Raw genomic sequence first — 72089 nt, forward strand, 5'->3', positions numbered from 1 at the left:
ACCTGATTATCTATTTAGTATCTATATTTCTATCTACCTAAATGTGTATATAACATATGGCACCACTTAGAAAATGTTCACATTTGCAATAATATTTTTCAGAAGGTGTTATTTGAAAATTAAAGGGGCAAAACAAAAGATAAATATTTATTCTGAATGTCTATTGTGTATTAGAGGTAGCTCTACTTATGAAAATTATCATCTAATTTAATTCTTTTATTTTTTTGAGGAAGATTAGCCCTGAGCTAACATCTGCCGCCAATCCTCCTCTTTTTGCTGAGGAAGACTGGCCCTGAGCTAACATCCGTGCCCATCTTCCTCTACTTTGTATGTGGGATGCCTACCACAGGATGGATTGCCAAGCTGTGTCATATCTGCACCTAGGATCCAGGCTGGCAAACCCCAGGCCACCCAAGTGGAACATGTGCCACTGGGGCCAGCCTCTCATTTAATTCTTAAAACAGTCTTTTTTCTTTTGCCTTCTTGTGTCTCTGAAATCAAGAAGGGCATATCAGCTCTACTGGAGCTACTCATGAAAATGCATGAAAATATTATTTCCAGATCTGCTTACATGGCATGGTCCGATCTGGAAATACAGACTCGATAATTGGTGCCAACGCTTCCATCGCTATGTGAAGGGTATAGGCTTCATCAAATTGGACAGATCCACCTTTTTAAAATGGATTTTCTAGACAATGCTTGCTCTTTGGATGTAACATGTAAAAAAAACCTTCAATTAAGGCCAAAACAACACCTTCATAGTCTTTTGAAGTAGATGTATTTTATTCAGTTATACAGCTGAGGCAGTAGGCAAAGAGAGTGATTCACCAAAAGGAAGAGTTGGAAAAACCTGGCATTGGGATTTGAACCAAACTTTTTCAGGGCTTCAGTCCATGCTTTTTCCATGTCATCACCTTACATCTCCTATACAGAATTGAGAGTGCTTACTATTAGAAATAGATGCAGTCAACATACACACATTATTGTTATCTTAGTTACTCCTATTGAGTCCCTAATGTGATAAAACATCTGTTCTTTCGCTTTTACAGAGAAAATGTGAGATGTTCATATAAATAGAATGGTAAATTAACAACAGAGTGAAAAATTTCTTGCATTTTTCCATTTTCCTTTTGCAATGCAATGAATAGAAATTGAATTCAAAAATAATGCAAAATCACTGTTATATAATTGTGCACATTAAAGCTTAAAAGCGTTTGGACTCAGTTTAAATACAAAAATGTTCATGTGATTTGGGATTAAGGGGCTCAGAAAGTAATCTCCTTGGGCTATCTACCTGGGATGCGTTCCAAGCTATTCAGATGACAGTAATTCTTCATTTGGACCAAGCACAGAAACAAGATTTAAATGTAGATCCAACATAGTGGATCTTTATAAGAGGATTTAGATGTTAAATTCAGAAGAAACATAATTTAGTTATTCTTATGAAATCATGCGATTCATTGTCTTTCTTGGAGCTTGTCTTACTTCTATCTACAGCTACTAACAGATGTTATTGTAAGTACCCATAGGAAAACCTGAAAATGTGCTGAATTTTGTATATCCTAAAGCTTAAGCTTTAGACATGTTACACTTTTAAAAAATACTTACAGCGTGTGGTGGAATTAAGATCTGTAGCTCAGGGGCACTGTAGAAGTTGCTAAGGAAACACTGTGGGATAGAGTATAATATCTCTAAGAGCAGCTTTTAAAATAAAGGTAGTAGAAAAATGGATAGTAGAAAATGGATAAGATCAAGATTTTGTTTAGGTCAATTCATAGGCTTACTTTCAGTTCTTAGAATTAATAACGGAAACTTTGCTGTAAGAAAAGATCATTCTGACTGCGAATGTTAAGAATCCAAAGAAAGGTTATATATAAACTAAGGGACCTCAACCAAAACATGATGAATAGTTTAGACAATTAGATGGACAGTACTGGTGATGGTATTGTGGATTTTATGGTTTACCCCAGAGCATTATTTTAATGTTTGTCTTAGCATACCAATAAAATATGTTTGGATTGAGTTATTTGAGTTTCATCTTTCTCTTTTCTCTGAGAATAAAGACAACTTCTACAGCTCTGCTTTGGATGTGGTATTCAGATGTCTGGGGCCTAAAATCCAAGCATTTTTACTGTGGGATTCATTAGGAACTTGTACTATAGTAAGAGCTAAAGTCACATAATAATTTTCTATGAGATTACAGAATATGTTTAGTCACTTTAATTTAAATGAACATTGAAATGAAGAACTGGGAAATTACCTGCTCTGTTTTTATGTGTTCATCATGGCACCATGCCACCTAGGACATGCATAACTTTTTATACCACACCTAATGCAAACCCATAAGCAAACGCTAGACCCAAACAATGGCACATAGTGCCAAGCTGTAAATAAATACTGTTTATGGATGATGCGGCTTTATTGAACTTAACCACTTACGTGAACTTGTGATTAATAATTGGATGCAGAAGTTAAACTACATATTGCAAACATTCATTTTAAGTAGGTGCTTAAGGAAATAAACACAGATACATGTAAATTTACATAAAATTTAACAGGCAACTTTGATTTTTATCTGATTGTGCTTTTATTTTGAGAAAATCGTAGTGAATAATCAAGAAATTGTGAAAAAGTGATAATTGAAAAATATTGTCCTAGATTCAAAAGCTATCATGGCATCAGAATTTATAGAACACATATTTCCCTTATTCTTAGAATTAAATGTGGAGCTGAAGCCATTAAAGTGACCTTTCTTTAGTATTTTGTGTTTTAAAGAACATTGGTATTTAAATATAGGTTACTTTTATTAAAGTGTTATTTTCATTGTGTTCCTTCCCTGTAAAGGTAACTTGTAATATTTGCATATCAATGTAGCTAGATATGCGGCATTTCCTTAGACGCATGTCTTTGTTTCACTGGTTTCATCAATTTTTTCAAAATATCCTGAATATCCTACCCTTGAGAACTTAATTTTGCTTCATTTTTTTGTTTGATAATATCTTGAATTTTTTAAATTATTACTTTTTTAATTGAGGTATTTGGTTTATAACATTATATAAATTTCAGGTGCACATCATTATGTTTTGACTTCTGCGTAGACTGCATCATGTTCACCACGAAAAGTCTAGTTGCCATCCATCCCCATACACATGTGCTCCTTTACCCCTTTTGCTCTCTCCCTGCCCTTTCCCCACAGATAACCACCAATCTGTTCTCTGTATCTATGTGTTTCTTTGTTTATCTTCCACATTTGAATGAAATCGTATGGTAATTGTCTTTCTCCGTTTGACTTATTCGCTTAGCATAATACCCTCAAGGACCATCCAGTGGTCACGAATGGTAAGATTTCAACTTTTGTTATGGCTGAGTAGAATTCCATTGTATATATACACCACAGCTTGTTTATCCATTCATCTGTTGATGGACACTTAGGTTGTTTCCAAGTCTTGGCTATTGTGAATAATGCTGCAATGAACATAGGAGTGCACATATCTTTTTGAATTACTGTTTTTGTGTTCTTTGGATAAATAGCCAGAAGTGGAATAGCTGGATCATATAGTAGTTCTATTTTTAATTTTTTGAAGAATCTCCATACTGTTTTCCATAGTAGCTGCACCAATTTACATTCCCACCAGCAGTGTATGAGGGTTCCCTTTTCTCCACATCCTCTCTGACACTTATTTCTTGTCTTTTTAACCATAGCCATTCTGACAGTCATAAGGTAATATCTTGTGATTTTGATTTGCATTTCTCTGATAATTAATGATGAACATCTTTTCATGTGCCGGTTGGTCGTCTGTATATCTTCTTTGGAAAATATCTGTTAAGTTCCTCTGACCATTTTTTTCCCCGGTAATTTTACTGAGATCATAATGGTTTATAACTGTGTCATTTCGGGTATACATTATTATTTATCATCTTCTGAATAGACTTCATCATGTTTCCCACCAGTAGTCTAATTTCTGTCTGTCACCATACATAAGTGCCCCTTGCCCTTCGCTCACTCCCCAACCCCCTTCTACTCTGGTAACCACTAATCTGTTCTCTTTATCCATGTATTTGTTGTCTTCCACATATGAATGAAATCATGCAATATTTGTCCTTCTCTGTCTGGCTTATTTCACTTAAAATCATACCCTCAAGGTTGCAAATGGGCCGATTTTGTCTTTTTCATGGTCAAGTAATGTTCCATTGTATATATATACTACATCTTCTTTATCCATTCATCTGTAGAAGTGCACTTGGGTTACTTCCACATCTTGGCTGTTGTGAATAATGCTGCAACAAACATAGGGGTGCATAAATCTCTTTGGATCATTGATTTTAAGTTCTTTGGATAAATACCCAGTAGTGGGATAGCTAGATCATATGGTATTTCTATTTTTAATTTTTTGAGAAATCTTCATACTGTTTTCCATAGTGGCTACACCAGTTTGCATTCCTGCCAGCAGGGCATGAGGATTCCCTTTTCTGCATATCCTCTCCAACATTTTTTTTTTTCTGAGGAAGATTAGCCTTGAGTTAACATCTGCCACCAATCCTCCTCTTTTTTGCTGAGGAGGACTGGTCCTGAGCTAACATCCATGCCCATCTTCCTCTACTTTATACGTGGGATGCCTACCACAGCATGGCTTGACAAGAGTGCACAGGTTTTCACCCAGGATCTGAACCCGCAAATCCTGGGCCACTAAAGCACAAGGTATGAACTTAACTGCGGCACTACTGGGCTGGCCCCTGTTATTTTTCGTCTTGGTAACAATAGCCATTCTGATGGGTGTAAGGTGGTATCTCATTGTAGTTTTGATTTGCATTTCCCTAATTATTAGTGATGTTGAACATCATTTCACGTGCCTGTTGGCCATCTGTATATCTTCTTTGGAAAATGTCTGTTCTTATTCTCTGTCCATTTTTCAATTGGGTTGTTTGTTTTTCTGTTGTTGAGTTGTATGAGTTCTTTATATATTTTGGAGATCAACCCTTTGTCACAAAAATGATTTGCAACTATTTTCTCCCAGTTGGTGGGTTGTCTTTTGGTTTTGTTCATGGTTCCTTTTACTTTGCAGAAGGTTTTTAGTCTGATGTAGTCCCATTTGTTAACTTTTTATTTGCCCTAGTAGACCTGGCACTTGAAAAGATGCTGCTATGACCAATGTCGAAGAGTGCACTGCCTAAATTTTCTTCTAGGAGTTGTATGGTTTCAGGTCTTACATTCAAGTCTTTAAGCCATTTTGAGTTAATTTTGGTGTATGGTGTAAGATAATGGTTTACTTTCATTTTTTTCATGTGGCTGTCCAGTTTTCCCAACACCGTTTATTGAAGAGACTTTCCTTTCTTCACTGTATGTTCTAGGCTCCTTGTCCAAAAGTTAGCTGTCCATAAGTGTGTGGGTTTATTTCTGGGCTTTCACGTCTGTTCCACTGTCTGTTTTTCTGCCATTACCATGATGTTTTGATTACTATAGCTTTTCAGCATATTTAGAAATCAGGAAGTATGATACCTCTAGCTTTGTTCTTTTTTCTCAGGATTGCTTTGGCTATTTGGGGGGTCTTTTGTTGTCCCACATACATTTTAGGATTCTTTGTTCTAATTCCATGAAAAATGTCTTTGGGATTCTGATTTGGATTGCATTGAATCTGTAGATTGCTTTATGTAATATGAACTTTGTTTTTTGAGGAAGATTAGCCCTGAACCAACTACTGCCAGTCCTCCTCTTTTTTGCTGAGGAAGCCTGGTCCTGAGCTAACATCCGTGCCCATCTTCCTCTACTTTATATGTGGGACGCCTACCACAGCATGGTGTTCCAAGCAGTGCCATGTCCACAACCGGGATTCGAACTGGCGAACCCCAGGCCCTCGAGAAGTGGAACATGCGAACTTAACCACTGAGCCACCGGGCCAGCCCCTAATATGAACGTTTTAACTATCTTCTTAATTCTTCCAATCCTTGAGCATGGAGCATCTTTCCATTTCTTTTTGTCTTCTTCAATTTCTTTCAACAACGCCTTAAAGCTTTTAGAATATAGGTCTTTCACCTCCTAGGTTAAATTTATTCCTAGTATTCTATTCTTTTTGTTGGGATTGTAAATGGGATTGTATTCTTGATTTCTCTTTCTGCTGCTAGTTCACTGTTAGTTTATAGGAACATAACTGATTTTCATATGTTGATTTTGTATGCTGCAACTTTACTGTATTCTTTAACTATTTCTAGTAGTTTTTTAGTGGATTCTTTGGGTTTCCTATATATAAAACCATGTGATCTACAAATAGTAACAGGTTTTACTTCTTTCTTTCCAATTTGGATCCCTTTTGTTTCTTTTTCTTGCCTGTTTCTCTGGCTAAGACTTCCAACATTATGCCGAATAATAGTGGCAAAAGTGGGTATCCTAGACTTCTTTTTCTTAGGGAGATAGTTTTCAATTTCCACCATTGAGTATGACATTAGCTATGGGTTTGTCATATATGCCTTTATTATATTGAAGTACTTTCTTTATAAACCCATTTTAGTGAGAATATTTATTATCAATGGGTGTTGAATCTTGTCAAATACTTTCTCTGCATCTATTGAGATGATCACATGATTTTTATTCTTCATTTTGTTAATGTGGTGTATTGCATTGATTGATTTGTGTATATTGAACCATCCTTGCATCCCTGGAATAAATCTCACTTGATCGTGGTGTATGATATTTTTAATGTATTGTATCCAATTTGCTAATATCTTGTTTAGGATTTTTGCCCCTATGTTCATCAGTGATATTGACCTGTAAGTTTCATTTTTTGCATTCTTCTTGTCTGGTTTTTGGATCAGGGTAATGTTGGCTTTGTAAAATGAGTTACTGAGACTCCTGTCCTCTCCAAATTTTTGGAAAAGTTTGAGAAGGACAAATGTTAATTCTTCTTTGAATGTTTGGTAGAATTAATCAAAGAAGCTACCTGGTTCTAGACTTTTGCTTTTTGGGATCTTTTTGATTACAGTTTTAGTCTTTTTACTAGTGATTGGTCTATTCAGATTGTCTATTTTTTCTTGGTTCAATTTCAGAAGGTTATATGATTCTAAGAATTTATCCATTTCTTCTAGGTTTTACAATTTGTTGGTGTATGGCTTTTCATAGTATTCTCTTATAATCCTTTGTATTTCTATGGTATCTGTTGTAATTTCTCCTCTTTCATTTCCAATTTTATTCATTTGAGTCTTCTTTCTTTTTTTCAGTGAGTCTAGCTAAGGTTTGTCAGTTTTGTTTACCTTCTCAGAGAACTAGCTCTTAGTTTCATTGATCTTTTCTGTTGTCTTTTTAGCCTCTATTTTATTTATTTATGCTCTGATTTTTATTATTTCCTTCCTTCTACTGACTTTTGACTATATTTATTGTTCTTCTCCTAATTCTTTTAGGTATAATGTTAGATTGTTTATTTGAGATTTTTCTTGTTTTTTGAGGTAGGCCTATACTGCTGTAAACTTCCCTCTTGGTACTGCTTTTACTGCGTCCCATAGATTTTAGTATGTTGTGTTCTTTTTCATTTGTCTCCACGTATTTTTTTATTTCTCCTTTGATTTCTTCATTGATTCAATAGTTGTTCGGTAGGACGTTGTTTAGTCTCCACATATTTGTGACTTTTCAGCTTCCTTCTTCTAATTGACTTCTAGTCTCATACCATTGTGGTCAAAAAAGATGCTTGAGAAGATTTCAATCTTCTTAAATTTATTGAAGCTTGTTTTGTTTCCCAACATATGGTCTATATTTGAGAATGTTCCATGTGCACTTGAGAATAATGTACATTCTGTTACTTTTGGATAGAATGTTGTATATATATTTATGTCCATCTGGTCTAGTGTGTCCTTTAAAGCCAATATTTCCTTGTTGACTTTGTCTGGATGATCTCTCCATTGATATAAGTGGGGTATTAAAGTCACCTACTGTTATTGTGTTGCTATCAATTTCTCCTTTTAGGTTTTTTAAGGTTGCTTTATACACTTTGGCACTGCTATGTTTGGTAAATATATATTAATAAATGTTATGTCTTGTTGGTGGCTTGCCTCCTTTATTATTATATAATGTCCATCTTTGTCTTCTGTTATCTTTTTAGGCTCGAAGTCTATTTTGTCTCATATAAGTATGATTATGTCCACTTTCTTTTGGTTGCCATTTGCTTAGAGTATCATCTTTCATCCCTTTGCTTTGAGCATATGTTTGTCTTTAGAACTGAGATGAGTCTCCTGAAGGCAGCTATTGTTAGATCTTGTTTTGTAACCCATCCAGCCACTCTGTGTGTTTGATTGGTGAATTCAAGCCATTCATATTTAGGGTGATTGTTGATATATGAGGGCATAATACTGCCATTTTATCTTTGTTTTCTGTTTGTTCTATATTTCCATTGTATCTTTTCCTTTGTGTTTCTGTCTGCCATTTCAGTTTGATGGTTTTCTGTGATGTGATTCACAGTTTCCTCTCTTTAATATTTTGTGGCTCTGCTCTGAATTTTTGTTTTGTGGTGACCCTGAGGTTTGTATAGTTGATAGTTCTTTTTCTGCTGCTAGCATCTTATCTCCATTTGCCTATGCAGGTTCCACCTTTTCCCTCTTCCACTTCTCTTTTTTTGTCATGAATTATCCCTTTTTGTATTCTGAGTTTGTTATCAAATTTAAGTTGTTACAGTTATTTTTAATGCTTTCTTTCCCTTTAGCCTTTATGTTATAATTGCTTACTAACCTAATCAGGTTAGTAATGAATGAAAGAATTTGATCTTTTACTCTTAAGTAAGATGTTAATGTTAGTTGCAGGTTTTTTGTAGATTATCAAGTTGATGCAATTCTCCTCTGTTCATAGTTTGCTGTAACCTTTTTACTACGAATGAATTTTCCTTTATCTTATTTTATTTCATTTTTTAAACAGCTCAGTTGAGGTAAAATTGACATACAATAAACTGCGGATGTATTAAGTACACAATTTATTAAGTTATATATACACACACACTTTTGAAACCATCACTACACTCAAGATAATGAACATATCCATTAGGCTTAAAGTTTCTTCTTCCTCCTTTGTAATCTCCTCATCTTTCTCTTGCCTGATCTCTACCATCTTCTGTCTCCAGGCAACCACTGACTTTCCATCTACCACTAGAGATTTGTTTTCTTTTTCTAGAATTTTATATTAATCGAGTCATACAATACGTACTCTTTTCACTTAGTCTGGCTTCTTTCACTCAGCTGTTTGAGATTCATCAAGTTGTCATGAATTGTGAGATTTATCCATATGGTTGCGTATATCTATAGTTCATTTTTTTTTTTATTGCTAGGTAGCATTCCATTGGATGGATAGCCTAAGGTTTTTTGTATTCATTCATCTGCTACTGGACATCCAGGTTGTTCTAGTTTGTAGACATTACATATAAAGCTTCTATGAATATTTGTATGTAAGTCTTTGTATGGGACATATGCTTTCATTTCTTTAGGCAGATTCCTAAAAGTAGAGTGGCAGAATAATATATAGATATATGTTTAAATTTGTAATAAACTACCAAACTATTTTCCAAAGTGTCTGCAACATTTTGTATTGCCAATAGCAGTATATGAGGGTTTTAGTTCCTTCACATTCTCAATGGTAATTGATATGGTTAGTCTCATTAATTTTAGCCATTTTAGTACGTGTGTTGTGGTATCTTATTGTGGTTTTAGTACACATTTCATTAATGGTTAATGATTTTGAGTTTCTTTTCATTAGCTTATTTGATGAAGTGCCTGTTCAAATGTTTGCTCATTTTAAAATTTTGCTTTTTGTTCTTGTATTATTGGGTTCTAGGTATTATTTTTATATTCCAGATGCAAGATTTTCTTTCTTTTTTAAGGAATATTTTGAGAGAAGTTTAGGTTCACAATAAATCGAGAGGAAGGTACAGAGATTTCCTATATCGCTCTTACCTTCTTCCATGCATAGCCCCCCAATTATCAATATTATTCACCAAAATAGTACATTTGTTGCCAAGAATAAGCCTACACTAGACATCATAATCACCTAAAGTCTATAGTTTTCCAGAGGGTTTGTTCTGAGTGCTGTATATTCTATGAGTTTGAACAAATGTATAATGACATAGATCCATCATTATGATATCATATAGAGTATTTTCACTCCCCTAAAAATCCTCTGTGCCCTGCCTGTTCATCCATCCCCTCCCTTATCCTGGCAACCACTGATTCTTCTTACTGTCTCCATTGTTTTGTCTTTTCCAGAATGTAATATAGTTGAAGTCATGCAGAAGGTAGCCTTTTCAGATTGAGTTCTTTCATTTAATAACATGCATTTAAGTTTCCTCCATGTCTTTTTTTTTTTGAGATTTTATTTTTTCCTTTTTCTCCCCAAAGCTGCCCGGTACATAGTTGTATATTCTTCGTTGTGGGTCATTCTAGTTGTGGCATGTGGGATGCTGCCTCAGCGTGGTTTGAAGAGCAGTGCCATGTCCGCGCCCAGGATTCGAACCAATGAAACACAGGGCCGCCTGCAGTAGAGTACACGAACTTAACCACTCGGCCACGGGGCCAGCCCCTCCTCCATGTCTTTTCATGATGCAATTGCTCGATTCTGTTTAGTGCTAAATAATATTCCATTGTCTGGATGTGCCACCACTGAATGCCTGCTAAAAAACTAGAATTATGGGTTTTATACATCTTCTCTCTGAGAATATAATTTTCTTATTCCTAAGGTGGAGAGAAGACAGAATCATGGGCAATAAAACCAGCTTATTATTTAATAAATGCTGAGTAAGAAAAAATCTTGTCTTAAATGAAAGTGAATAAAGAGAAAAAAATCATGAAATCAGTAAAATTTGTTGGAAAAAGAACCTTAAAAAGTCAGAAAAAGAATTGTCATCTGAATTGTATTTAGTTCAAATTCCAAAAGACAATGGCAGAAAACTGCTAACAAGAGCTTGGTTTTCTCTGAGTTCGCAAGTCATAGTTTCTCTGAGAAGGCAAGAAGATGAAATGGAATATCGACAGAATGAGAAGAAAATTAGGTAGATGAGATGAGAGGATACAAATAAACAAAAAAATTAAAAACTCCTTTAGAAGCTGTTAAGTTCAGAGGATATAAAGACCCATATTAGGGAACTCAATAAATATGAGTTAAGTTATTCAATGAGTAGAAAAATAAATTTATGAGCTGTAAACTTGTGCTTTCTTGAAATGAAAAAACAAATAGATAAAAATAATGGAAAAGAAGCTTATAGATAAGGAGACTAGAAATGAAAACCCTATTTACATGCTGATAAATTTCCTTAAGAATAGACTAAAACAAATGACACAGAAGAAGTTTTTAAAGTTATTTAAAAAAAGATGTTTCCCAGAGGAAAAAAAAAACCCACCTGATAATTCTAAAAATTCAGCCTATTTGAGGCAAAAAATTATGTAAAGAGGCATTTTTCTACCTTATTATAACGTGTTAATGACAACTGTGAGGTCCTACCATCAGTCAGACAGCTGGGGAAAAAAATCACAACAATCAAGTTGTTTACAAAAGTGTAAGAGTGGAATGTTTGACAAAAATGTTCACAAAAATCAATGTTCATAAATAACATAAAACTGAAACCTCACAAATGTATACTGTCAGGAAAATGGCTAAAAAAATCTTAGTATATTCATAAAATAGAATATTAATAAGTTATAAAAATAAATGATTCACAAGAAAAATGTGGTTGAAACTTCAAAACCTGATATCAAGTAATAGAAGGAGTACTCATTTTTACAGAATTCAAAAAAGCACCCAATAAATATTATATTGCTTAGATATACATCATTGGATAAAACTATTTTTAAATCTAAAGAGAATAATTGACATAAACATGAGATAATTGCTAATACTGAAGGGATGATAGTGTTTAGAAGTAGAACAGCATAGAGGAAGTATACATAGGTAGCTGAAAGTCATTTGGCTGCATGGTGGATTCATTGATATTATTTATATTATTCTTTATAATTTATATACAAATTACATATATTCTTTTTATGCATCAACTATCATAATAAAAATAAAGAGAAGATACTTTCACTTCTGGCAAGATGAAATAATAAGGACTGGATTTACCCTCCTGTCTAAACTAAACTAATGAAAAATCAATTACAATACAAAATCAATGGTTTTCAGGATACTGGACATTAGGAAACAATAAAAAATAATTCCTAAAATATAGAAAACAAATCAGGTCATTCCTATAATTGTTCCAGCTTAAAGTATTAAGAGAGTTTCAGGCTGTGATATAGGAGGCAGAATACAGGCAGACTCCAAAGATACCAAGGTGGTTAGCATTGTTGGGGCAGAATACTAGAAAGTGAAAACTGCACAAAGCCAGATTCTGGACATATGCAGAGGGTCCACCTCAAGATTCAGCAGAATAATAATCAGTGTATGCATGTGAGGTAATTAACTATGGTAAGGAAAAGAATCACCTGAAGGAATTGGAGGAAATAGTATTCAGAAAGTACACAAGGCCAGAAATCTTATTCTGTTATCAAAAGCCAGACTGGAAAATTTCCTAAATCATGGGAATTGGGCATAATATTGAGAAGGGTCTTGCTTCCGTAGAGGTGAAAAATTAGCTCTAGACTAATTGCTGCTCTGGTCTTGCATAACAAACCTTAAAAGCAAGACCTCAGGATAAAATTATTTCCAAGCTGTTTCCCAGAACAAAGCTCAAAAACAATCACAGCAATATAAAACTATCAAGGACCCAACAAGGCAAAACTTACAATGGCTGGCATCCAATAAAAAATTATTAAGCATGCAAAGCGGGTTCAGAAGATTATTCATAATGAGTAGAGAGATCAGTCAAAACAACACAGAGCAGACATACATGTTAAAATTGTCATATAAAAATGTCTCCTCTCACCATCCTTCTTCAACGTTCTATTGGATGTCCTTGCTAATTCAATAAGGCAAGACAAAGGAAGTAAAATGTATACAGGGAAGAAAGAAATAAACTGTCTTTTGTCACTGATGACATGATCATCTGTATAGAAAATCCAAAAGAATGAACAAAAATACTCCTGAAACGAATAAGTAATTCTAGCAAAGTTTCAGGATACAAGGATAACGTATGAAAGTCAAGTGTTTTCCTATATGCTAACAATGAATGAATGGAATTTGACATTAAAACACAGTACCATTTATATTAGCATCCCATGAAACGAAATACTGAGGTATAACTCTAACAAAATATGTACAGGATCTATATAAAGAAAACTACAAAACTCTGATGAACAAAATCAAAGAACTAAATAGGTGGAGAGATATTCTATTTTCATGGATAGAAAGACTCAATATTCTCAAGATATCAGTCCTTCCAAACTTGACCTATAGATTCAATGCAACCTCAATCAAAATTCCAGCATTTTATTTTGTGAATATTGAAAAACTGAATCTAAAGTTTATATGGAGAGGTAAAACATTCAGGATAACAACATGATATTGAAGGAGAAGAACAAAATTGGAAGACTGACACTACCTTTCATGAAAACTTCTCATAAACCTACAATAATTAGAACAGTGTAATATTGGTGAAGGAATAGACAGATAGATAAATAGAACAAAACAGAAAGCCTGGAAATAGAACCCCTCCCCAAATATAGTCAAATGATCTTTGACAAAGGAGCAAAGTCAGTACAATGAAGAAAGGATAATCTCTTCAACAAATGATCCTCAAAAAACTGGTCATCCACATGCAAAAAAATGAATCTAGACACAGACTTTACACCCTTCACAAAAATTAACTCAAAATGGATCATAGACATAAATGTAAAATGCAAGACTATAAGACTTCTAGAAGATTACATAGGAGAAAACCCAGATGACCTTGGGTATTGTGGCACCATTTTAGATATAACACCAAAGACACAGTCCATGAAAGAAATCATTGATAAGCTGGATTTTATTAAGTTTAAAAACTTCTGCTCTGTGAAAGATAATATTAAGAGAATTAGAGGACAAGCCACAGACTGGGAGAAAAAATTTGCAAAAGACACATCTGATGAAAGACTGTTATCTGAAATCTACATTTTAATTTTAGGGGCTGGAGTTCCTACAAATCAATATATGAATCCTAGTCACTTCTAAATCTTCCATTTGTAAATATGTCCATGCCTTCCAAATTAATCTGGGAATATAATTTACTTCCAATTCCAATGGGATTTTATGAACTTGTTAATGTAATTGTAAATTTAATCTCAAAGAACATACACAAGTATATACAATAACATGCTCTGAAGAATTGTGTTCCATATGAAAGAATTCAAAATAGTGTGGATATCCACTTAAAAGAGTCTAATTAAATAAAGTATGATAGTCAGTGTTATAGGTATTGTTTTCATGGGTTTTGAGGGTTCTGGAATGAAATAACCATCTTTCACCAGAGACCTTATGCAGATCATTCAGCTTCTTTAGTGATATAGTGGTATCTTAAGAGAGATACCTCTGTTGACTGCTGTTTTTGCGTGTTGGAGAGATGGGAGGAACTAACTGGCATAGTTATTTCTCAGGATGTTCCTGAATAGATTAATTGTTAACTTCCCCATATCTAATGCTTGCTCACTGTTATTTGATAGTTATGAACTTAGAAATTTCCCAAGGCTCATCTAGGAAGAATGTTTACTATATTTTGTAGCCACCTATGGTACATGTTCTAGCTTTCAGATCCTCATCTCCAATTTATTTCTTAATACAATTTATCTATCTTTTCTAAAAATTCTTCAAAGTCTCTAGTCTACTAATCTCTCCTTTCCCTCTGCTGTTTTCTGTACTCCTACGATTTATTTCTTTACGTTACTTTTCAGTTCCATTTCCATAAGATTTCAGTAGGGTTGGTAAATAATGCATGTGCTCAGTTTACCACCTTAAACCAAAAGTCTGAAGTTACTTTTATAAGTAGAAATATAACTTTACATTGTGAAAAAGAAAAAGCATATAAGCCTGAAGCTATTAAATATTAAACTCACTTCCATTTTAGGAAAAAATATTGTTTCACTAAAAGGTTCTGATTCAATTTTTAAAAGATGCTATATGTTAAAGAGTTTAATATTTCAAATGAAGTCACGAAGGTAATGTAAACAAATGAAATTGTGTCAGGTATATGGGTAAGAGTGGACTCTGTGACATTCAAATTCATATGCAGTTTAGACCAAACATGACTGCTAGCTGAATTCTGCCTGCCAGTAGTATGTGATCCTTGGTGTTCACAGAGGTGTAGCCAGATTCTAACAGCTAGTGGGGAGATGTTAGCAAATGAGGGTGAGGGCATGCTATGGCTATGGTTAGGGCCAATGCTGGGTTTGGGAATGAACACATAAAGCACCTTCTCTATGCATCACACAGTCTTGCTTGCACCTTGTTTATCTGTTATCTTTCATTATAATTTTAATAAAATGCCACATGAATGTGTTACTTTCAAAAATTCTGTTAAAATATCACTTCTTTTAAAGGAGAATGTTCCCCCCTTCACTGAAATCATACGGGGTATGTGTAAAAGAGAAGTTAAGTTAAACGAGTTAAACAGTCAAAGACTTTATTCAAAACTACTGTAATAGGGGAGAGATTGAACTCCAGTCCTCTGAAACAAACAGCGGGAAGGATTTTTAAGCACTGGTGTAAGCTATTAGAAAAGCACTCAAGGAAGTTAGTGGGGAGAATGGTCAATATGATTGTGCTATCTGTGGTTGCTAATTGTCACTTATGGAATTGCTAATTGTCACTTATCCCTCAGAGATTGGGAGATAAGGGCATTGTCTTTCTTGATGGTTACATTTCAAAGGAATAGCTCTCAGTCCTTGAGAAATACGTTCTGGGGTTGTAAAACTGACAAGAAGCTGGAGAATATTTACATCTCAAAGGGACAGAGAAAGAATTTACAATCACAAGCTATCTAAAGTAAATGCTCTAAGCAAAAGGGAGGTCAGTGATCTAGAATCAAGAAGAAACCACTCCATAGTTTAGTCAAACTGAGGGTCATATTAAGGCCATCTTGGTTAGATGGTAGAATAAGATAATATTTAAATTAATTATATAATTTTTTCAGAATCGTATTCTAAAATATTTTAAAATGAGCATAAACTATACTTCTTATAAAAAATTATTAAATTTTTATAAGTAAAATTATTATAAAATATGTATCAATGGTAACAAGGTCATTATTATCACCATATATGTACATAATGAGGTATAATAGAGTACTTTGGAGAATATTTAGGAAAAAACAAGACAAATGTTATGATTTGTTAATAATTTCAGAAGATATTAGCTCTTTGGAATGTTCAACCAGCTAACAGAGAGGCGTAATGGCTGAATTCACGTATAGAGATGGTCGATTTCCAGGTAAAGCATTAAAATTAGATCAGAACATTTTCTTTTCCAATTTTTAATCAGAATGTTTTAGTTAGAAACACAACGAAAACACTATAATGCAGAAAGCCTGAAATGTACAAACTGTCAAATGCATTCACATACAATCCTGACATTTATACAAACATTATGTTTTATTTTGTTTTAATCTTTGCTTTTGTTTGATCACAGTTGATGATTTTCATTAGAAAACAAAAGAATTGGACCAGATATTTTGGACTATTAACTTTGTGAATAGACTGAGGCCTGTGTGTTAAATTTTTATCATTTGATTATCAATCTTATTGATGTTTAAAATTTTACTCAAGTTAAAGTTTCTCTCCAGACAGTGATTAAATGTATCCAATTATAAATTAACAAAGTGCTCATGGTATCAGAAGATAACTATTTAAATCAATTCAACTCAAATTACCTTCTAAATTTCTTCAATATTTTTAGTTTTCACTCTACACAAGATTCTTAGCGCAGAGAGACGAAAGTGAAGGGGGAACTCTGGCGGATGGGCGAGGTGGATGAGCACCTTGCCCGACTGGACCTCTTCTGCTCATAATCTCTCTGATTCTCATGATCTTGTTTCCATACTGCTTCCTCTAATGACTTTTCATCACAGTCCTAACCATCAGGTCACTGTAATATCTTTAAAATCTTGTTGATATAGTGTCAATTTTTAAGAATCTTCTTGGAGGAGCATGTATTGACCTGCTGAGTCATGAAGAAGTGGGACACTTATTCAGAGATGGTTTCAGTGGAATGGCCCTTTTACAGAAAGCACAATAAACGTGTCTAAGCTTTCCTGCCTTAGCGTTGCCTTCTCCTTGATAATTCTTACTTCCTATTTCCAGGATACAACTCTTTGAAAGAATCATTTCTGGCCCAAAATGCATCCTCTTTTTATGTTTTCTTTGCTGCAGAATCTTGTAGGATCTAGATAAATGTCAACAATTAAGTTTGCTTTTACTGTTACTTATTCTCCTCATTGGATTTTCTTTGCTTGTAATTTTTAGTAGCTCTTGACTCACCTACTTCTAATCAATTTTATCCTCTTTCTCTAATTGCATTCTTGTCCTTGTTCTGATTGATACATTATCATCAACTCAATAATTAACTTATTGCTACTCTAATCAAGTGTTATCATTTGCCATTATAACTTAATAATACATTTAGCCCTATTAAAATGCTAAAATAGCCTGCCTTTCAGCATTCAATTCCTGAATAGAGCTTATTGTTTCTTATACCACCGGATCGTGTCAAGTGTCAGAATTTCCTTTTTTTCCTGTCATCTCAAGAAAACAAAAAATTCTAAAAGCTTTGAGAAGAATTTTCTTATAGACTACCAAATAAAGCTGTTCTATGAAAATATTCTTCTGAGTCTCCTTCCTTTATTCTATGCATTTAAAAAACCTTGCATATCCCCCTTACTTTCTTACTTTGTCCTTTTGTAACTATCCATTAATTGGCTTATAATATAAAACTGAATTTTAATATTTTAAATAAATTATTGCATTTTTAATAAACTTGCATGTCCTATATGATTTATTTTAATTATAGTGTTTCTCTTTTCTTTCTAGAAAGAAACTAAAATTCAAACAGTGTTATAGCCTGCATTAGGTTGGGGTTCTTTTGTGAGGGCCACAATTGTTTTTTTTTTTTCTCCTTATAACAGGAGATCTACCCTTTAGTCTCTATAGTGCTAAAGCTCTTTACTTTGCTCTTCGTTCATTATTGATGACTGGTAAACTTCTGCTGTGTCTATTTGATGCCAAAAGATGGTTAGAGATGCCAAGAAATGACGAATGTGGTTAGGAAGTGGGCACTTCAAAACATTGAGAGTTGTTAAATATACACTAACTTGTGCATGGACAGAATTATTTCAAATGAGCTATTATGGAGTCTGACACTTTGGCAACACGAATATATGTTATGAGGATAAAGAAAGAACACAACTTTATATTCTGCATTCATTTTAGGGAAATATTTGTCATGTGATTTCATAAGCAATTTTCTGTGGTAGCAATAAAATTGACTTAGACAGGCAATTCTAAGTGAATTAACATTAATATAAATTTATTAACACAGCCAAAATGTTTTCTTCCTAGGAAACTTGACAGAACCTAATCCTAGCAGTACTCGGCCACTGGCAAAGTGGAACTGTGGGTCCCTCCACGCCCCCCGCCACATTCCCATGGGTGTCGGTCCAGTGAGGTTTCATAGGCAGAACTCTTCAGGCAGGTGTCAGATGCTAGGAATAGGAGAGATCCTGGTTAAGAGAATGTGACAATTAATAACTTTGATTGAGTGCCCAATTTGTTCAGGGCCCCAGGCACTCTGGGTGATGACAAAGAAACAGAGGAAACAAATAATCTTTTCTGCCTCTTAGGGTTTTATAGTCATGGCAGAAAGAGGTCATCCATTGGGCCCGTGCAGCAAAAGGAAATAGGAGTTAGATAAGGCACCAACCTAAGCTGTAAAAAGAATACGTCAAGATTCAAGAACCAGAATGGAGTTGCCACTGGAAGGATAAATGTAGCAAGGTTTGTATATTTCTAAGAAGCGCTGTGACCCACTACTTCTGTGGCATCCTAGCCTTCTGTGATTTATAATTCCTGTCCCTATTACGTTTAATTCAGCAAACATTTATTAAGTATCTGCTGCTATGCATAAAATACCCTGTTGGGTATCATTGCTGAAATAATGGTAAACAGTTTTTATCTTTATCTTCAAAAATTAATATCTTTTCTCTCTTTCTTTACCTCTGTCTCTCTGTCTCTGTCTTTGTCTCTCTCTCGACACACACACATGTTTATGTATATGTTCACATAAACACACAAACACATATAATGCAGATGTTGACAGAAACAGTACTTATAATTACAAAAGGAAGATTATAGTAGCATAAAGGAAAAAGGAAGTACTTTCTGATAAAAGAATTAAATTTATATTGTGAATCTCCGTATTTATGTTATTGCTTAGCAAAACCTCATATAAATGTTAATTACAATGAATAGATGTAACTATAAATTCACAAGCAATAAATGATCAGTGGAATAATGAGTCAAAAGTGATCTATTGAAAGCAGAGCAACACATGAGCTTCTAAATGATGGATGGGAAAGGGGTGTGTGGTTTTGTGGACACAGGTAAATAAGAGAAGGTAAATAATGAAATAAAGATAGGAGCTACTTTTTGCCAGCCTTGCACAGTGCTGTGTTAGCACTTTACATAAGTTATTTAATGTGATTCTTCTAATGACTCTGTGACCAAGAAATTGTGTTCCTATTTATAGATGGAGAAACAGCTTCAAGTGATTGGCTTGGCTAGGTACACCTGTAAGAGTACGGAGACGCTTTAATCAATGAGAAGTCAGGGGACTACTTAAAACATCGAGTGGGGAAAGAATTTATTTATGTAGGTTCCTGGAGGAAAAGGGGAAAAGAAATTGTTTGGTACTGATAATCAGAGCAGATTAAACCTGAATACAAAGTGTAACATGAGTAATTAAGCAGAGACAGATCTAGACCAGGAAGAAGAGTCTTTGAGGAATAGAATGAAAAGACGCTAAGAAGTGTGAATGTTGTCTATTCTCCTCCTCTGTATCCCGTGGAGATAAATTCTGGGCTCTCCGTGTATAGTTTAAATGCTGCTTCCTCACACTATGGTGGAATAGTATGTCTACATGCTAAATGGTTGGCCGAATGATATGGTAAACGACAAAGTTATTATGAGAAGATTGGAAGGTACTAAAGGGTCAATGTTGTGCAGCTAACAGTGTAAATAAATAAAAGATCTTTCTTCTTCCCCCAAACTAGAGTAATAGCATCAGAATTTACACTAGAGGACAAGCGGGCTTCCTCCTCTTTGTATCTCCAGGATGTCATTTCATCCAGGCTTAATGCAGAAGCTAGTTTGTATGGTATTTCTTTGAACTCTTTTGTGACTCATATTGGACAAAATTGTGTCTCCAGGAGCAATTTTCAATTACATTCATAGAAAAATAAAATAAATTGCAGAAATGTCAAAATTCTCAGCCTGATTTACTTGACAAAAAGCTCCAGATTCAGTTCTTTTGATATATATCAGTTGTAAAGTTTCAAGGATTTGGTGTAATTTGGAAAAGTGGCTAAGCGTTCAGAACTCTCAGTTATTTACACAGATCTGTTGGAACCAGTGAAGCTCCTCAGTTCCTGCTCTCAGGCCAGCAGTTTTAATGACAGCTGGCAGGATGCTTTCAGTGGTATAGATAAGCAAAAAACAAAAGGATTTAGTATTTTTCCTAGTTGGCCAAGACCTATTCTTTAAGATATATCACTATAATATGAAGCAAGTGTCAAAGCAAAGGATATCCTCGTTTTCAGGAATTGGTAAGAGAAAAGAGTTTATAGTAATCTGGACATATTTGGCTGAACCGTCTATCTTTATTTAGATCATCTTCAAAGAGTGCAACTTTCCTTGACACTCTAAGACTCGTCATGAATTTGGCATTAGAATACAAATTACTTTCTTCTGCCATCGGCTTCAGGAAATCACTATTAGCAAGGCAGTCAGTCTGTGTGAGCACTCCGTGTGGTCTTCTGGTATATTTAGGGATGGATATTTTTCTACTTCTTCACATATTGGGAAGAGAGAGTCAAGCCAATAGCAGGTGAGTAAATCACTCTCATGTTTGTCAACATGATTTCTGGGGGATAATTGACAACAACAGGATTTTTATCTGTTATGTTCACTCTTCCATCCCCAGTGCTTATAACGTTGCTTAGCACTACAAGCATTCTATACATATTTGTTGAATAAATGAATAAGTCAATGAATCTGTGTTAGTCATATGTAGCTACTAAGTGCTTTTCAGGATGGCATCAAGCCAAATAATTAGTGAAGAGAAAACTTCACTGCAGACTTAGGGATGTACATATAGATAATAAATTTTTAAACAAGCAGTGTAAAATAATGTTGCATCATATCAGTTGGCAGAAAAAATAAAATGGTTTTCTTAATCATTTTTGTAAATGAATTTATTTTAAACTTTACCCTTCAGAAAGTCTCTGAACATCAACATATCTAAATTTTGAAATCTTCCCAGAAGACAAAACTGGATCTAGTGTTGAGAGTACCAAAAAGAGAGATTTTGACTTAAAAAAGCTAGAGATCTTTATCAATTAGGAAATAGAAGATGACCCAGGAAGCATTTCACATTGGTGGATGCTCCAAATGATAATTCTAAGATTTTTTCCAATTAGAAAATTTTCTGACGTTATGATCTTTTCCAGGTTTCTTTGATCACTATATCTTCTGAACTCCTACAGATGTTGTCTAGTCCAGACATAATTTAGCCACATGCTTTTTTACTGCCGTTTTTACTGTAAACCCTTAAGGACAGGGATTATGTCATATGCTTTCATGGTATTCCCTATAGAGCCTAGCGCAGTGTTGTCTAAAAAGTACGCTCTCTTGATTGTTGAGTAGTTGAAATGGGTATGAGAGAATGTTATTATTTGCAGCAATAGGTTCTAGGTACTTTACTTATGTTACTTAATTTAATCCGGACTATAACCATGAGTTAAGTAGTAGAACTGAGATCAGAATCTCGGCCTGTCTGAATATATTGCTGCATAATCCATGCAATTTAAATGATTATCTGTCAGCATTTCTAATCTACAGTCTTAAAAAGTTTTCTGCTTTTGCAAGATAAAATAGTTCTTTTGGGTTCTGTGGCTTACCCAAGTCATGTATAGGGCTTTTGACATATATTACTCTCTCTAGGCATTATTTCGGCATTGGTGAAGTAATATCTTTTCTTACATATTGGATGTTTGCCTGGAGCAGAAATCATAGATGGAGCATACATAAAAACTATGAATTTTGACTCAAAATTGTTGCAAATGCCAAGAGTTGTCATGGCTAAATGTTTTCATTTAAATGTTTCATGTTTTATTTCCTTGAATTAAATACAGTATGACTTAGCTTAGCGTAAGTGAAGGAATGTATTGTTTATGATCTGCTATTCACTCTCCTATTTTTTTCTGTTAATTGCCAAGCAAAGTAAAGCAATTTAAAATGCACTAAGTGCTTTAGGAATATTTAATAAAAATACATGGTGTTTTTATTTTCCTTTCAACCCATATCCATTTTTTATTACTTGCAGAATCTACTAGCTCTCATTTCTAGTAATCATTATGAAAACAAGTTTGTGCAGAGAAATAAAAGAAGAATATAGAAGAATAAAAACCTTTTATAGAAGAATAAAAAGCTGCTTATCTCTTGCCTGATTTGGTCCTGGTGTAGACTTTTGTTTATCATTTTATCATTTTTCAATGTCACCCTGAGACTTCACTAACAGTGTTTAGAAACTCTTGTCAGTCTTCATTTTGCAAGTGGTCATTTATGTTATTATGCTAATGAGTTGAATAAGTTTAACATTGGCCTAGGAGTGGATTTGAGTAAGCTTCTGGGAAACCTCCGCAAATTCACAAAGTTAATGGCTTGACCTCCCAATTCTCCAATGTAAAATAAGCTATAATGATTTTTTCAGGCTCTTAGCTCCCCTGCATTTCAAAAAAATGAGCTCCCATTTACTTCAAATGACTTGACTTTCCTTATAATCTAATTGTAAATGAATAACCTCTTATTTATCTTCTAAAATGATTCATGTCTGTATTTGGTTGGGACCTTTCTTCATGACAGAGAAGGAAAAATTTCTTAGCAGATGTTCTGAACAAAGACAGTGAATTCTTTGGAATTTATGACACAGGGAGAATATTGCAAAGTGGGAGCTCGTATATTTGGACAAATACTCAAGGAAGAAATATGATAATACTTTTAATATTTATTTACTTGATTTAGCAGAAGGCTGGTAAAGTAGGAAGGAATGTATGTAATATATAAAGATTTGGCATATGTCCTTTTAAGAACTTAGAAAGGGACAGTTGAATTTTAATTTCTTGAATATCGCTAAATTCTGACAATTTCTTTTTAAACTGAAACTTTGCCTACCACATTACATACATAGTTCTGTTCATAATGAATGGTTACTCATTCACAGCTAATACTTGAGTAAACTTGTGCCAGCCTAAAGGAAGGTCTTACTATTTTTCCACAGTTGAAATTAATGCAAATAAGGAAAAACTAGCAAGATGATTTTAGAGTTATTGTAACATTGGTGTAAAGATGTATTATTGCTATACAAACAGAAAAGATTAATACTGGTAGTAGAAGCTAATAGCATAGGTCTAACAAAGAAATTAATCAAATAATCATAAAATTTGTTAGGGATTGATTTCAATGTGACCAGTGATATACTTTTCATTTATTAAAAAGACAGTAACAAAACCTTTATTTATGGCTCTTTGGTTGCAAGAGCCACCATGTTTCTGGAAAAATCACATTACAGGGTATATTTTGATAGGCTTTTATTCTTGATTTTTTCCCTTCTCCTGGCCTGGGAATTTACAAAGCAATAAGTAGATTACTGTATTAGAAGAGTCGGTGAATATCAATGTTCCCTGATATTAGAAGAGAAAGGGAAGGCCGATTTCTCGTTTCTCTTGGACCAGAGGCTCTCCCTTTAATAGATTGCTTAGAGTTGGTCACTTACTCTAGTGCTTTCTAATCACCCTCTTTATTAGTTTTGAGTTTTAAGCAGTAGGTGCTGAAGGGCTGGTTTTATAACACCTGTTTCCCCATATAAGGATTTATTCAGCACTGACTTTAGTATTCTTAATCTTTAAAGCCTGGCTCTGAGCAGAAAGAGTTCACATGCTTAATTTCTTTGCAATTCTGTAGAGTCAAATGAGGCAGTTGATGAGGCTCAAAGCTGCCCCAGGGAGAGAAGCCCAAGGCGTCCTGCCCTACATACCGATCTATATCACTCTCCAGGAAGCATAGGACGTCCTTACCTGATGGGACCTGATTCCTATCCAAAGTTACAGGACCACCCAACAACCAGACCCCACCTGCACTGATACCATTTTAACGACTTTTTAACGTAATTTTTCCTTTGTCTTGTAAAGAGCTAACTCACATACCTATGCCTTATAAATTTAGCCCTACCCTTAATCCATGTTTGCAGCTCTTACTGCCCTTGGGTCCTGTCCTCATGCTGTAGCTCTTCACTGCCCATGGGTCCTGTACCCATGCTACTCCATGCTATTCTCTGAATAAAGGAGCACTACTGCCAGACATTAAGAGTCCAAGAAATCTTTCCTTCAACTCCTTGACTCACCAAGCCCACATCAGCAGTGGTATAGTTAAACAAAGATCTTAGAAACTCAATATTTTGCCTTCTGTCCTGGATGATTTGTTCCTGATGCCATTTCACCTTAAGAATATGATTAAAATACAAAGGAGAACAAGGGGCAACTTCAAATGAAAAGCTGAATCCCAATGTGAAATGTTCTATTTTCCCTGGATGATTGGTAGGGAACACAGGACAAAGGGAGACAACAGAGATAGTTGCCTGGATAACAAAGTGGATGGTACTTTTATAAACTGAATGACCGTGGCTGTGCTGCCTCAGAAAGGTCATCATGTGTTGCTGAAAGATTCATTGCAAGTCTACAACATACACAACTGTGCTGAAAGGTGCTTGTTCAGATATCAGCTGGAAAAAATAAATAAAATTTTCCAAGTTGCAATTTATGTTGCTAACTAATAGCTTGAAAATCATCTACTCTTTGGGAAACTTAAGACATATTCCCTTAAAATGACATTCTTATCTCTCATTAATACCATCTTTGAAAAACAGATCTCTTACAGTGATATTTACAAGAGTGTTTTGATAGGAGACATGATAATTTTAAGAGGGAAACTAAGAAAATATAGCATCATGAGTGTTGGTTCTTTGTTCTTTTTTGAGAGAGATCAGCCCTGAGCTAACATCTGCTGCCAATCCTCTTCTTTTTGCTGAGGAAGACTGGCCCTGAGCTAACATCCATGCCCATCTTCCTCTGCTTTCTATGTGGGATGCCTGCCACAGCATGGTTTGATGAGCAGTGTCATGTCTGCACCCAGGATCCAAACTCGTGGATCCCGGCCCCGGCCCACTGAAGCAGAAGGTGCGAACTTAACTGCTGCGCCACCCGGCTGGACCCCCAAGGAGTGTTGGTTCTGAGAACTTTTTAATAGTTTTTAATGCACACTGTGAAAGATTAAAGAAAGATATAAATTAATGGAAAACTCAACTCACTGATATTTCTACCTGATGGTTAATTTCTATACTTTTTACAGCAACCTATTTTTCAGCTCTTACTTTTGCATTGATCAACGGGTTCCTGTAGCCAATAGTTTTTAAAAATTGCATTGCAGTGATTGAACTATATGTAAGCATTCTCTTCTGATAGAAATGTCACTTGTTTGTCATTGAAATGACATTCACAACACCTAACTTTCCATACTTGGAACGTTTTTGGTTTCTCTAGTATACACAGGCATATTGACAGTATAGCTTAGTTCTTTGGAATCAATGACTTTGGGACATGGACAGGGTTTTGCCACTAACGTATCTGGAAACTTTTGGCTCTAATTGGAACTTCTTTCTGTAGAAAGTTTTAGTCAATGTAACAAATAGAATTATGGATAGGAAGGGACTTCAAGAGATCATTTGCTCCCTTCCATGTCTTCAGGCAGTGAAAAAAATAGCTCTTTAATAACATCAAGGTCTATTTATCTAGCCAAAGCTAAATGGAGAGTTGTATAACTCTCCAGTGAATTTTGGCTGACTTTACAGGCAATGCAGGTATTTTTTAGGGAAAAAATTCCATTTCTTCCTGAAGGATCCATCTTAAACTAACACATAACTTTCTATAATACTGGGACTATGTAGAGAGAATTCAAAAAGGGTGGTTAACTGATTTGAGGTCCTTTGAGAAATATAAACTATCAATTATATGTATCCTTTTCTCCAATTTTTCTCAGAACTGAACCCTCCTGTGTTCACACCTGGATTCTATAATCTCACCAGTGGGAATGGATGGGCTTATGATAACAGTGACAACTGACATTGCATTCTGTCTGTCTCTCTGTCTCTCTCTCTCTCCACCTTCTCTTAATAATAAGGAGCCTCTCTATCCACTGCAAATCCTCTCGCTTTATGAATCCCCTTTGCCTATTTTGGCTTCCACCTATTTCCAGAAGTCTTACTAGGATGTTTTCCAAATGTATTTACCAAAAGCGTCTCTGAAAACTTCTCTCCTCAAGCTCTGGAGATAGTTTGCTAGATATCATCATCAATAATGAAGGATTTGTACAATTCCAGTATTGCGCAGTGGTGTGGCATATTTGGAGAGAAAGCCTCACTCCTCTTGTTTGATGTTCTTAGGGAGGTAAAACCACCTGTGTTCCAATGTGAAGCAGAGTTTTAGTGTCATGACTTTCTCAGTTTTTACTTAGTTTCCTTGCTTTTCAAAAGAATTATTTAGGAGGATCTGAGGGCTAAAGTCATGCTTTCAAAATTGTCCTATTGGAGATGGTTTAGGAGGCATGACTGGTTTAAGATCATGGTGCCTGGATTCATTTTGCCTCAGGATCAGTCCTTCCAAGAGTTCACCTTAAGACAGACACCTGGAAAAACCATTTCCCTATTTTTGTTTCTGTTGAGGAAGATTAGACCTGAGCTAACATCTGCCGCCAATCCTCCTCTTTTTACTGAGAAAGATTGGCCCTGAGCTAACATCTGTGCCCATCTTCCTCTACTTTATACATGGGACACCTGCCACAGCATGGCTCCACAAACAGCGTGTAGGTCCAAGTCCAGGATTGGAACTGGCGAACCCCGGGCCACCTAAGTGGAGCGCTCGAACTTAACCGCTACGCCACCAGGCCAGGCCCCCCACCCTTTCCCTATTTTTATAGACTTACCCAGGTATTTCCAAGTACCACTTAGACTCATGCTGTGACCTCCTCCACACTCTACTTGCATTGCTATTCATTACATTACCTCATGAATTTTATGAATTTAGTAGCAAATTTACTTTTGCTTTACAATTTCTTTAATTGCTCAAGGCTTCAGTTATTTCACTTATCTGAACTAGAGCATAGAAAAGAGCGGCTATGTGTGTTTCGCATGGCTTTTTATTGGTGGTATGCATTCTTAAAAAGGAGTTGTGACTTTATTTACGCCTCTAGATCTCTTTATTTTCCCCATATTGTAACATTCAGATGGAGATGACTACAAGATTTGAGACATCATTTTCTAAATCATTCCAATTGTAACAAGCTAGAGCTCACACTTTCTTTTCTGTAAAACCCGTGAAATTTGCAGCCTCTTTTGGAGAATTTTCACGTGGGAAGTCTAGATGAAAGCAAGTACCTGGAGGAGCTTAGCCGTTCTAGATTGAAACTGTGGTGTTTTTTTCCATGTGCTATTCTTAATGAGTTTTTTAGTTTATTTGTCCTAATGGGCAGTTTGCAGTATTTAAAAATGACTTTGACTTCACTGAGATCAAGGTAAGGAAGAAATGGGATTTACGTCACCTGCCTAAGCCCCCAGTTAGGCTCCCACATGGCGAACAAAGCAAGCTATCGGTTCCCCAGGATCCCACACTTCTGCAGACAGAAGGTGGTGCTGTTGATTCGGAACAATGCATAGCCCCACACTTTTCTATCAAACTCATGAGCAAGTTGTTATCATTGCAGTCATTCCTTGCTGAACAGAAAAAAAAAAAAACCACAGTCAACTGAAACTTATTTTGGCATTTGACTTCAGTTACTTCTCTGTTTTAAAGCGACTTGAAGAACGCTCTGACCACGTTCTTCTTACTATTTTATGTAACTCTTGGAAGCTGTGCGGAAAAATAACAAGTTCTAAAATGACATACGTGTTGTTTCCCTTTCTGCAATGAGGTTTAAGGTTATCTGTGATGACGGCAAACATCCAGGGGCCTGGATGACTCCCTGGGTACAAGAAAAAGCCAGACATTTAAAACCAATGAATATTGCTGCATTTGAATGTTAATATTTTGCGAGCACAGAATATTGAAAGAATGTTTTCTGACTACGCGTTGTTCACTGGGTAAATACTTCTGTGGGGTGGTACACAAGCAAGCTCGGGTGCCAGGAAAGGATTGTCTTCCCCTGCCAAATACTATTGTCATATCCTGAGGCCCCCGGGCGTGGTTCTGGGGAGGGATGACCAGCACTAGATGCAGGCCCAGGCTCATGTCCTTGCGAAAGACCCAGGGAATGGCAGGAAATTAGAGGTCAGGTCACCTAGAATCATCTGCAATAGCACGGAAACAGGTCAAGATTGCAAAGCAGTGTTAGAATTTAAAACTAAGATTGAGGGCTAAAAGTCAAATCTGGGGAACCACGAGCTGACTACCAATCTAAGCAGCAAGCGAGGCATATTTTATATAGTTCCTGAGAGAGAGGTCCAGATGCCTCCTATTAACATATTAGTTAACACCAATTTGAGAGAGCTATGTTTAGCTGGAAATATCTGTTTATGTCTTGTGATATATGGTGACATCCTTTGGAAGAAAGCTCAGACAAGAAGAGAATCTTAATTAGAAATAATTGGAAGCTTGAATCTTTCCACTAAATTTGAGAATATGTTCTCCTTTTTCAAAAATCCCCAACATTTCTTCTCAGGTTCCCTTTCTCCAGGGGTTGTAGGTGACTCTGTATCTCTGGTGGGAGGAACCAGCAGAAAAAATCTGCGGCAGGAGGCAATATAATACACTGGTTTGGGAACAGACTCTGAAAGCAGATTGTATTTTAAATCAGGTTCCACCATTTGCTGGCTTCTTTTCTGCGTCTCACTTTCTCATCTGGGGATAACGAGAGTACCCAACTCATGGGGTTGTATGGAGCTGATCAGTTTATACAGGTAAAGCATGATGAAAATTATCCGGTTATTGTTCCTGTTCGCTCAGGGACGGCTGCGAAAGGAGGCAAAAAACAAGTGTTACCAGTGAGCCCACTCTCTTCCAGGCAATACCCACTCTCTATGCCAGGCCATCGACCCTTTTTGGATTATGCCCTGGGACTTCTGGCCTCACCAGTGTTTTAGGTTTCACTATGTGAACGTATAGACAGAAGAAATAAGTATGTCAATGACAGCAATAATTTGCCACTTGACAGCCAAAGACAATAAGCTTGTAAACTGTATACTTACCTAGGGCCCCTAAATGACTTTCCAAACAGAAATATTTTTAGAAAGGAAAAAAAAGACCTTTGGTATAGTTGTACGGAGATCTTCATACACTTGAGTGGGCATGTGTACATGATCTTGAACATTAAGACAAAAACAAAAGCAAAAGAATGTGTTTGGAGATATTCTGGATGCTAAAAATCCTTTTCAGGGTTTGGTGAATCTCGTGTTCTTCTGTCAGAATTCCCATGGAGCGATTGTCCTGTCTCCCAAGTGCCTCAAAATTCCATCTCCAAAGAGGATCCCCTTAGGTCTACATTCTTTTCTTTTTTCTGTTTATTTCTGATACTATTTTTGGGGAGCATTAGTATTTGATGTAGGCTTTATTTTTCTCTTTTAATGATTTAAAAGGTACAACTCCAAATATTTTCCAATTTTAGAGACTTCATTTTTTATTTTATTTATTTGTTTTGCTGAGGAAGATTCACCCTGAGCTGACATCTGTTGCCAATTTTCCTCTTTTTGTGTGTGAGCTGCCGCCACAGCATGGCCAATGATTGATGAGTGGTATAGGTCCACGGCCAGGAACCGAACCCAGACCACTGCAGTGGAGTGCACTGAACTTAATCACTAGGCCACCAGGGCTGGCCTGAGGCTTCACTTTTATAGGATAGAAAAAAATGTGTGTTTAAGTTAGAGTACGTCAATTAAGTGAACACTGAGCTCTACAGAGCATGACATTTGTGTGTGATATCTAGAGACAATCTTAGATTTTTCATTTATATGACTCCTCCTCAAATTCCCCAGATTGGGCAAGTTGCCTTGTCTATGTTTTCCCATCATACTCTATGCTCTTTCTAATCTTTAAGGGAATAGCATTATAACTGACTAATTGCTTCTCTAGCTTTTCTCACCAGCTCTGTGTGTGAGCAAAGGCTGAATTTTGTTCATTGTTGTGTCCATAAAATTTAGCAAAGTGTTTATAGTAGACATTCAATAATATTTAATATTTCTTGAGTGAATAAATGAACGAAATGAGTGGTAGAAGGTGATCAGATGTGCGTGCGTGTGTGTGTGTGTGTGGCAGAGAAAGAGGGGGAGATGAAACTGGAATTGGAGGCAAAAAACTGTCGGCTGAGCTTTAAAGGAAAGAGTAGGCAGACAGCTGGCTTGTCTCACTTTCCTCTAGAATTTCTTTGAGGGATGTGGGTCCCAACCTCTGTGCTGGTTCTCTGAGTACTTCAGTGAATTTAGAGGTGCTATGGGAATTTTAATTTTTTGAGGGAGGCACCGATGCTTGACATCTGTTGCATGCTGGGAGAAGTGCTAGCTCAAGATCGTTCACATAGACTCCGCTTTAGATCATATGATATTCCTTTCAATTACATAATGTCTTTGAAAAGTTACTTTTTTGACAGTTGTTGCCATAAAAAGCAAGAACTAAACAGTTACTTGAGCTGTTCTATCTGGTTCCAAAATTTCAGAGGTTGTGCCGTGCCCAGCAGGAACACATGTCTCATTAGTGAGAAATTGCAGTTATTTAAGAAGGAAATAATGCTATTATTCTTTCTTATAATTGTGTGTACATATTATCTTTCAAACGTCTACTAAATTGTTAGGACATAAGTACTAAGCTGTTGGCATCTCACAATTTAATAAATGGAATTGTGAGGTACTTCTTTTCACTTAAGGGCACAGTTAAGAAATTACTGAGAAACTAAGTGCATGGTGAACCAAAACATTGGGGGACCTCTGCTTAGGGATAAAAAATGGAAAAATGAATGGTGCCTACGATGAGAAGATTCAGTGTTTTGAAGGTGGGATGCTGCCAGTATTACAGTTTTGGTTCCTGAACATTGGTCTACAATTGAAGGTCAGGATAGATAATTAAACAGAGACCTTCAATTCAAGTCTAGGAGAACAATTTAATTATATTATTGTTTAATGGAGTTATCGCTACATGAGACTTCGTTTTATTTCCTCACAGACCGTAAAGCCTTCCCAATTAAATATTTTTTTCATCACTCATGGATCAAATGCTGTAGAACCTAGAAACATGAGAGGCAAATATGAAATGATGTCTAAACTTTCCTTTAGAAAGGTAAGATAATACATTTTTTTATCCTTCTTTTTAATACTGCTGCAAAATTCTAAAACAATGATTGGCAGTATTGTTTCACTGAGTTTTACCTACAGTTGATATTAGCCTTTTTAGGCGTTCCATTAGTCAAATTTAAAAAATTAATGTAGAAGTATCATATGTTATTACAACTTTGGGCACCAGTCAAAACTGAGCTTTTGTTTTTTTCTTATTTTACACAGTTAATTAACAATCTAACTTGACAGCAGATATTTTTCCTTATCTCATTTTTAGAAAAGAGCATAATATAAGACTTTGAAAAGCAACATAATTCTGAATTTTAGATTCATATTTTAATAAAAATGCTATTTAGTAGCCTCATCTTTTCATAAAAGCTTTTAGATATCTGTTTGGCAAGTGTCTTCAATATTTGCTACTTGTGACATACTTAGGAAATATTTCCAGAGTCTGCATATTAATCTTGTGATTTTTCTCTATTTGAAAAGAAAAAGAATATGCATGGCCTGGCAGTCAATCTGAAGGCAGCCTTTTCCCTTGATGAATATCTTATGTTTTTTCTCTAGCACTGCAAAGTACTTTTGTCCTTTATTTGCCACTAATGCTTATGATAAAAAATTAAATTACTGATCATCCTTTCAATATGTTTTCCTCTGAGGATCTCCGGTGAAGAACAAACATTTAAAAGAGGATGTGGAAGGTTTAGTTTTATACACAGCCCTGCTATATTATTCATTGCAATGCATTTTTAATGTTTGAGAAAGAAAAGTAAAATATATGTTAATTTCTAAGGTGAGACAGGCAGTGATCGAGGGAACGATAAACTTACAGAGGCTGGAGATGTGTGCCTGATAATAAAATAAGAGCTTCTCTCTTCCAATTCCTGGGCTTTTTTCTGCATGCGGGAGGGAAATTTGCAAGGTTTTTGCAATGAAAATCTCAAGACATCATCTCCAATAGCTAACGTGTCTTAGATTCCTCATATTTTCAGTTGAGAAAGAGGTCGTGAGAGTAGGATCATTAAAAACAAAAATGAAAATAATATAAACAAAACAAAAGAAAAAAAGGAAGCTCTGGGGGCTGGCCCAGTGGCATAGAGGTTAAGTTCGCATGCTCTGCTTCAGCGGCCTGGGGTTTGCTGGTTCTGATCCTGGGCTCAGACATATACAACGCTTGTCAAGCCATGCTGTGGCAGGCATCCCACATATAAAATAGGGGAAGATGGGTACAGATTTTAGCTCAGGGCTAATCTTCCTTAAAAAAGAAAAAGGAAAGTTCTGACTGTCAACATAAATTCTAGGACTTTGCTGTATCCTGTATGAGATCCCCAGCTTTCATCTCTCCAACTCAATTTGCATTCCTTAACAAAATTTGCACCCTTGTTGTTCATAAATAAACGAATTATTTTTCCCAAACAGGTGAAAAGATTTTCACGAGCATTCTTTTTACTTTTAAAAACATACTATTTTGCAAGAACAGCAAATGAGTAACGTGTTTTATTTTGTCTATGAATTGTTAAGGCTAATGGGTTTCTTTGTATTGTATTCTCTTGGAATTCAACAATTTATCTTCAATCCAGAAGAATTACGGCATCTGGTAAGAAATCGATTTATAAATTTCTCGCAATGTAAGAGACAGATTAAACCTTATGGACTCTGTTCTTCAAGCTCTCATAAGCTTCTTCGCTCCCGAGAAAGGGACGGGCAGAGTTGTTTGATGTAAGCAAGAGATAGTGAAACACGTGAGCTGTAGGATATTTTCTCAAATTCTCCAAAGCCATATTGCATCTGTTGTCATTGGAAAACACATATTTTGAATTTAGGAAAGATGAATGTGTGAAATAAACCCCAAAACCTGTCATGTGGAGAATTGTCTATTTTTGATTGTCTGCCAAATATCAAATAGTAATTGAGTCAGTAGTTTTTAAAACAAAAAAAGAAAAAAGAGGGTATTTTCCATTTTGTTTTGTTGGTTCCAGTTGAGTAAAAAGGGGGAAACACATATTCAGGGAAACATGTATGAGACATGGATTGCCTTTTCAAAATATTTAATTTTGTGACCCACGAACCAAAACAACATGCTTTATTATATACTCTTGATCTCAATATAGAGCATTGTATATGATTCAGTTTTTTCATGCAATCACTCTATGTTAGCACTTTTTCCTTTCGCCTCTTTCAGATGCATTGATGTCAAATTGGAAATGCCTGCTGTTTAGGACAAAGTAATTTTTATTTCAGTGCTCTAACTATATAAAACAGCAAATGCCTAGTTTTAGAGTAGTACTTCATTGATTTTATTCTAGACATGTAGTGGTCTTAATTTTATTTTGCTCATTTTTAAATGACTATCACCATAGCAACTAGGCAAACTTTACCAAATGAAAAAACATTCATTATCTGTAGCTACCTACAATGGTTCATGATAAACGGCTGTACACCAATACTGAAGAAATGATAATGAAATTCAAATTATCAGTTATAATCAAAGACTAACAAAGTCAATCACGTTAAAATATATTGTTTTGTCTTATTCATTTTTACTTTGTTTTTTTCTGCTCTATTGCCAATTCACCTAGACACTTCATTAGTTTAAATTACAGAAACCTAGAATTCTTGGAGTAAAATCTCTATTTGAAAAAACATTGCTACTGTTATCTAAGTCTGTTCAAATTAAATCTGCTAGAGAGGTGTACTCTCTGTAGAGGAGAAGAAGTTAATGTGCTCTAGGCCAACCAAAGTTTTTAGTATGGTCCCAGTGCGTCTGTGCCTCAAAAGGCACAGTTTACAAAAGCAGGACATATTTTTCTGGAAGGTAGGGTGGTATCTTGTCCCAGACTCTTGTGCATCTGCCATTTTCTGGTTGTGCAACCTTAAGTGATTGATTTAAAAATCCTGAAGTTCATCTTTTCATCTTTAAAATCGTATTTCTACAACAATTAAATTGAAGCAATTGTGTATTTTTTCAAGCACAATACCTGATACATGAAAATTGCTCAAAACTGTTAACTATGATGATGGTGTTAATGGTAGAATAACACTTCTCCTATAAGTGCAGCTTTCTTCTTTTCCATCTCAAACCATATTTGTTTATGTTATCTGCTGGAATTAAACTTAAATCTCTGAAACATTTACTTCCAAATAGATTTATCAAATCAACTTAAAAGAAAACAGATCCACCCTTTCTGTCAAGCCTGATCTGTAGCCATATAAGCCATATTTCGATATCAGCATCCAATATTTCAATCTTCTACCCACTTATCTTGGAAAAACACTCATGTGTGCAAAATTAACTGATTTTGTTTTGCCTACAAAACTCATATATTGTTTATAATTACAAAATATTACTTTGAAACTCTCAACAGTACTTTCCTGAAAGAAATTATTGTTGTTGTTTTGTCCAATATCTCTACTGGAGTCTGACCAGATATTAGAATCCTTTTTCCTTGGCATAACCAAGGCCCATTAGTCTCAGACTTGAGCACTATAACTCAGATCAGAAAGAAAGGAGAATTCTAGGTTTTCTGTGTATTTACTGAATTTGAGCCTTTTATGGTTATTGCATCCAGTATAAAACATAAGTCAGAATATAGTCATTTGGGAAGTTACTTCCATTTAGCAAGTACAGTCAGAGGGATACAAAGACAAGACCTTGGGGTCAAGTCCGGGATCTGTGCGAATTCTGCTCAAAGGGTCTTATCTTTTGTTACAGCTAATGAAATGTATTCATAAACTCTAAGAAGATCCAAAAAACAGGTAAGTACAGAGGTCTGGAGTTGGCTTCAAAATTCACCACCCTCCCCATGAATCCTGAGAAATTAATTAAATAGCATCCACTCTTTATTGTATAAAGCATAGCAATTATAGTTAATAATACTGTATTAAATATTTAAAAGTTGCTGAGAGAGATTTTAAGTGTTCTCACCATAAAAAAGAAAAGGTAATTATGTGCCATGATGCACCGGTTAGTTAATGCTATGGTGGTAATCATTTTGCAACACGTAGGTGTATCAAATCAACATGTTGCACGCCTTCAACTTACACAATGTTATATGTCAATTGTAAACTCAATATCTCTATCGATGTCTCGAGAAAGCTGGAAAAAAGTAGCATCCACTCAATATTGTGTATCTATTATGCACTGAACATAATACTAGACACTTTGAAGGTATCCTCCATTTAATTGTAAGAACTCTTGAGAGTAGATATTATTAACTTTGAAGCTCAGAGAGAATAAACAACTTGTTTACAGCTAGGAATGACATTGAACCCAGGTCTTATGGACTCCAAGGCTCCTTACTCAACCACTGCATTACTGACTGCCCCGGAGTAAATGGGGTCTCAATCCTTGAGCAATGGGCGGGGGCAAGGGAGGTAGAATTTATTTATTTTTCTTACCAGCTAGACACCTTTTGAGAAGAGATGTATCTTCATTTGGAAAACACTTTTGTATACATTCTTAGGATAGATGGGGCCAGGGAGGCGTGAATGTTGTCGGATATCAAAACATCATAAGTGGGGGAAAGCAGCTATCTGTGTGATAAGGTGAGGGATCAGGAATTTGTAGTTTTTGCTTCAGAAAGGGAGATGAGAGGAATGAGGAGTGGTGACAAATAAGAGAGAAAAATAGGAGCTCATAAAATAAAGGCAACCTGAAATGATGTAGATTAGTAAGCTTTGAGGAATTGGGTAGGCTAAAGGCCAATTAAAAATGATGCTGATTCATGTTCCCTTAAAGCTTGTTTGTCTTGCTGTGATATAAAGCACTCCTTCATCTGCTGTGGTGAAATTCACTATACTTATGGATACATTTTGGGAGTGGATCTTGGGGTCTTTCAAAGACTCTTCTGAGTTTCACATCTGGAGAGACATGGTGAAGCTCAGAGATAAACTACACAGAAGTGGAAGCCAGGTAGGCAAACTAGACCATGAAGATGTATACCTGAGACATTTGGAGGTCTTTTTGTGTGTTAATAGGAACTGGTATTGAAAAAAATTCAATCAAGTATTCCTGGCTCACAAGGGGGAATTGCCGACATCTGTGTGACATTTTTAAGTATCCAGTGACTGTTTCCTTCAAGGGCAGGATCAGAGTTCGTTCATGTACTTTTGCTTCTTAGATGTTAGCATATAGCAGAGACTTATTAACCACACTTTTCTGGAATACAACAGCTCTCAGAGGAGTAGTGCAGCCTGAAGCCACTGACTAGGCCACCTTCAGCCATCATTGTTAAACCCTCCATACTCCCTTGTGACCTGTGAAGCATTTTTCAGACTTTGTGTCATCACCATTGTTTACTTTGCCCACCCTTGCTTCTGCCCCTGTCTATAGGAGCCACATTACTGCTGCAGAAAATCAGAAAACCATGCTAAAACCAAGCGACCCCATCTCAGGCTGTGTGACCTCAGGTATAAGAACTTGCATTTACTAAGACCGCCCGTTTATCAGATATAACGATACATTTCACTAAATATCACAACCACTTTTTGTGTTAGGCATGGTTATCCCCGTTTTGCAGATAAGGGAAACTGGAATTTCAAGAGGTTATATAACTAAAGATCAAAAGGGTAGAGGCAGCATTAACTATCAAACAACAGCAAGAACAAAGTGTGCTGTCTGAAGTCTCGCCCAGGCCTTGCGCCCCTTAGTCTCTGTTGGTTGGGTCCAAGCCCACGCTCTTCCCTACTGCTTCACTGCCATCAGCAAGATGTTGAGTCGTCTCCTCTTGAGTCCTTAGTTGCATTTACTGTTTTTTCTTTTCCAAAACTTACACTTTCCTCAAGCTCTAATCTCACCTCTGCGGCTCTCAGCCTTAGCAGAGGTCCCTGGCTAATACTTTACCGAGAAAATAGAAAACTAACATAAAATTCCTCAGTCCTACTCCTTTTAGCAAAACTTTAATATAACAACATCGTCACTTCTACATCAAAATTTCTAATCACCTTTTCTCATTGTTATTTCCCTTCCTTTGTCTCCAAGGAAAACTAAATCTATTTTCTAAGGTGAACTAACCTTTCCATCTATATTCTTGATCTCATCCTGTTTGTCTTCACAGGACCTGGTTAATCAATTACATTCTCATTTCCATAATTGATCCCTACACATCCCACAACATCAGAACTTTTCTCTATGCTCATAAGCATTCTCAGATCCATTTCTCCAAAACAAAACAGAACATTAGACAAGTGTCTGCTTCAGACCTAGATCTTGACCATTGCCCTCTCTCTCACAATGCCATTCTCTTGTTCTTTTTCCTTTCCTGAATAGATTTCTTGAAACAATAATAACTATTTTATGTCTACGTATTCTCACCTCAATTTCATTCTTGTACATCCTATGATCTGAACTTTTCCTGTTACTGAGACTTCTATTGAGCTCCACTTTCACTGTTCAATACTGACTTCATGTAAGTAGTACAGAGTCAATACCGAACTTTCAAGGAAAATCAAATCATTGCTTTGGCTTAATCGTGGTGGGAAGCAAGGAAATTGTTGCCGGATAAGTAGTATAGACATCAAATTGTGAACAGCCTTGCATTTTTGGTTAATATTATGAGCTATTTGCTGAAAAAAAGTGCATACATGGAGGGATTTTAAATATGTGGTGATAGAATTAGGTTTGTGGTATAGAAACAGAACAGGTATTGAAGAATATATTAACATAGAGAACACCACAGAGTTATCAGTTCAGAAATTATGGCAATCATACAAGAAAGATGATTTTTGAACTAAGATAATAACAGTGAGAAAGGATAAAAGGGAATAGATATAAAGCTATTTCTTATTTTTTAACATTCAAAATTTTATTATGGAAAATTTCAAATATATATAAAGAGAGAGAATACTATAATGATTAACCACATATTCATCACCCAGGTTCAATAATTTTTTTCCAGCTTCATTGAGATATAATTGACATATTGTGTAAGTTTAAGGTATACAATGTGGTTATTTTATATATGTATATATTGCAAATGGTTACCACAATAAGGTTAGATACATCCCTCACCTCACATAATTAATGTTTTTTTTTATGGTGAGGCTTTTAAAATCTACTTTCTTAGCAACTTTCAAATACACATTACAATATTGTTAACTGTGGTTACCATGCTATACATTACATCTCCTGAACTTATTCATCTTGTAGTTGGAAGTTTGTGCCCTTTGACAACCTTCACCCATTTCCCCCAGGCCCCACCCACTGCCTCTGGTAATCACCAATCTGTTCTCTATTTCTACGAGTTTGTGTTTTTTTTTTTTTAGATTCCACATATCAGTGAAATCATACAGTACTTGTTTCTCTCTGACTAATTTCACTTAGCATAATTCCTTCAAGTTTTATCCACTTTGTCACAAATGGCAGCATTTTCTTTTTTTATGGCTGAATAACATTCCATTGTGTATATATGTACCACATTCCTGTGTCCATTCATCTATTGATGGACATGTAAATTGTTTCCATGTCTTGGCTATTGTAAACAATGCTGCAATAAACATAGGGCTGTAGATATCTCTTTGAAATAGTGATTTCATTTCCTTTGGATATATACAGAAGTGAGATTGCTGGATAACATCATAGTTCTATTTTTAATTTCTTGAGGAACCTCCAAGATCTGAGTACTGGATGCTGTAAGACTCACCCCTCTTCTCCATTTCTATCTGATCCTGAGTGGTCAAGCCCCAGGGATTTCTCCGGTGATCCCAGTGAGGCAAGATGCAAGTGGGCCTCCTGGGAACCACTCTGCAATGCTGGGGGAGCTGGATGTTCACCTTGGGCTTTTTTTTTTTTTTCTCATTGGAAAAACCATAGTCCTGGGGTGCCCTCTCTGGTGCTGTGCTGGCCTGGGGGAAGAGTGATATGGTCATGTTGCAGCTGCTCCTCTTACCCTTCTAATTCGATCCTTCTTGGTCTCTATGGTCCAAACTGGTCCAGAGTGTAAACCACTGCCTTAATCCAATTATATGTCTGTTCCTACCACTGTGCTGAAACCACTTTTGTCAAATGATGTGTGACTTCTACGTGACCCAGTTCAATGATTAGTTCTTTCTTCATCTTGTTCAGTCTCTCAGATGCATTCTACAAATCTGACCCCTCTTCATCCTTCTTGGAAGACTTTTTCTTTTGTATTCTGTAATCACATCCTTTTCTGGCTTTCCTCCCACCTCACCAAACACTCCTTCTTAAATCTTGTTTACTACTTCCTCCTCCTCCCTGCTAACCTTCTGAATAGTAAGGTGATGCAGGGCTTGGTGCCAGACTGCTCATCTCTAGGTATACTTTCCACCTAGGTGATCACATACAGTCTTAAGGATTTAAATATCCTCTATATGCTGATGCCTCCCCAATTTGTATTTCTAGTTAGAATTAAGACCAATATATTTACAGCTTACATTCTCTCTCTGCTTGGCATTCTCCACTCTCTCTCTAAATGGTGACCTGTCAATATCATCAACTTAACAGAGCCATAACAGGTATTTTGATTTTTGCTTATTCTCACCTTGATCTGAGCCAAACTTGGGAACTCCACTTAAAGCTGCCTTCTTCCTCATCATGCATATTCAATTATTCAAAACAAGTCTAGATTCAACATATATTTCCATTTCCCTGCATCTCTCCATTTCTTCTTGTTTCTGCTGCTACTTTCCTGGTTCTGATGACCATCATTCTTACTTGTGTTCATCAACAATCTTCCAGTGGCCTACCTGTTTCAACTTTTGCTCCCACTAAATCTATTCTACAATTAATAGGCACAGAAGTTTTTAAAAACCTAACCGGAATAAGATACCCATTGCTTAAAACATTCCAATGTCTTTTGTTGCACTTAGAATAAAGTCCAAGTGTTTCACAAGAGCCTGTATGATCCTTCATGATGTGGCTCGTGCCCAACTGTCTGTTCTGACCTTATCATCTACAAACTTCCCTTCTATTCTTTATGTTCCTTGCACATTGGCCTCTCTTGTCCTCTAGGGTGCCAAACTAATTTTTCCCGATGACATTTGCCCCTGACAATCCCTTTGCCGGGACATTCTTCCCTCAGGTCTTCTCCTATCTCTTATCGTATTCAAATCTCACATGAAATGTAATTTTTCAATAATGCCTAGTTTGACACCTAATTGAAATTAGCACCTCCTGCCAGTACTATTTTTTTTTTTAGTCATCCGGCTTAATTTTTTGTCCTCAGTTCATATCACTGTCTGAAATTCTCTCTTTTATCTATATACATGTTTACTGTCTTTCTTCTTCCACTAAAATATTAGGCCCATAAAAGCAGGCACTACGTCTCTCTTGATCAACAAGGAGTCCTTGTGCTTAGATCCATGGCTGCAACCTATTCAACATGGTTATTGAATGAATGAATCTATGTTTTCAGGTTCTGAGTACTTGTCCCATTCTCTCACACCCATTTTCTCCTGTCACTGGATTTTTTTTTCATCTGGTTTTCCTACTTATTGACCACTTCAAGTTGGCCTATTGACAACAAAATCTCCCGCTTTCCCAAATCAGGTCTATCATCTGCCTTTCCTGAATACTTCACAGTATCTTCATTCTCTTAGTTGTCCAGACTGATATTTTAGAGCTATCTTTGAATTATCTACCTTACCTATCACATCCAATCAATCTCCAAGCCTTCCAAATTTTTCCTTGGAATATCCTTAACATCAGTTTTGCCCTCTCCATTTCTGTTGCTACATACATATTCCAGGCCCCTTTTTCATCTGAGAATACCAGTTCCTTTGTTCCCTAACAGATCTTCTTATTTCTAGTCTTTCATCATTATGACTTGTTTCATATTTAGTCAAGGTCAATCTTCTTTAAAGTAGACTATAATTTTGACACTTCCTACCTTAGTGTTCTTCTACGATTCAATACCACTTACTGAATAATGTCTCAAATTCTCCCTCTGGAATTTGTGTTCTGTCCATTTGAGTCCTCTCTACTTCTCTAACTTTATCTTTGCTCCTTATCTTTTATTCTACCCAAACCAGAGGGAACTCTTAATTTCTTAGTTTTCTCTTATTTGATAAATTGATGTGGAATAGGAAACAATTTTTTCGTGGAACTAATAATTCTACCCCTTTTCTCAAAATAGAGTCCCGAAAACAATTTTAATTTTGTTAAAATTAACCTATATCTTCAACATAGAGTTTTTAACTCTACACTCATAGGAATGGATTTTGTGGATAATATTTTAAACCGAGACATTATTTTTGTGTCTAACCAAGTACTGCTTCCATCTTCCAACTCTGATAACAAGGAAAATAATTTTATCATTTAAATGTACGTGGAAATTCACCACATTTTTAAAATAAAATTTTGTACAAAAGTATCATTTCTGCTAGAATGATGACACTGCACTTTTTTTTGTATTTTATAGTATATAAGGAAAATTTACTATGTGATTTCTACCTCAAAAATGAAAAAATATATTTTAAAAGTAATTTGTTTTGAAATTTGAGAAAGTGCTAATAGTCATTTGATAGATTAACTATATAGCTCTATCAAAACAATATAATATTATTGACCAGGTATGTTTTATTATATCCTATACCTTATGAAACAGCTCAGTAATAACTATAAAATATAAATAACATTTCCTTTCCTTTTTTCTCCTTTTCAGATAAATCATTTGATCTACATATGACCCCATGATAGTTAGAGGTCATATGGGGATTTGGTGACAAAGACAGAATTAGAAGTTATAGTCCTTAATTTCTAGTCCAGAACTGTTTTAGCAGTTGACATTTCAATTTTTTTGATGATTCACTAAATTGAAATTTTTGAGTTTTATGAGAAAAATTAAATTCTACTTCTGTTTTATATCTGACTTTTTTATTTCTAAGAAAGTCATTAAAATGACTTTACATCTCAATTTCAATAAATATAGAAATAGAAGATTTTGAGAAGAATTCAGGATGAGAAAAACAAAGAACAAAACAATGGATATTTTCTCTCTGTATACTGGACCTTAAAGAAAATGAGGCCAGTTTCCACCCGCACTGTTACCCAATGTGTGGATTCGTCTTCTTCAGGTCCTGCAGCAGAGTGGTGACCACCTGCGTGATAAGTTTGAAGGGTTTGAAAGGGTTGCTACATGGAAACATCTCCTTCATTGGCCCACCTAAAACTTACACCACCAGAATTCTTTCTAGTTAAGGCACTATTTACATTAAGTAACTATTAACATATACCTTATCTTAATACTTGCGCTAGTTCCCATTTGCATTTGTACAAGGCAGGTTGTCAGTATGCTTACTGGATATCTAGATCACAAATTCTTCCTGAACAAAAGAAATTCAGACCAGGAGAGTTTTGCTGGAGACATAAGGTCAATAATGGTCCATACAATTATTTATTTATTTATTTACTTATTTATTTATTTTCATTAAGTTCCTCCAGTTCTTGCTGGAAACAGTCACTCCTCAGTGCTTTTCTCCTTCCATATTATCTAGCTGCTTGGATAACTCAGAAGTATTTTCTCTGGCATAGGAGAAAAAAATATAATCTTATTGCTATGCTGTCTTTCAAGCAGTCAGCGTGTAGCTTTGACATAATGAATTGACTTTCTACAAAACAGACTTGCCTAGTTTGGGAATCCAAGCAACGTTATGTTAAAATATCCAATAATCATTCAAAATTTCACCTTGAACCTGCTCTGTGACATCCACGCAACAGGCATTTGCAGATGGATCATAAATCTGTCTTTTTCCTCCTGTGGGCTGTTACTTGACTAATGAGTAGTTTACTAATGAATTTTCCTTTCATTCTGATTTCCTCTATTAGGATATCCATTCGGTGCACACAATGCTATATCACTAAGCTTGCACATTACCTGTGATTTATTTATCATTGCTCTGAGAAACAGTGGACTGATGAATAGCAAAATAGTGGCAAAAGCTTAAATTGGTCACAAATGCTTTTTTCCAGACTATCTGATGCTGCTCTCAAGCATCTTACTCCAAAGAAATTATTTTAAAGTGTAGCGATGTAGCCATCACTTTAGTTCAGGTCCTTATTTTCTTCCTCTATAATCTATGAAGGAGTATCCTTTTATGGTTTAAATGTTTTTAATTGTGCTCATGTGGCCAAAATTAACTTGTGGTCAAAAATTAAATATCCCAGGAGAACTTAGTCCCACTGCTCCCCACTTGTTTCGTTCCACAAAGACATACATATTTTTCACTTATGTTTTTCACATTAAAAAAAGGATGCTACTATTTCTTGATTTTCAACTTTAGATTTGTATTTTGACTTAGCGCTGTGCTAGGCTTTAGTCCTCACTTTCCTGATTGTTACTTTTTCATAGGATTTGATTCTTGTCTTGTGGATGCAACGTTGAATATCCATGAAGACACTAATTAGGCTCATTCCCTCTTTTCCTCCCTCCCTCCTTCCCACCCTCACTCTTTCCCTTCCTCCCACCCACCCTTCCTTCCTTCCTTCTTCCTTCCTTTCTTCCTTTCTTCCTTCTCTCTCTTGTTTCCTTCACTGAGTTTCTCTGGTTCCCTGAATTATCCTCTAGTGTCAATTTTCTGTTTTTCTTTGTTTTCTTATCTGGGTTGTGAGAATTCCTTAAATATCTAATTATTCTCCCTTGGTCATTCATAATAAGAATGGAGGAATGGGAAAAAGACTTAGGTTTCTCTTTACGTGGAGAGGACTTTTGGGTGGCAAATATTGCTTAGCGCATGGGGAATTGCTGATTTCACTGAAGGCTCCTCAAATGCCTGAATCTGGAGAGTGTCTCCCACTACACCATGCAGAAAGCGTAGAGAGTGTGCGAAGTTTTCCTTGGTTAAAAGCCTAGCTAGTGGCCTTTCCACACACCAGTGTATCTGCAATTAGTACGTGATTTTTACCCCACTTCTTACTTTCTTCCTCTGTTATATCTGACACAAGTGAATCTGGGGTCATTCTGAGTTTTATACAGCAGAAGTCTTCCCTCCACTGTTGTCAGCCTGTCAGCCTCTCTGCACACTTACCAGATATTCACCAGAGGTTTGCTGAGCACCTACCGTGTGCCAGGCACTGTTCTTAGTGCTGGAGATGCACCATATACATCAGTAAACAGAACACACAAAAATTACTTCCTCACAGAGCTTATGTCCATTAGAGGAGATATTTTTTCTACTTTCCAAGAGGCTGAGCATTTTAAAATCTGATCACTGGCCACTTGGATTTCCCTTTTGGAATTGCCTATTCAGAATTGTTGTACATTTTTCCATTGGGGTATTTTCTTTTGTTATTAGTGTATAGAAGGTTATTGTATTTTGGAGATGCTAACTATTTGTGTCATATATTTTGTAAATTAAAACAAAAAGGAAATATTATTTCATCAGGTTTAGAAAAATTATAAAGAGTAATAATATTTAGTGCCAGTAATGATGCAAGGAAATGAGCACCATCTTGCAATGCTTATGAAGAATGAATTGATGCAACATTTTTTACAAAGTAACTTGGAAGTTTCTGTTTAAATTTAAAAGTCAAATGCCAGATTAGTGATCATATTTCAAAATAAAAACATTAGAAGATAAGGATATTGTGTAATGAAGCCATTATTTTTTTAGTGGAAATACAAGGCAATATAAAAGCAATGATGCCCAAGGTTCCTGCTAAAGTTAGTTGTGTTGTTATATAACTTCCACTCTCTGTCTTCTTCTATAATTATCAATAAACTATATTGTGGTCAAGAATATATTGGATTTGGAGGTCACCTAAAAAATTCTTCTCAGTTTCATCTCTAGGGCCACCCAATGAAGGACAAAGACAACACGTGTAGAAGCAATATGTAAACATCTACCAAAGTGGAAAGGATTTTAAAAATTGTGGTATACCATGGCATGAAATATTGCACAACAATTTAAATAATGAATTTTGCCTAAATATATTGAAATAATATCTGTAATGCATTATTAAGTGGAAAAAAGCTGCAGAGGAATGTGTGTTATATAAACCCATTTAAAAACAAATAGAATAAAACAGATAAATATGTTTATTTGAGCATAAAGAAAATTGTAGAGGGATTCACAGCAGATTGTTATCTAAAGGGTGTGACAAAGGAAGAAGAGAATACAAGGGTATATTTAACTTATTCTTTATGAATATTTAGATTTAAAAAACTTTCTTTAAACAAGTATATGCTATTTTAAAAATAATTAAAGAAATTTTTTACTAAAACAACAAGTAAATTATGGTCCCTGCCTGAGAATTTCTGCATCAGAATCTTTGGGATGAAAGCCTTGGAATTTGAACTTTGAATGTGCTCCTTACCTGGTGCTAAAACACACTTCAATGTTAGACTCACTCACTTAGAGAAAATCAATAAGTAGGAAAATAATAAAAAATTTAATTAATATATCCAGATTAAGACTTATCCATGTATATACAAATAGCATGAATTAAGTTGAATGACTAATCTAAAGAACTCAATATGGTATAATGCGGTGCAGTAGGGGAAAGTTCACTGGACATTGATTCAAAAGACAAGTTTGCAACGTGGTAATGAATGGGTTTTGGTATTTTAAAGCAGTCAACAATTCCCTTTACTGAAGATGTGCAGAAGAATGTGCACAGGCTATGAGAACCATTTCAAATGATGGCTTACAAATTCTTAGGCAACGTGACATCATTGGAGTGGGTGCATAGCTACCCAGAGTAATTAATTAGAAGATGAAGACTGACTTTTATGTAAAAATTCTGATATGAATACAACTCAGCTGGGTTCCAACATCAGCAAGTCTACTGCATACAAGACAAAGTATGGAATAAAAGAGAGGAGTCCTGGATGTGAGCCACAGGTACCGTGCAGTGAATGGGGGCAGAATCCTGGCGTAGAACTGCTCCCCAGGAAGAGGGGGCAGCAAATAGGAACAGATAAAATGCCCCAGAGACCGTGGCACACTCTGGTATTTTGTTGATGGATTTGGGGATCCAGGACAGTCCAATCTCATGGTAGAGATAATTTCCAGGAAGTGGCGATAGCCAGACTCTGGGAGATGGCGTAATTTTTATCACTGCTCTCTGAGGATTGAATTAGGGAACAGCCAGGCTTTCTTGTTCCAAGTCTATTCTGCACGTCTTGTATCTGACTACTATTTTTTCCTATGCCTTACAAACATGTGAATGCACATACACATTTGCATATCAAGTTTGAAGATATAACTGTTTGATGAACATTTGCTATTTCTGCTGCCCTGCATCCTTCACTCTTCTGATAAAAGTAACCGATTTGGTTCCAGGGAGCAGCTTGCTCCTCCATTCCCCACTGATGTTCCTGAAGAGGAGTTGACTTAACTCCTGGCTTGAAGAGTGGCCAGGTGTGGCCTAGACATGGTGAATTAGAGTCTTTTGGTCCCCTAATCACTTTGATTGCTTCAGAAATGCACATCTATCCCAAACAATTAGGCACACTAAGAGATATTGAGAGATTTTGTTTGTTTGAGTGACTGGAGAAAAACCAAATTTCTTTTTCACAAGATTTGAATCTGAGAGGATATGGTCTAAAGCTGTCAGCCCCAATGGTGCTACCAAATACTTTCGTTGATTGATGCTGCTAACACAGAGCCAGACATTGGAAAATGACCAGGTCCTAGATCCAGAGTCAAGCCCCTGGATCAAGCTGCATTCGAAGCCCATAGATTTTTTAGTTATGTGGCCAACAATTTCTCCTCATTGTTTAATTCAGTTTGAGCTTAGTTTTCTGTCCTTTGCAACCCAAGGAGCCCTGGGTAATTATGGTGGGTTAAAGATGGTTGCCAATTCTTTGATATTCTCCTTATTGAGAGATTGGGTCTGTGATCCCTTCCCTTGAATCTCGGAGGCCTGTGTGACTGCTATGCTTAATAGAAAACGGCAGACGAGGCACTGTGCCTTAAAGTCCCAGGCCTTAAAAAACGGGCAGCTTCCATACACTTTCTCTTGAAACACAACTTCTAGGAGCTCTGAGACACCGTGGAAGGAATCCCGCAGCCCTGGGACTGAGGCGCTGAAGAAATAGTGAGTTCGTGCTCTGGTGATCAGTTCAGCGGAGACCAGCCTCCAGTCAAAGCACTGGGCATGCAAGTGAAGCCATCTTGGACTCTCCAGACTTCTTCATCCATTTGAGACCCACTCAATTGGAGGAAATAGGTAGCTGAATATCACTAAGTGACCTTGGTTGACTCTACGTGGAGCCAAAGAATCACCCAGTTGAGCCCTAACTGCATTCTTGACTCTCAAACTTGTTAGATATGGTAAAATGACTAGGTTTGGGGGTAGTTTGTTATACAGCAATGTATAACCTGAAAACAGATAAAAAGATTTTTTTACCTGCTAAAATTTAAACAGTTACTTAATTATTCACCTATTGCTAATTAGTTTCTTTGTCTTGTACTATTACACACAGCCAGTAGGTGTGAAAAGTAGGAAAAGATTTTCTTTTCCAGGAGGACAGTGATAAGCAATCTGAGTCACTTCTCGTTTGATGAGAAGTAAAGAGGGGACTTCTGATGTGTTAGGCGTGAGCAACATCACACAGTGTTTTCTCAATATTGTAATTTTAATTCAATTATCTAGTTTGTTTGGTCTGGTTCTTTAGGGTTAATGAGATCTACCTTGCCCATTACACAGGCTAAATATAAGTTTCAAATGAACTAAGATACATATAAAAATGTGTCGTATGTTATAATTGTCTGTACAAAGTTTAAGATATCATGATGATTCCATTCCTAAATTCATATATATATAAAGTGTACATCGTGAATACGTTAGTGACTAAAAATTGATTCCTACCGTGACCACTACCACCTATATTTCCTTTTGTGGAACATATACATATTCCATGTAAAATAATGTTATTTACGTTGGAAGGAAGATTTAGAATTATAGCTGAGGAAAGACTAATTGAAAGGAAAAATAAAACATTCACTTAAAGTTTGGTGAAAATGTGATAATTCAAGCGAATAAGACTTGTGGTCAAAATAACGTGTGAGTATCCCATTGAAGAGGAAGGGTAGTCTGATGGTGGTATGATGGACTTTGTGGCTCAGAAGATATGATTCAAATTCTGGCTCTGGCACTCACTGGCTTTTCTATTTCAGGCTCATGTTCGTACTTTCTACAACTAAACAGATAACATTGTTTTGTTTTGTGCATAATTTATTAACTAATTTTGAAAGTAACCCCTAAATGCATGAGTGGTATCTGCAAAAAATCTATGATCTGGCAAGATGAATATCTTGAAAGGCTATACTTTTTGAATGTACATGTTCAGAAGGTGTCCTTTACAAAAAATGTGTCATTCCTTTATATCTGTGTCTTATGTTGTTCCCTGCATCCTCCAGTATTGTGGATAAATGGGAAAAGAGCTGTAGGCTATCTTCCATGAAGCTGCAAATTCACTTAAAAAGTAATGTAAAATAATGTGCATTGAAAATTGCTTCGGTGTAATTAAAATTTAACAAAGAGCTGTTCCTTTAATTATTTTCTGACATTTTACAAATATTAAACAAAGATTTATTTATTTATTTTCGGAAGAAGATGGTTGCAAACATTTCTGTTTTCTGGAAAGACTCAGTCTCAAGGCTTTCTCTTTCCTTTTGTTGTTAGGAAGCCACATTCTCCATAATATCCTTTTTAACTGGTGATGGGTGACGCTTGATTTCTTTGCTTTTCCTGCTTTGTAACTCAGGAGCCTCATTTTAAAGGATGCAGTGTTTCACTTTAAAACTTTTTCATGTTTCTGTAGTGATTTAAGTCTATCAATATTTCTTGCTTAGTTTCTAGCCTACAGCAGAGTTGTGGAAAACATTATGATTTTCCTACAGAAGTTCTATTTGATGCTGTACTTCATATAATGGGGAAAAAAATTTGCAATCCTAGTTCCATTAACCAGTTTCTGACCTTGGGAATTATTTCCAGACATCTTTCCCAGCATGGATACACTAAAAGCAACACCCTGTTTTACAGGTTCTTTCTACCTAAGTTTATTAGATTAGAGTTCGTGGGGCACCTGAATCAGAATCACTCTTAGGAGCTTGCTAAAAATGAAGATCCCAGCATCTCATACACAAGATTCTAATTTAGTCGGTCTGGGATGGAACCCGAGGATCTGCATTTTTAATGTGTCCCCAGGAGGTTCTTATGGATGCCTATAATCCACACAATAAATATTAGACCCTTTGGTAATGAAGCTTCCCCGTACATATAATGTGTACTCATAGCTAAAATGAAGTGGAAAATAGAGATAATAATTTGACTAGTTTGGGGGGAAAAACCTTAGTGTGCAGGAATGTCTACTTAGAGGATTATATGACTCATTGTATTATAACATTGAAAATCTCACAACTTCATTTTTCCCTCCCCCATATGGCTACAGCAACAGATTAAGAATTTATAAAATCAGTTAAATAGTTGTTCGCTTTTAGATGGTTTTAAAATATGCCCGCAAATTCTTTGATATTCCTCCCTTCAAAAGGGTGAGCCTAATTCCTCCCCATTCCTGAACGTGGGCTGTGCTGAGTGACTCTCTTTGAAGGAATGGAATATTGTGGAAGTGACAGTGTGTGATTTCCGAGGCTAGTTCACAAAAAACACCGTGGCTTCCATCTTTAGCTCTCTTCCTCATTTCTTCTGGGAGAAGCAGGCTGCCATGTTGTGAGCATGCTCCTGGTAAAAGCCCAGGTGGGGAGATTCTGAGATCTCCTGTGACGGTCAGCACCTTGTCAGTCATGCGAGTTGACTCTAAAGCAGATCCTCAAACCCTAGACAAGCCTTCAGACGACTCCAGCCCTGGCTGACATCTTCACTGTAACCTCATAAGAGACACTAAGTCCCACCTGTCCAGCCAAGCCACCCCCGAATATCTGATACACAGAAACTGTAAGAGCTATTAAAGTTCATTGTTGTTTAAGCCACTAAGTTTTGGATATGCAGCACTAAATAACCGGTAAACACACTCAGATAGTTATACTACATGCTAATATCTTTATTACTCCATTTTTTGAAGAAACTATTAAAAACGTTATGTATCCAGTACTCTAATAATTCATGCTGAAGATTGAAGGTAGTTCATAGGCCTGTGTTCACCTACTTTTGCATCCACCATAACCTTTTTGTTATCCTCACAACCAAATTGCTAAGCTTCTTTATAATAGTACATTTTTGAAAAGGACATTTTAGCAATAATATTACTCAAAGAGCGTAGGTGAGAAATTAGATATTTTTCCTATGTGTCATCTATTCTTTCTTTCCAAAAATATTTATTGATGCCTACTGTGTGCCAGTCACTCTTCTAAGAGCTTGGTGTACATCGGTCAACAAAAGAGACAAAAGTCCCTGCTCCCAGGGAACTTATATTTCACTCCTGATTATTAATTGTTCATTACCTAAATATGTGCTGAGGCCACGCTGTGTATACTAGGAATACGTGTCTGGCACAGGCTGTGCCTTCACTTAGGCGATCATGTACCTTCCACAGAAATGCTTTTTTAACGAACTCAACATTCTTCAAAAATGAACTTTTAAGCCATTTTTGTGCCAATTAAAATGTATATTACAATTACAAAATAAATTAAGATAGAAATTTTGTCTATTTCCCATCTCTTGGATATTCACACAAATGCAGGAAGGATGTCTGAGTTCTTCAGATTATTCTGTCTGTCAGCCTGTCACATTTTAATGTCAACTCTCTGTTCATTAGGGGCAGTCCACCCAGGGGGCTCTTATCTTTTTGTTTCATTTAGTAAAGAGTGGTAATGTCACATAGCACAGGAGACTTTTTTTGCACAACAGCTCCTTGACATACCAGTATCCTCACAATGAGAAGGAAGGCAAGATAACTATTTTTTCTAAGCAGAGGATGATACAGTTTACTATTTTTATAGGATTTATATTAAAATTGTGTATTTCTGGATTATCAGTGATTTAGAAAACTACATTTAAACATAAAACACAGATGTAAACCTTATTTCAAATGAAGTCAACCTTACAAAGGAAATGTAATTAGTAATTGCTGTTAGTAACAACAGCCTTTCATAGACTTAAAACTTTTTTATTGCTTTCTTTAAAGGTTTTTATAGACCAACAGTTAATTGTGTTCAGATTTATCAGTTTACAGATAAGAAACACAGTCCAAGAAATTTTAGTGAAAGTTAGCTATTGACAGAAAAGCAACAAAAACCCAGTCTGAGACTCTCAGCCCGTGGTCTTTTTCATCACAATGAGGTTTCATCTCACTATTATGTATAGAAAGAAGCATTATTATGTATAGAAAAGAAGCACTTCATTTTACAAGTGCTTAATTTTTTATTTTGGAGAACGGAACTTCAAACTTTAATGTCTTACATTCTTAATTGTTTGCTAGGCCAATGCGAATTTATTCTTTATTTCATGTTTATTTTAAAATGGACTTAACTTGAGAAAATGACATAGAAAATTTTCCAAAGAGAGAAAAAATCTATAAAATCACTCCACCAAAAAAAATATTGCATTTATTTTTGTATTTTTGCATCCTAGTTTTTAAAGTAATTATAGTAATAGCAAATACACAATTATATGTGTGAATGTGTGTATTTACTTAATTAATATTCTATAGGTTGCCAATTTTGGACATCACAAGCACCATTGCAAGCAATATCTTATTACTGGGCTTTGTCTATAATTTTCCCTATTTCATTAGAATCAATTTTGAGGACATTAATAAGTTAAAAGATATGGGCATATATGTCCTCGATATGTATTTCTGTGTTACTTCCAAAATATGCATGGTGCTAATTCTCCATGCTGTTAGCAATGGAACCCTACTGAAGGAAAAGAAATCTTTCTGTTTTGTTCCTCACTGTTTCTCCGTCACCTAGTCAGCAGTCTGGCACAAAATAAACACCTAAAAATCACTGCTGAATGGATAAATAAATACAGAAGTACCAGTTTCTATTCCAACCTAGTGTCTATTCCTCTGCCTTGAACATTACTATTTAAAAATATTCTGGTTTAATTAGCCATTTGTATCAGTTTTAGTGTTTTTTATTATAATCATTATGGATTCAAACTCTCCAGCCACTAAGTGAATATTTACTCACTTATGCTTCCAGAACTTCTTCATTAACTATTTGTACACTTTGTGAAAAAGTAAGCCATTTTCATACCTCAAGACCTCTAGGGTGGGAGAGAAGCTCAAATACCCATAAAGTGGGAACAAATTGGGGCTTGTCAAGTAACAGCAAAGGTAGTGAATTCCATATTTCATGTGGGAACTTTTGTCATCTTTAAATTTGTAAAAATTGTGATAAATGTAGGGTGTAAATAGGTAGAGCGAGCATATCGTTTGTGAACTGAAACATTTTTGAGAGTGAAAGAGACTGCTCTTCATCATTATGCCAGGATAACAGGCGTAAACTGGGAATCTTCTGTGAAATCAGGATGCAGTCATGGACATAAGAAGAACTTTGCTCTAAAGTTAGTTTTGTCTGTAAACCTCCACTTACATCATGAGGAAAGGGCATGCTGTTGTTGGAAGAAAGGTGCTGGGAAGGGAAGTCCGTTCAAGCTGTGTTGTGATAGAGATTACCCCTATATCAGTAAAAGTCCAAGTCGCAAAGCGGTTAGAGAGGATGAAACTCAAAATAGGGGACAAGAAAGCAAGCTAGAAATTGCCTTGAGGTTTCTCCAGGCCTGTAACCAAGAGATGGGGTGTTGTTACCAAAAGTTGGCAATTAGAACTTCCCAGTAAGGGTTAGAACCCATGGGGAATTGTCCAGGCAGGAGCTGAAGGGAGGTTAAAGGAGCTGTTTGTGGAGACTGGAAGGACATGGAGACACGGCCACTGCCATAGACACATCCCTGAAGCAGAGGTGGGGTGGGAGTTACCCTGACTTCTCTCTTCCTCCTGCTCTCCAGTCTCCTACCAGTGCCTCCCTTTGGTTGAACCAGAGATCAGTCCCCAAAGGAGCCTGGGGACTATGCTTTGCAGAGTCAGCCTCCAGTGATGTAAAACAGAAAACATAAGGGAGGAGATGGATCTGAGAGCAACTAGGCAAAATGGTCAACACATCCAATGTAATCAGCATTTAAGGAGAATGAAAAGCAATATACAAGCCAAACTGGCTCATTAGTAGGCTGTGCTGTTCAGGTCTGACGTACTGCTAGCCATGCTGTGATTTTTCATGTGAGCTACACTCAGTTGTTAGCCAGTACAGAGTTCCCCGAAGCTTGGAAATGGCACAACAGGCACTGATCTGAAGGTCTCTGGCAGAGGTAATGTCTAGGCAAGGGTACAGGACAGTGCAACTCAGATTTTTTCATTATCAAAATCAACTCAGATTTTCATGTTCTCATTTTTCATTCAGTTGTTGTTCATTAAAATATATAAGATAACGTAAGATGTATTTATACTAGCTCTTTAAAATTTTGCTTTTATTTCTTTTACTGAGAGACAAGTAGGAGAAAATTCAATAAAGAAATGGAGTTCATTGAGATTAAAAATCTTTCAGCATATCATTAATATTTAGAATGCTTTTCTCTTTCTTTATACTTTAGAAGTAAATGGAATATATATGCATCATTTGAGAGAGGATGCCTCTCTTATCTCATCCTCATGGTGTCTATAGCTAAGATTTGGATTTTTTGACTCAATTTGCATAGGCACAAACATGGTCCCTATATTCTCCCTGCTGTGTCTAGACCAGGACAATAGTCACTTCTGCTGATTTTTTGTCTCTCACCTTCAACTGAGACTTTCCAAAGCAACGAGAATCAAGAATCCTTCAGTATAAATTGGACAGCAAAGCTCCTCTTCTGAGAAAGAAAATGACTACTGGCTAAAGTCTAATTAGAATTCTAGATTACAGGCTTCAAAATTCTTAATCACTAGGATTCTCTCTGCTTAGTTGATCTCATTTTCTGTAACATTTCAAGTCTCACATTGTGCTCTGCAAAAGCAAATATATTCATTTTCACCCACACAAAACTCAGCAGCTTCACACTCGAATCTGAGGCTCCTCTCATTTCACCGCCTAATGCTGGTTCATTGCTTTCCGCAAGTCATAACACTTTTCTCTCAGTTACAACTTTTTTTATAATTCATCCTCACCATAATGACTTCTCTGACTATGGGTGGAGTGATCATGAGTTTTATTATCCAAACTGGGGCAGTTTTAAGAGTGAAAAAGATGTTAATAATTACCCCAGGAAAAGGCAAAATTCACAACTGTCCCTGGAATACCAAGATAAATGTTCATCCTAACTGTGGCCCTAATCATTCCGCAAACCTCTGAGGATCAGAAACACATTTCAATAAATACGGATATGTACAGATACCCTCTGCCTCCTGTATTTTTCCACCTATTATTCACTATGACCTTGATTTTACTTAAGATCCAAGGAAAGCATTATTCTGATATTTAGATGTATGAGTTTTTCCAACTGCCCCCTTCTCCCTGGGGACTAACTTTTGGTTTGTTCTTGGGTGACCATTGAATACTACTGTGCATATTGCCCTTTGCTTATGCTTCTCATCGTGTTGTCTGCTCATAACTGAAAGGGTTTAGAGGAATGGAGGATTTCTGGCTAAAGGTGGGATTTCTTTTTGTCATGATGAGGGCTAGGAGACAATAGGATAGACTGACCCATAAGAGGAAGGATCAGTCTGACGGGCCAGGGAAAGCCCACAAAAAACTGTGAACCTAGGTAAGCAAGTTAAGAACAGAAAATTCAGCTAAAGGGAAGGGAAGAAAGCTGTTGGCTGTTCTATATGGCTGTGCAATAAGAGCCAGATTCCAGGAGACCCGGGGAGAACACCAGTATTGTTAGCTGGTGCACGCTGATGGCGGATGCTGTCTTGTTTTCACTGTAGGACATGTACAGGTAACTTTTAAACCACAACTCTTAATCCTAAGAAGATGTCACCTGTGGCTTGCTGGCGCATGCACCTTTGGGAACTAGTTCAACAATGATTATACTGTTTAGCATGGAAGGTCTCTAACCCTTTAACCAGTAAGTTTGCCTGAGTTTTTTTGTTTGTTTGTTTTTAAGATTGGTATCTGAACTAACAGCTCTGTCAATCCTATTTTTTCCCCCTTCTTCTTCTCCCCCAAGCCCCCCAGTACATAGTTGTATATTCTAGTTGTGAGCGCCTCTGGTTGTGCTTTGTGGGACACTGCCTCAGCATGGCCTGATGAGTGGTGCCATGCCTGCACTCAGGATCTGAACTGGCAAAGCCCTGGGCCACCAAAGTGGAGCGTGCAAACTTAACCACTCAGCCGAGGGGCCGGCCCTTGTCTGAGAATTTTTGAATTTAGGATGGAATTCACAATATTCATGTGTTATTGAAATGTTGTAAATATTCAGCTAATATTTGGGGTTTTCAGTGGGATAAATAGGTTGCTTCTTTTACATCAAGGAAGACCTTTCACAGTTGTATAATGGATTGATTTTGATCAATAAAATGGACAGGAATTTTTTATTGTTTTTAAAATTCTTTAAAACAGTTTTGCTTTCTTCTGTAATGGATGTAAAAAGGAGAAGGAAAAGGGTTGAGCCTAAAGCTTTTGTTGTTAATGTGTCAATAAATCAGAAGTTCCTTTTAACTCTCTTGCCCTCTCCTTTTATCAAACATCATACCTATCGCTGGTGGTAGAGACAACCTGAAACTTGAAACCACTCACCACCGGCAAAATGGTCTAGAAATTGAGAGTAACGGGGGGGTTTGGACAGGGAGCTTAGATGTCTCAATTCATTTTCTACCTTTTGTGTTTAAATTAAGTTTTATTTGTTATTCTTCCTTTAAAAGTTTTCTCTATTCCATCAATGGCTCTTATGCAGCTAGAAATTTCTAGTCCAAATAATAGATCACTTCTGAATGTCATAGCCCTCAGTATGTATACGTATATATGCATATGTGTGCATATGTTATGTGCATACATACCTATACACAAACACACACATATACATACATGTATAATAGACATATATACATAGTTATGACTGCTCCTTGTACTTGTTTCGTAAACTGTATATTCCTAGAAGCCAGCAACTGCATCATTTTTTACTCTTTCCTTGGTGTCTCCAACAATCATAGTTATATGACAGGTGTTCAGGAAATGGTTGCTCAGTAAATAAACACTTTGCTTGTAAGAAATGCATTCAAACTGACTTTGACCACCATAAGAAAGTAAATTTGGTAGAGGGTTGTTTTTTTTTTTTTTTCAGTCAACTTGAATAATACCAAATAAGAGGGAAATCAGAATCATCTTCCTATATCAGGACTGGTGTTACGTACAATTAAATATGAACAAACAAAGATTAGAGAATTTATTCTAGAATCATAAAGATGCTTTCGGGGTCAAAAATGAAGTCAACATCAAAAAGAAATATCTGGCTAATTCTTGTCCCTATGTGACAGAAAAGTATCTGTTATAAACTCTTGCTGTCAAAGCAGAATAGAGATGAGCGGGGAATATTCCTTGTTTCTCTGCAGGCCCCAGAGATATGAGTATGTTTTCAGATTGGTTCTCTGCTTGTGTAGAGTCTGGAATAGAGCTGGCAACCAAAACTGATGGATACAAAGATGTAATTGGTCTCTGATCCACTTTGCAAGATGACTGGCCTGAGAAAAATTATTTTGAAATTATCACTCATTATTCTTTGTCAATATCAGGAAAAGAATAAGGAAAAATGTCTTTTACGCTATGCTAGATTTCGTGCATATATAAAGAAGTGTCTTTTGGAGATAGGTCAGCGAGTGAATTTCTTTCCTGGCTTCTTAAAAATTTCTTAAGAATTTTCTGTTATGGTTTAAGTAAAATCTTGCCTAGAGATTGGGGAATAGTTTAAAGATAATCTTTAATTTCCCTCAACAACCCTCCTCCACGAATCTCCCAAATATCTGTGTATGTTGTGCATAAATGTGATATGGGCCTTTTAATTTTGTACATATGTGTGTTTATTCATTCATTAGAAACACTTTAAGGACAAGTAAAATCTTTAAAATAACAGACTGGTGAGATGAAAATGAAGTTGACTAAATAAAAAATTAAGGTGAAATTTCTCATGCAAAGGTATACAAAAGACATACAAAAAAAGGACTGAAGTGGCTTTACTTTTTAAAAATCATAAATGAATATATCTGTACCTTTAATATGTCTGGAGGCTGATAAACACAGCTGTCCATAATGAGAAAGCAGATTACATCATGTTACTCTAAATAAGCCTTCTAATGAGAAATCAGGATTAAGTTGAATCTGGAGGAGAAATTTGTACTTGCCTTGAGAATTTCAAGCTGATCTTTCCCGGGGAGAATGATGGAGCATTAAGAGATTTTAATTTGAAATGAGGTTATGGGATTGTAAATTGCTGACAGATATTTAGTAAATGATTTAGTGTTTGTGTTTACATTCTAGCTTAGAAAAGATTTTGACTTTTTCAGCAAATTGAAGAAATGTCTTCAAAACACATTTAGCTAATCAAAATGAAGTTTCCAAAGAATGGGGAAGAATGTGCGTTACGTCGATATACTTGAATTATGCATTAAAATTCAACAATAAACTTTTATTCTCTGAGTAAGCCTGCCTTTATTACGTGTGTTAGTACCGTAGAGTTAATTTATTAGTATCAATTAAAGATCTGGTGGTAACAGCCTGAGCAAGTGTTATAATTTACAATATCAGGCTTATTAAAAGTACTTCTACACCTCTCCACGTTTCTAGAAGAGACCATAATTATACAAAATCCAAGAAGATTTAGTTTTTGGTGATTTATCATGTACTCTTTTTGAAAACACTGAGAAAGTGAGGAATATGTATGTTAAGATATTGTGTTTATTGTACACCCACTAGGAGTGAGCAGCACGACTCATGTCCAACCAGCTCTGTAAAAAGGTAGCCCTCTGGGGAAGATGGATAAGACCAAGATTGGTAACACAACTTATTCCCTTTTTCCTTTTGAAACTTTTATTTTCAATGTGACACCTAGTATTATACACAGCCTTTTTCTCTTCTTTGTGACAAACTCACACAGCTTGCAAAAAGTGATTCAGCCTTCATTAGAGAAATGCCACCCAAAGGGTCTCTTTCAAAAGCTTTGTGTTTTTCAGCTGGAGACAAGACTGAATGCATCATCGTTTCTATGGCCCTACAATATCTAGTCTGAGACAGACACCAGTGTCCTTACAGATATTGCAGGAAAATGTGCTATTTCTTACTGAGCTGCCTTGTGGACCAGTGTCACTGGGGAAATATCACAGCCTGGTTTATGGGAGACTGTCCTATTTTATATGCAGGTACATCGAAAAGAGTTTTATACTTGCAAGACTAGCTAGGAATACAGTCGTTTCCCCCAGCCAAGATTCTCCTTTTTATTTCTCCTATTGGAAAAAGTGGCTCACCATTTACTGTTTTACGTCCATTTCTAATTTGGAATAATCCTTTTTCTCTCGAATTCCTAAACCTGACACCCTCTCGGGGTTTGTGTCTTTCCCCTTTGCTTCTTCATGTACATTTTCTTCTGTCCTGAAACCTGTGCAATTAACTTCTGTCACCTTAAAAGCCTTTCTCACAGCGCATTGCTCCAGCTGTTGGAGCATATGTAATTACATCCTACCCTACCTGTCCTGGGGCATGCGAGTTTCATACAATTTTCATATCACCCTTTTTCATTATTCAAGCAGAGTGAAATTTTAAGGACAGTGTGATTAGGCTGAAATTGGAACTATTCAAGATTCGGCATTGTGTGAAAAGGCAGGCTCTTTCCTTCCCCACACCAAACTAAAAAGCTATTGTCAAAAAAAAAGCTTCAATCAGCTTGGCACACACACCAGTCACATATTCGGGACCATCACAGTTAAGACTTTTCATGGAGCCATGTTAAGATTCATTAGTATTTTCATGACTGAGTTGGAATTTAAGCTGAGGGAGGTAGTGTTAATGATTAAGGACTTTATAGATTTATATAGATTTCTATCCTCATTTTGGCAATGAGACCCAGAAAGGCACATTGAAGGAATGTGAACAATACAGGCAAAGTACTTATGCAAAGTCGTCCGGTGAGGTGCTTAAAGAATATTGAACATTACCTAAAAAAAAATCATTGCACAAAAAGAGGAAAAGGAATAAAAAGCTTAAATAGTTCTTTTCTCTTTATATTACATCTAAACAAAAGCCTGTAAAGCAGATATAAATATGGAAAATGAACTCAATCCATTTTGAATTAACTATTTCCCTAACATCCTAGCCCCTTAGTTCTCTAAGATATACTGTAGTTCAATGTAATCAATCAACTTTTAAATATTTTATCTTCTCAGGATTAAATTGGGCTACCAGAAACATTAAATCTATAAAATGTCTGTGATTTTGATAATTCTATTCACTGCCCACCAATTGAAAATAGAGTTGAAAAGTCAATCAATGAAAAGTCTCTAGTAAAATAGGACATACTATCTCTCATACGCAAGTCTAAAAAGGCTATATTAATTTGGAATAATTATGTCACAGAATCTTACTGTTTTCATCAAATGATTAACCCATTACTATATCATATCAAGTTACTAGAGGAATTGTGTGTTTTGAGCTTCCAGAAACAGATGACAAGTCATAGAGCATAAGGGAGGCTAGGCATAGAAGTAGTGTGTAAATATTAATTTATCGCAACGTAGAATGTTTGTGTATGTGTGTGAGCATATATAAGTAAATTTTGAATTTTTCTGTGTTATTTTACTATCATCTGCTGTTCTTTCTTTATTAATTAAAAAAATAAAGAGCTGACTACTTATAATCCTATTTGCTAATGAAAAATTATAAAGTATATTTAAATGCATGTCATTATAAGCATCCCTTCCAAATATGAGTTAGTTATAAATAATAACAATAATAAAAAATCTCATCTTCACTAGGACTGGAATTTTTTGATCCATGTAAAACTTTACTTTCTCTTTTGCTTGGTAGATATGAATCTGAGAATATAGAAGTCTGAAATTATCAAATATTGAAAAGGGTATGTATTAACAGGATCTTTTATCTAATACTTGTAGGTGTGTAAATAGGTATAGGCAATTTGGTAAAGAATTGGTATTATCTAGTAAGATTGAATGTGCACAAATCTTTGACTAAGAAATTACAATCCTAGATATATTACCTAGAAAAATGCTTGCATGAGTGTACCAAGGGATATGTTAGGAATGTTTATAATAACAATTCTATAATAGAAAACCACAGAGAAATGATCCAAAAATCTATGGGCTGAAGAATATATAAATAAGTAAATTGAGGTATATTTATAGAAAAGTATGTTACATACCGGTGAAAACAAATTAATTAATAGCAATATAAATAAACATGATTAAATCCCAAAACTTTAATATTGAGCAAAAAAAAAAGTCTTAGAAAAATACAGATAGTACTATTTTATTTAAATAATGGTAACAACACTAGACAAAACAAAGATTGTATATTTCTTGGAGATACAGGCATATTTGGTAAAAGTGTACAGAAATGTAAGAAAATGATTAGCCTCCAGTCCAAGGGCAGTGGTTATTTCTGAGGGAGCTATGAGCAAGGAAGGGAATACGGATGCATTCAAAGGTAGTGACAATGTTTAATTTCTTAAGGTGGGTGGTAGGTTCATGAATTTCTTATTCCTGAAGCTACAGATTGTCTATTTATCTATCTATCTATCTATCTATCTATCTATCTATCTATCATCTTTCTATCTATATATCTAATCCCTTTTTGTATGTTTGATACATTTTAAAATGAAAAATAAAATAAATGAAAAATTACACTTACCCTTTACACTTCAGCTCGAATATCTCATACCATCCCATGAATTCTGCCTGGATCATCTGTAAGTGCACACTATTTCTGTAAACTTTTGACAGTCTAGCAACTGTTCCTTTGATATTTACCATTATCTGCTGGTTCTTGTCATTATTTGAAAGACCACAATAGACAACAGACAGTGGTAAAGCTGGGATTAGAGACCAGGCAGTCAGACTTTCCTACCCTCTCTTACTGCCTTCAAAATGTTTTTCTGGTTTTTTGAAGTAGCTCTCAATTCCAGCTTTATCTAGAAAAGAATATATTGACTATGCCGTATATGCAAGTAAAAATAAAAAGAGACAACGTTGCACAGAATCTAAAATTGACCACTGTGTAATGGTGTATGCCTTTGACTTTTTCTCCAAAGTTGAACAATATTCTGCATTTCTATAAAAATAAACTTGTTCAAACAAGTCAGTTGGTTGTTTTCTTCACTTCTACTTCTTTACATGAGATGTTTTTTTCAGCTTAGAAAGAGAGAGAGAGAGAGAGAGAGAGAGAGAGAGAGAGAGAGAGATTCATTTAGATCCTGTGACAGTGGCACGCAGACTTGACTAAAGCTCTTCCTCAATATTGGTACTCGAAATCCTTGCAATGTATTTTGCGGTTCAACCCATTTGCCTTTAGGACTTCAGCAAACACTAAATATATACTAAATAATTTTTTGAATAATTATTTGAATCAACTAATATCACTCAAAATACTGTTATAAGCCTGTTGCTACCATGTCTGTTCCCTCTGAGGAAAGACAAAATAATTGGTGGAAATTAAACTCTGAAAGAACACTTTATCAAAAAATATTTCAATTCTTTTTGATGTACAAGAGGAGGTAGTTGTAGATTTTTTTAGCAGATAATTTGTCCTTTCTATTCACTTCTTCACTTGCTTATCCAGTTTGTAAACCACGATCATTTTTTATAGCCATCTTTGAGTGCTTGCTATGTTCTAGCACCATTCTGAGCACTTAATATATATTAATTTATCCAGAAGCAGCAACAGTTTGAAGTAGGTATGGGTAACCTCCTCATTATATGGATGAGAAAACAGAGTCATCGAGACTTTCAGTACCTTGCCAGAGATCACACAACCAGAGTACAGATTTGAACACAGGTCTGTTGGACTCCAGCGTTGACGTTCTAACTACCTGTAATTCCGCGCTAGTATTCTCATTAGCCTCCCAGAATTTCTCATGCTCAGATTTTCCCTGCTAAAGTTAATCTCTTTGCTAAATCAAGTTCTTTTTTGGAAATGCAATCCATTAATGTAAAACAGAATTCCGGTAACTATGATGTTTTTTTCTATATGCTATCTAATCTCTAACTGCTGATGTTTTCTCACCTGCCATACCATCAACACTTCCTGTGCTAATCTACGTGGTCCTGCTGATCTGTTTAGCCCTGGGTTCCCTTGTAATCTGACTTTCAACCGCACCATTTTATACTGAAGAAATTCTGTGCAATGTAAAAGTGAACTCGCCTGAGATACAAGAAAAATCCTAAATTTATCTCAGGATAGAATGATTATCCTGCCTTATTTCCTAATAACCTTAAGACAATTCCATGTCAATGAAAAATATGTCGGTGTAAAGTCACCGATTAACTCCCAGAGTGAAGTCCATTTCTCATTTTATTCAATTTATTCAACCTCTTTTCTGGAATTTACTCCACTGACTACTTTTATATTTTATTTCATAACCTCATTTTCTCTGTCTGGAAAGTCCTTGCCCCATTTTTATATATTCAAATACAATTTATTTTTCACTACATTTTAATATCTTTCCTGATTCCTCCCATGAAAAGTAATTCTTTGTGCCCCTATTATAACAGCTCAATTTTTCTAAAATCATACTTTGTGTCTGCATCTATGCTGTTTTTTCCCACTGGAAAGGAAGGCTCAAATTATCAGAAATTATTTTATGGCCGTCTTTGTTCTCTCACCATGCCTAGCACAATGAATAGGACATGTGAGTTTTCAGTAAATATTTGCTGTATTGAATCAAGTTTTTATTATAGCATTTTGTCAACAATTAGGAACTTGACCAATATAAAATATTTGCTGGGAAAATAATGAGATAAGGCATTACTTATCTGAGTAGCTATTATCTGTTTTAGAATGCTTCTGTCAGTCTAGTTCATGGCCATGAAAATGACACAGGAGGTAATGAAATAGTAATTTACTTTTATTACCCCTCACTAAAAAAAAATCTATGTATGTCTTCAATGAAATCAAAGCAATTCAAAATAATATTATTCTTGGAGTGAAATTCATCACACGCAATGTTTTATGCCATCTTGAAAAAAATGCTATTTGGAGTCATTTAGAAAGAGGATAAAATTATGTGAAATATAAATGATGAAATTTCAAGGATTTTTTCTACCACATGCATAACATTTTCTCTGAAGATGTTATTGATTTTTGCAAAATAAAAACAATAAGATTCAATGAAGTACACTCTAAATTTGTGGTTTAGAGGATTTGGAGATCTGGGGATGTGGTTTCTCTACAGGAGTCTTGAAGTGAGTGCTGATGTTTCAATTAGTGCCAATTCACAGCCCATGAGAGCTATGGAGAGCTTCCATCTGGTGGCCTACTACACACAGGGAAGAGATGAATGTCTCGTGGATATAACTAACTTCCTGACAGATAATTTCTCTGTGAATAAATCCTCAAAGTAATTCAAGTGTGTATTTATTTCAGCTTTTTATTTGAGTAGATGAGACAGGTGAACAAATATCCATTAAGGAGATACTGCCTTTCATGGAACTTACGGTGACAGGAAGGCAATATAAGGTTCTCAATCATTCACAGAAGAATTGTGCAGCATGGTTTTAAGAGAGCCAATGGCACATTTGGACAGAATAAATGTCTGTTGTTCTCCTAGATTAATATTCCAAAAATTGAATTTAGAGCCCCAAATCATGTGGATTTATTTTAAAGTTCAGCCATAAAGCTTCCCAAAGTTATAACCCAGCCAACCAGGAAGGCTTTGAGCTAGGAATTTTGTGGCTCATGCTACCTGAGGATGAATATGGAAATATGGTGTTAGACAGCTTGCTGTCAGTTTCTAAAAATCATTACACCCACAGAAATTCTATTTGGCCCACCAAATTTGCCCTCTCCCATCTCATATTTCCTAGCATCATCTCAGCTATGCTGTTTCACATCATGAGGTTAAAGCAAGCATTTGCTAAAAAGCAGAGTCCAACTCCTCAAAAATATCAGATTTCTTTCAAAATTGAGTTATGTTGGAAAGAAAATGAAAGAATGATTATATTTAATTAAGTTTTCTCGTGCTAAACCCTGAATTTTATTAAGCTCACTGAATATTTAGGTTATCAGCACTTGGATTAGCATTTATTTTCTATTTCTTTTTCTATGCCACCCTTCAAAATAGGTTAATGACGTAATGACCTTTTACTGAGTGCTTATTAAATTTCGGGTCTTCTGTCAAATCATTATATGCATTTATCATTTAATGTTAGAAACTTACCTCTAGAGTAGTTACTGTCTCCCCCATTTTGTGACAAGGAAACTTGCCCAAGTCCCCAGCTGGGAAGCAGTCGAGCTAAGTTTCGAACTCAGTTCTCTCTTATGCCTGTGCTCACAGACAGGATGACATTTGTCTTAAACATTCATATTCACAAACTCTTATTCTACACTGCATCTCTCCAAAGATATTGCATCGTATTTGAGGTCTCCTCCAAATGTATAATTTATTATTGTAAATAAAGTGATAATAATTCCATCAGTGATATTTGAGATTTTTGGATGCCTAGATAAAGCCACAGAGAAAAAAGTTAGGGTTTATTTTAGGAAAAATATACTCTTTCTCAAAAAAACCCTTTATTGAGGTATGATTGACATACAAAAACCTGTACAGAATTAATGTACAAATTTGATGAGTTTGGAGATAAGTATTCACCTATGAAACCATTGCTACAATCTATGCCATAAACATATCTATCACCTCCAAGTTTCCTTCCACCCTCTTTATTATTATTATTTTGTGATAATAAAACTTAACATAAGATCTACCCTCTCAGTGAATTTTTAAGTATACGATACATTATTATTAACTATAGGCTCTATGCTGTACAGTAGATCTCTAGGGCTTATTCATGGTGAACAACCGAAACTGTACCCTTCGATTAATACCTTCTTATCACCCCTCCTCTCAGTCCCTGGCAACCATTATTCTACTCTCTGCTTCTATGAGTGGCTATTTTAGATTTCTCATGAAAGCAAAGCCTTGTAAAGTCCTCATAAATAAAAAGCCTTGGTTGTGATGATAGTTTCATGGGTGTATACTTATCTCCAGTCTCATCGAGTTGATACATTAAATGTACAGCTTTTGGTATGTCAATCATACATCAATAAAGCAGTTTAAAAAATAAAAGAAATTCAGAGCACTAAAAACAAAAGCTTCTGCACACCAGAGGAAACAATCACCAAAATTAAAAGATAATCTACATTTAGATCGGGTGGATTGGGTAGAATGGGACAAAATATTTGCAAACTGTCTGACAAAGGGTTAATATCTAAATATATAAGTGACTCCTACAATTCAATAGCAAGAGAACAAATAATGCAATTAATAAATGAGCAAAGGAACCAAATAGACATTTAGCCAAAGAAGACATACAAGTGGCCAACAGGTATATGAAAAGGTGTTCAGCATCACTAATCATCAAGAAAATGATAGTTCCTCTCACCAATAAGGAGGCTATTATCTAAATAACAAAAGTAGCAAGTGTTGAGGAGAATGTGGAGAAAAGGAGACCGTTGTACACTGTTGGTGGGAATGTAAATTGATACAGATACTATGGAAAATAGTATGGAGTCTCCTCAAACGATTAAAAATAGAATACCATGTGATCCAGTAATCCCACTTCTGGGTATTAATCCAAAAGTATTCATATCAGGATCTTGAAGAGATATCTGTACTCCCATGTCCATTGAAATATTATTCACAATGGATCAAGACATGGAAGCAGCCTAAACATTCATTGATGGATGAATGGATAAAAAAAATGTGGTATATATAGAAAATGGAATATTATTCACCTTAAAAAAGGAAATCTTGCCATTTGTGACAATATGGATAAATTTAGAGGCTAAATATACCCTTATATTGAACGATCTCCTTGTTTATTATGTATATTTATGCCTATATATCTTATTAGCCTAAACATTATGTTTCTATATGGCTGTTTAACTACTTGTTATGGCATAAAAATTGACTACCTGTTACTCTGAAATCGTTAATGATATAAAGAAAGAAATCTTGGAGCTACATTATGAAATGTGTTTTCTTTCAGCTGAGCTGAACTTATTTACAGTCTTATTATTGTTATGTCAGCAGCTATCATGAAAGTTTATTATACATATAATAGAGTTGTTTCAAGTCTCTTTTATATGAAGCAGTACTGTTTTCTGAAAGAATCTATAACTTTTTCCCAGGAACTATTTACTTCTATTAAATCTCATCAAAGATTTTCTAATATATCAACACGCTAGTATGAACATTTAATATCTATATTTTCATGTAAGAAAAACTTGTCTATTTAATAGAGATGCTATATAGAAAATGCAAGAATTTAACAGAGGTCCTTGATAATGTTTATTAAAAACTAATAGTGAACATGAGTACAAAAATTCCTTAACAAGGACATGATTGTTATAATAAAAAAACTAATTGGAAATGTGTGTGTGTTTAGCTAATATAAATTTTGGTCAAAAGTGTATCATTTGAGCTAGGCTGAATTAATCTATAGCCTTATTTCAATCATGTCAGTCCCATCATGGAATCAACAAACCCTGGCAAGACTCTGTCATCCAAACCAGTGTCTTTCTTCTCTATATTGCTACACAGGACCAAAGTGACACAAGATGACAATAGAAACAATACTAAGTGATGTAAAACTTATGGAGACAATAGTTCAAAATGCGTTGTGACCTGAAATCATATTGCTTAAAAATTTGCAAAACAAAATCAGGGAACTTTCATGGGCGTAGTTATCCTAAATCGTTCTCTCTAGGTGATTTATATTTGATAGTGCCCTTAAGCTATTTTCTACATATTATGATTCCTAGACTAAATAGAACATTTCAGCTTCACAAAATTTCTTTCTGAGCCTGTGTAAAACCATTAGAAGCAGATTAATAACTACTTATTTTCATGATAGGTGTTTTACTGTGTGTAATAGAAAAGAGATTCAGAGTTCAAGATGCTAGGAAATCATTCTGTAGCTGTGCTTTCTATCTTAGGCCTGAGGGAAGAAAAGAAATCGATGTTCATGAGGGCTATTCACACAGCACATCCATAAACTCAACAGCTATTTTTCTTTTGTAATATTTTAAAGATTACTAGTAACAGTTAAATAATAGTACTAAGTAATTATTTTAATCTCATTATGTACTTCTTATGTTCAGTTCCTTAATGAATGGAGATTATTTTTTGTTTGGTATTTCATCTTAAGAGTCCTTAGTTAATGGTGCCCTGTTATCTTGGTCTTTGCTTACTTGCTTTTTTATTATATACAATGTAAACCCATGAACCAACACATATCAAAAATTCAACACTACTTGTAGCATCCATCTGTAAATGTGCTCCTCCCCATCCCATCTTCCATGTCTCTTAATCTCTTTCTTATTTTCCACCTCCTGATCTTTCTTTATTGCTTTCAAAGTAATTTTTTACATACATTTTTCAAGCTCATAAATTCTCTTTCAAATGCATCTAAAAGGTCATTTAACCTGTCCATTGAGTTTGTTTTTATTTCAAAGTTTATGTCTTTCATTTCTAGAAATTTGATTTATTTTTTAAATCTGCCAATCATTCTTCATCACTTCTTGTTCTATGCCTACCTTACAACTGCATTTTTTATTTCCTTAAATTTGCTCCATAGCTATCCCATACTCTACACCAGACAGTTGCCAAATCTGCAGTCCTTGCTGCCTAGTCTTTGTATCTTACTTTGCTGTTTACATCATAGAGGTTTGGTTTCTAGTTGGTTTGGTAACCATCACCTGTGATTGTAATTCTGCAGGTATCTTGGGCAAACTTTCTTCCAGATACAGTTTGTTTCTAATTCTGACAGTGGCCAGCCCTGACCCACAACCACTTCAGCAGCCTTCTGACTCAGAAGAGAGGTCTCAAGATCAACTTACGACTCTTCTTGTAGTCATACAACTGGGGGCATCTAGGCTCAGACCAGCCCACCAGCTTGTCGGCTCCAACTCTTTCCTGTTCTGTATTTGGCTCAGTCTCTCAGCCTCATCTCCAGGTCCAGCTTTCTGATGCTTCACCTCCAGGCTGCTGAAGATCTGACTCTTGGTCCCCTAGCCCTGCTCAGGTTTTTTTGTTTTGGGCAAGTTGAGCCTGGAGACTCCTCCTACCATTGGTGAAGACAGCAATGGTATAAAGAAGGAATCTCATAATGGGGAGACATCACCACTCTGGTGAAGTGTTGGCAAGTTTTTCAGCCTTCTCTTTAAACACATGCACCAAAGAGATATAGAGACAGAGATAGAGATGATATATCATAGATAGATAGATAGATAGATAGACAGACAGATGGGACATTTTATTCTGGCACTTTGCTTTCATGTTTTTTTGAAGAAGCCAATAAACTATTCTAAACAAGGGATTTATTTTATCTAGCTCAGAAGAGTATCAGAGCTTAAAGACTTTTGTACTGTTTCCCTAATATTCAAAATCAATTTTCATTTTTGTAACTTTATGCTTCTGTTTCCTGAAAACAATTCTTCCTATAATTGTAGATAATGACTATAGTCTCTTGAGTTTATATATTGCATCCATTTCATCCATTTTAATAGTATTCTTTCATGTTAGCTTAAGCTTTATTAAGAATTTTATAGAATTTTCGAAACATGGTTAACTACTTATGTAGCTCTTAAAAGGAAACAATCAGTCGGAAAATCAAGTCTGTATAAACGTGATTGGAAACAGCACACGATATATGGTAAAAGTGCAATTATTTTAAAAATGGAATCTGTGAAGTAGGGTGCTGAAAAGCTGTACAGAATATTTTGATTTTCTTTTGGTCTCTAACTTTTTAACAACACCATTTTCAAAGAAAAGGAAGTGAAACTATTGTCTGTGAGTTAAAAATTGGAAGAAAACATGGCGTTATAAGAAAAGCTAATGATCTTCATATGCCTAGATTAAAAAATATATGAGATGATAAATTAAATATATGTTTACTCAATTGCAGCACCTAGATAAAAATGCAAATGTGGTATGTGAAACCATAAACAGTACTTAATTAAATAATGACTCAGTGTCTGGAGAAAAAGAGACCTACGCAATAACTATTTTTTTTCCTTCTTGATGTAAATGCAAATTAAATCATTAATAGTTTATAAATGAACTAGCTAAGAGAGGGCTAATGCATATCCTGTTCTAAATTAAATAAAAGCAATGTGTTCCATTACCTCCACTGAGGTAAACTCCAAAATTACTTTATATTTATGAAATACGTTTTAAATGTTTATCTTATTGTTTTGCTCCCATGAAATCATTCTTTATGCTGCTGTGAATTTTGGTATAAAAGAAAAGTCAGTCAGAATATCATTTTCTCTCATTATTCTATTCAACTTCCCCCTCTCCTTTCCCTTTCTGTCTGTCTGTCTCTCTCTAAACATACATATGTGTGAACATGCACACACACTCCACCCAAATATTAATATCACAAGAGGATAAAAGAAACAATAAAATTATATCACCTTATTTGATTTTGGGTCAGCCCCAGAATTAGGTAACGATATTTTGGCCACTGAGATTTATTGGTCATATTCAGATAAGGGCTTGTTATGGTACATTTCACTTCAATATTTATAGAATCTGTTTGCAGCTGGTCCTTTAAGGACTTTATAATATGGTGGAGAACTGAAATGAATAAAAGCAAATGTGTTATATGATCAACCGTTAATGATTAGTATATCTTAAAATTGTGTGTCTTCATGATGGAGTTTGGCTTATATACAGACCATCCTCTCTCGGTACTCAGAATTCTCCTCAGTATCCCCCTCTTCTCTGCCCAAAGAAGGCAAATAAAATGTAATTCTAGCAAGCAAAATAATGTAATTGTGAAAGCAAATCCTCTGAAAAACATGCATCCCCAAAACAAATATAAACTGCCCTTAACACTCTTTTAGATTATCAATGTCCTGCTTCCCTTTATTATAACTAATAGTTGAGTTTCCTGTAAATAAATTATTTGAATAAGGCTATATATAGCAAACAAAGAATATAAATCATAGAAACGAATAAATAATTATTCAACTATTCAAATATACTTTGAAATTCACATTGATTAGTGCAGTGAGATGTGAGGATAATAAGTGGGATGGCAAATTAGGGGAGAATTTTCAGGAGGAAATAAATTTATTTCTTTGTCTAATATTTTTGCTTCTATTTAATTACAAAGGATTGCCATGCCGTAGGAAGATGCCATGTTGTTATGAAGCATGACTGAGCCAAGGAGTTTGCGTGGGAGAAGGCCTAGTATTGATGGAGCAGGGCGCGATAAGCCCAGGCAAAGAGTAACCATAGCAACAATTCACATTTGTCAGTTATTTGCAGCTGGTGAAGAGCTCTAACATCCATTCTTTCATTTGATACATAATCTTTTTGATTAATAAGGTAGATGATATTGTTCTAATTTTAAATATGAGGAAACTCGGAAAATATTAACTGTGATAACCAAGATACTCAGTTTGAAATTTATAGAACTGGGTCAAATGGAACAAAATAGTGTGGTAGAGAATTTTATGCTTTTCATGTGGGCAACTATCCCTGAAAAACGTAGGTGGAGAGTTTAAAATTGGTAAAGTCTCAGAGTACTATCTCCCAGTGAATGCAGTGAGCGTGTACTTGACAGAATTTGACTGTGGGGAGGAACATAAGCAGGCGGTTGCTCAGCCACTCAGCCTACCAAAATAATGTTGGTGGCCTTATGAAATGTAGGCAGTTGTTTTCAAAGATGGTCGGTAGCAATTACTGCCATGCTGCTCCAACTAAGCTAGCATCAACTTCCCCGTCCCCTAAATGGGGTACACTTGGGACTTCTACACCAAGTTTTTATTAGGCTTTAACATAGACCTGCAGAAGGAAAAAATATTTACAAGTATCTTTTGAGACATAGAGAGCAACATTGTCTTAGTCTCAGGCTGTGATAACAAATTACCAAAATTGAGTGGCTTAAACAAAAAATTTATTTTTCACTTTTCTGGAGGCTGGGAAGTCCAAGATCAAGACTTACGCAGAGCTTTTATCTGGTGAGGGCCCACTTCCTCATTCACAGACAGTCCTGTGTTCTCACACAATGGAACGGGTGAAGGAGCTCCCTGAGGTCTCTTTTATATGAGCACTAATCTCGTGCACAAGAGCTCCACTCTCATGACCTAACATCCCAAAGGCCCCATCTCTTAATACCATCACACTGGAGATGAGATTTCAACATAAGAATTTTAGAGAACACAAACATTCAGTCTACAGTAAGCATTTTATTCATCTTTGGGCACTCCTTTCTCTTCATCTTAACCATTGCAAAATAAACCTAAATGCACATGCAATAAAAGTTTATTGTGTAAATAAACAGATTGTACTTGTGACTCAGCCAGCTAATTTACTACTCAGTGTTTATTATTTCCTACCTCCTTACTAACAGAACTCTGATTTTGTTATATATGCAAGTGGCCGCCTTAAGAAAAAATGAGTTTCCTAGTATCC

General features: G+C 35.6%; 1 long non-coding RNA gene across 1 annotated transcript; it reads left to right on the plus strand.

The window, feature by feature from the left end:
* The first annotated feature begins 31442 nt into the window (after nt 1-31442).
* LOC123286922 (uncharacterized) lies at nt 31443-35364 on the plus strand. Its single transcript, XR_006529738.2, has 3 exons — nt 31443-31556; nt 33133-33149; nt 35265-35364. It is a non-coding gene; the product is annotated as an uncharacterized lncRNA (long non-coding RNA).
* The last annotated feature ends 36725 nt before the right edge of the window (nt 35365-72089 follow it).

Source organism: Equus asinus, chromosome 7 (genome assembly GCF_041296235.1).
Source record: "Equus asinus isolate D_3611 breed Donkey chromosome 7, EquAss-T2T_v2, whole genome shotgun sequence".
Lineage (NCBI taxonomy): Eukaryota > Metazoa > Chordata > Mammalia > Perissodactyla > Equidae > Equus > Equus asinus.